Source organism: Scyliorhinus canicula, chromosome 21 (assembly GCF_902713615.1).
Source record: "Scyliorhinus canicula chromosome 21, sScyCan1.1, whole genome shotgun sequence".
Lineage (NCBI taxonomy): Eukaryota > Metazoa > Chordata > Chondrichthyes > Carcharhiniformes > Scyliorhinidae > Scyliorhinus > Scyliorhinus canicula.
The window spans coordinates 28,645,928-28,718,016 of NC_052166.1; the positions used below are offsets into that span (position 1 = coordinate 28,645,928).

At 44.7% G+C, this 72,089-nt stretch overlaps 1 long non-coding RNA gene across 1 annotated transcript; it reads left to right on the top strand.

The window, feature by feature from the left end:
- Positions 1-12,707: 12,707 nt before the first annotated feature.
- LOC119955867 lies at positions 12,708-51,039 on the top strand. Its single transcript, XR_005458548.1, has 3 exons — positions 12,708-12,783; positions 43,854-43,997; positions 50,819-51,039. It is a non-coding gene; the product is annotated as an uncharacterized LOC119955867 (long non-coding RNA).
- The last annotated feature ends 21,050 nt before the right edge of the window (positions 51,040-72,089 follow it).

A 72,089-nucleotide genomic window follows, 5' to 3' on the forward strand; every position in this document is an offset into this window, starting at 1 on the left:
CAGCTCAACAGATCATCCAGTACATGGGAAGAAAAGGGAATTAAACAAATTCAAGAAAATACATAATAGGGCAACACAAGATATACAATGTAACTACATAAGCATTGGCATCGGATGAAGTTTACAGGGTGTAGTGTTAATGAGGTCAGTCAATAAGAGGGTCATTTAGGAGTCTGGTGACAGTGGGGAAGAAGCTGTTTTTGAGTCTGTTCGTGCGTGTTCTCAGGCTTCTGTATCTCCTGCCCGATGGAAGAAGTGTAGGTGTAGGAGGTGTACCATGGTGTAGGAGGGGAATCGGATACACCACAGTGCTCGGCCCCTGAGGGGGTCGTAATACAAGGAAACCTTGTGACGGATTTTGATAATTATTTGGGAGTACGGAGACAGATAAAGGAAATATACTCTGGATGATGGAATGTTGAAATGATTAATCTTGAGAAGCAGCTGCCTCCTCAGATTTAAGAACTCTCGTGTCCAATGGACATTTGGGCTAATAATAAGTCAATCAGGAAGTCAAGGACAGAAAAAATAATAAAGTTAATTGACTTCTGTTTGAAGCTTCGGGAGATTGGGGGAAGAGGATGGAATAGCGCCATCTGTACCATGCTGAGGAAAGGACAGAATCTGTCCTCAAGTCAGTGGTGAAACCATTTGAAGCTTCATAAAATGCACAGTGGTCTGACTTACAACCTTATTCCCCTGGTTCACTGAGGCTATTACATTGTGAAGCTGCTTGCTCAGTATGAATTCTTGTACCCTACAAAATCCAAGTAAACGTTTACTCAAAATCATTATATCGATTAGTAGATGTATGTTCTCTGTCTCTGAAGGTGTATAGTGTGCTCTTGCATGAAGACAGCAGAGGGGATTCTCAAGAGTTATAAAGATTGGGACACTGAAGAGAGAATGGAGCAGCCAGGCTCCTGCTGCGTCAGAATGCACTGCAGAAGCTGAACACAGGAGGTTAACTTGAGATTCAGTCCATCAATAAGGTGGATTTTACCATGCAGCAGTATGTGACTTGGTGTGTTGATGAGTGTTTTCATTTTTTTGAAAATGTATGTTTGTCCAGAGTGTGGCTCCAACCCATCTACTTCTGTTTTTAATGCTGACATGTTCAAACGCCTGTGTGTAAACCCCTCACGAGAAACAGCCAGAAAGTTGAATATGCAACTTACAGAATTGTGCCCACATTCCCACCTACATTCAAGTTGAATGACACATCCGCGGAATCCCGGAGTTTCCTTAAGTTCACTGTTGAAAGTGTGGTGGCTTGTCAAACACACTGGTGGTTTCCGGGTGTAACAAAGGAGTTTATTGGTGAAGGGCAAACTTTGATAATAATACAGGCGAAGAACACAATTTGATGTGTCTTGTCTCTTCGGCTCTGGGGTCCGCACTGACTGGGGTCTTGCGGAGACTCGCTATAGGCTGGGGTTCACGTGCTCCCGCATGATAAGCCCCGAGCCGGTCACATAGTCCGCCAGGCCTCCCACCTTAAGTCCCCTGTGACATTTTACACAATAACTTTGTACAGATTCTACATACATGACAAAAGACATCAGGAAAAGAGAGATAATCAAAGAGTCAACCGGTCCCAGGGCCTTCGAGTCCTTCTGGGCCTCCGTAGTCCACTCATGGGCTCGGCATCCTTCGAGGTAGTCAAATTGTCAGTAGCTGGTGACAATTCAGGAGGCACGGCCTGAATGGTAGGAGAACCGGCCTCCAGAGGTACAGCTGGCTGGGTGGATTTAGGGGGTCGCAGCTCTGGAACATTCTCAGGTGTGTCGACAACACCAGTGGAACTTGTTTGTTCCAAACGGGGGATGGTCAGGCCCCAGCTCCTCAAATAGTTAATTTGCTTTTTGACAATCTTTCCATTTACATTCACCATCTATGACATAGGCCCTGGCTGGGACACAATCCATCCAGTTGTCCATAGCGGCACCCAGGGTGAAATACGAATGGGCTCTGAGGCAACGGCCCATCAGCAACTCAGCAGTTTGGACCCCCATTATGGTGTGGGGGAAAGTTCATGCCTGTTGATCCTCCACGTGCACCTCCTCCATTGCATTGTTTCACCCATCAACATATTCTTTTGATTCCATTCTTTCTCACGTGATTGTCTTAAATCCGTCTGTTAGTTGTCTCACCTACTTCTTGTTGTAAGTGGTTGTACATTCTAACCACAGTCTGTATTTTATATGCGAGTTGCCTGGATATCCTATCCCTCTGGAAATAACCTATCCAACTGGACAGAAACTAAATCTGCTCAATTTTTAAACCTTAACTGTATATGTTCTAAACTTGGTTACCCTGTCATAGAAGTTTACTGCACAAAAAGAGGTCCTTCGGCTCATCGTATCCGCGCCAGGAATCAAGCACCTACCTATTTGTTATATCGCGCATGGGTTTTACGGGGTAGGGAGTTGGACCTTGCAGAATATGAGCTCCTCCGATACACGGTCAGGGGGGCCCTTAACAAGCTTCATGTGTCTTTGTTTAAATAGAGTCAGCCAGTCAGGCACCGACTAGAGAAGATCCAGTAGGGAACTACTGGAGCTGTATAATAGTTAACATATTAAATAAAGTAAGTTTTCTTTTTCTCTGTAACTTGATATGGACTCTTCGTTGCCCCTTACAAAACAATTCTAATCCTATTTTCCAGCACTTGGCCCGAAATGTTGTATACCACGGCGTCTACTGCTGATCTAAATGTTTCTTCAATGTTGTGAGAGTTCCGCCTCCACCACCATTTCAGGCAGTGAGTTCCAGATTCCCACCACCCTCTGGGTGAAATAAGTTTTCCTCAAAACCCCTCTCAATCTTCTGTCCCTTATATTAAATCTATGCCCCATGGTTATTGACCCTCTACCAAGGGGAGAAGTTCCTTCCTATTTGCCCTATCTATGTCCTTCATTATTTTCGATCAGATCCCGCTCAGCCTTCTTTGATCTAAAGAGAACAATCCCAGCCTCACCAGCCTCTGTCCAGAGCTGAAACACTCCAGCATTTTCTAGTGCAAGCACATTCTTCCTACAGTGCGGTGACCAGAACTGCACATAGTACTCTAGCTGTGGCCTAATGAGCATTTTCTGCAGCTCCATCAGTTCTCCACTGTAACTAGCTCATCCTAATAAATATAAGCTCAATAACGGGGTGAAACATTCCTCCATGCATTCTCCAGGTGTTTGATATCTCGTATCAAAAGTGAGGTCTCCAACTGGACACAATAATGGAGTTTCCTGTTTCAGAGAGCACACTTGGTAGCACCTGAGCACCCTCTATTTCATCTGTTAAATTCTCTGGCAAGCTAATTTTTGTTCCTTCAGTGTGCCTGATCTTAAGCGACACATCGGAAGAGACTTGAGCCTTCTTTTTTGAGGAACCGTACCTGCGTTCTGCTATTGCACCTTAATTGGAGCATAAATGAGAGAAAACTGCTGACAGGAACATTTTTTAAAATGGTGAATCCATCCTTCCCAACTTCCAGAGCTTTCCTTCAGTGGAGGAAAAGGATGACAAGCCTCCACTGTTTCCAGTCTTCACCCCTGGGATAAGCAACAAAGATTGTGAAATCAGAACACACACATGAATGCTACTTTTATCATCTCAATCCTTCCCTTAGTGTGTGTATATCTACCTGAATATGAGCATGAGTGCAGTTGCATACAATCGGATCTTGAACAATAAACCTTTATCCTCATTCAAAACTTGCAAAAGCCCTGTCACTTGCCTATTCCTGACAATTACAGCTACAGAAGTTTTAAAACACTTTTTAAAAAACATGCTGTCTTCTGTCAGTGGATGTTTGAAGGAGAAAGAGGAGCCTGCTTATTATCTCTTTTCTGTATATTACCATCGCAGTGGGTAAAGGCACTGCAGTGTGTTAGTATTTTGTTGCAGACATGGAAGTTCAAGGTTCAAGTTCTGACTGTCAGCGCCCGTGGCATCAAACCTCGGTGAGAATCAGCCCTTCAGCAAGAGAATATGAAAAATGGGGAATCAAAACTGTAGAAGAGCTGATTTGACTTTTCATGAGGAAAATTAAAACTTAAATGAAAAATCTGTTGAAGCTTTGAAATTAGTGTGCATGCTTGCAAAACGAATATGTAAAGCAAAACTGCAGCAATTTGAAGAAGTAATCTTGAATGTGCGCTGCTCTGACTGCGCTACCAGGGAGGCAGCACACACTGCCCAATAGAAGCCCATCTCCAGCCTCTGATCATTGAAGAACTCCAACTCATCTTACGTTGATCTTGTGACTCTCCATGTGCAGCAGTAGGATTACAAGCTCCCATGGGCTGGATGTGGTCTGCAGGCTGTAGATTTCTCAGGCCTGCACCAGACCAATGGTCGAGGAGGGGTTGGTTGTGAAAGCACTGGAGTAGAGTATCCAAATGAGAAACAACTGTGGCATGCTCCTATTTCCTTTTATTGGTATTGTGACAAATGTAGGAAATTGTCATATATTGTATTTTAGATTTTGTTGTAGTACTGTTATTAAAAACCCAGAGTTCAAATACATACAGGCAGTATGTCTGCTAAAGCTGTGATTAAGGGATCATAAAGGTGAGGTGATTTTCACCATTTACTTGTTTATAGAGAGATGGCCAATGGATTATTGTTTTGATTTTGGACTATCCCTGGGGTGTAGATAATTTATGAGGGATTGTATTTAGTCCTAGCTAAGCAGGATATGGGACATCTTAGTGGGAGAAGATTGGAGAATGCTTTATCATTGGGATGCAAATGATGTAATTGGTATGATCAGCCAGGTCTGTCTGTAGTTTTGCAGTTTGCCATACTATTTTAGTCTGACAAGACAGAAGGATTTTCAGGTTGTTCCTGAAAGGGTCTCTCTCAAAAGGGTCTGTACAGAGACACATGCAACTCTGATTGTTAACTTTATTTATAAGTGGTATTTGAACTATACTTGGTTGCTTAATTGAAATATATAGTGGCAGGTGTAGATAGGGAGTTATATAAGAAATATTTTATCTATTAATTGGAAAGCTCTTACTGTGTTGCTAATGTGATTGATTCTGTGTTTAAATTAAAGATTGTTTTAAAATAAATGATACCTATAGGTCAGGTTATCACTCCTGGAGTTTAGTAGTCTTCCCTCGCAGTCTGACGAATTGCAAATTATTGGGATTCTCATACAGGAGCCCTAACAGTGTGCTGTTCCATGATGTTTTTGGTTCTTTCCAATTTTTACATTTTCCTGTTCAGATTCTCCAAGGTCAGTAATATCAGTATCAGCCAATGGAACTTGGCAGCTACCACCATTTTGTCTTTTCAACATGTCTTTCTGCTCCTTTCTCCTTTATGGACCTATCCAGTTTCCCAACAAATGCACCCAACTCTATTCATATCAACTATGATATGAGGTAGCAAGTTCCACATTCTAATTACACTCTTGGTAAAGAGGTTTCCCCCAAATTCCTTATTGGATTTAGTAATGATGATGTTGTGTTTATGGCCTGTCACTTTGGATTCCCCCACAATTTGCATGCACCATAAAGTTCTTTCAGATCTGCCTCCAGACTGCGCCTTAACCTCAGAAGAATGCCATCTGGTGTGTCTGGCATTTCCACTTGGTACAAAGGTCATATTTGCCAGCCTCATGAGTTACATTATCCATTTCAAAGTTGTTGAGAACCAACTGCCCAGGTTCATTCCGCTTGAGACACTTAAATCCTTCAAAGCAAAGAGACTTTCACTACATCAGTCTGGATTGGATTCAGATCCAGGTCCCAGAGATTTTTTTAAAAGAGGTAATTCCGGATGTTAAATTGACTCTGTCAGTGTAAGAGGCCACGAGATCAGCTGGCATGGGGAATGGTAATAAATTGGCACGCGCTGGTTTCTTGCTGAATGTCTCCTGATGCCCAGTTGAGTTTGTAGAAAAAAAGGGCCAAAGTGTTGCTGAGTTCTAACGAGTGCAGGGAAGTGACCTTTTGCTTTGACTTTGTGTTTTGGCTTTTTTCCACAGGCTTTGATATTCAAAAATAACAGTGAGGCTTTAGTGGGGGGGGGGTAACCTTTACCCTTAAATATGGTACAGGTATTTTAAGATTTTTTATATCAGGTTGATGCTAAGGGCACTAAGTTCTTTATGCCTCTCCTCCTACTGAAGGTGCTGACTCTCGCTGTAGGACAATTCTGTGAGTGCATGCAGATGTTTGATACTTTGATGCTGCTTTTGGGCAGCACGGTAGCATTGTGGATAGCACAATTGCTTCACAGCTCCAGGGTCCCAGGTTCGATTCCGGCTTGGGTCACTGTCTGTGCGGAGTCTGCACATCCTCCCCGTGTGTGCGTGGGTTCCCACCGGGTGCTCCGGTTTCCTCCCACAGTCCAAAGATGTGCAGGTTAGGTGGATTGGCCATGCTAAATTGCCCTTAGTGTCCAAAATTGCCCATAGTGTTGGGTGGGGTTACTGTGTTATGAGGATAAGGTGGCGGTGTTAACCTCGGGTAGGGTGCTCTTTCCAAGAGCTGATGCAGACTCGATGGGCCGAGTGGCCTCCTTCTGCACTGTAAATACTATGATATGCGAGTTTGAGGCAGTGATGGCAGTATTCCCATGAAGAGCGAACATGCAGCTGGGTTTTCTCCCTGTCCTCCTCTGACATCCATCGGGAGGAACCTGCTGGCAGGAGATTAGTGGATCGAGACCATCCTAGCCTAACATACCTGTCGGTCTCCTACAGATTAACATTTACAACACAGAACTTGGTTGTAGGGCACCAGTTTACATAGATACATAGAACATACAGTGCAGTAGGAGTCCATTCGGCCCATCGAGCCTGCACTGACCCACTTAAGCCCTCACTTTCACCCTTTCCCCATAACCCAACAAGCCCTCCTAACATTTTTTGTACACTAAGGGCAATTTAGCATGGCCAATCAACCTAACCTTGAATGTCTTTGGACCGTGGGAGGAAACCGGAGCACCCGGAGGAAACCCACGCAGACACGGGGAGAATGTGCAGATTCCGGACAGACAGTGACCCAGCAGGGAATCGAACCTGGGACCCTGGGGCTGTGAAGCCACAGTGCTAGCCATGTGTGTTACCGTGCTGTCCATTTTGTTTGCATGTAATTAATTAAAAACCTTGGGCTTACAATAAGGCTTTAAGTTGATTGAGGAATTCAAGCAACAGCCAGTACAACTAAAAGAGCAAAATGGGAGAGATGTTCTATTTTTAAAAGAATCTGTTATTATTAAAATTTTATAAAAATATATGGTTTTGAATTGCAGGGCTGGTATTGTCTTGGGTATTTTTAAAAATATCAATGTCATGATAAACCCCTGGCAAAGTATGTCACTGTGTTGATGTGGCATATCAGTAAGAATACTTAATAATCATAATGTTATGACAGCATTATTGAATAATAATTCATATTTTCTCACTGGAACATATTGAGATTGACAGTGACTAAATTGGTAGAGTTTCCGATAAGTCTCTCCCTTTGAGCGGATCAGTCTGCATTACATGCCATAGCAACATGTTCTTTCTGGAATCTCAACTCCATCAAAATGTTTTATTTTTCATTTTAATGTTTCCTTCACATATTGTGTAAGGAGCAGCTGGTATGACCATGCTGAGTAAGAGGGTGTGGAACTACAGTAACCTGACCAAGAATGCCAAACAACGAACCATGAGAAGACATGCACGGTAGCACGGTAGCATGGTGGTTAGCATAAATGCTTCACAGCTCCAGGGTCCCAGGTTCGATTCCCGGCTGGGTCACTGTCTGTGTGGAGTCTGCACGTCCTCCCCCTGTGTGCGTGGGTTTCCTCCGGGTGCTCCGGTTTCCTCCCACAGTCCAAAGATGTGCGGGTTAGGTGGATTGGCCATGCTAAATTGCCCGTAGTGTCCGAAAAAAAGTAAGGTTAAGGGGGGGGTTGTTGGGTTACGGGTATCGGGTGGATACGTGGGTTTCAGTAGGGTGATCATTGCTCGGCACAACATCGAGGGCCGAAGGGCCTGTTCTGTGCTGTACTGTTCTGTGTTCTGTGTAAGAAATAGCACCAAGGACAGGCCATTTGACCCGTCAAACCTGCTCTTCCATTCTGTAAGATGGTGGCATCTACCAATCCTCACTGTCCATTCCCCCCTCTACAGTGGTGGCGTATGGCCACCATAAACTGGACAGGACAAAGGCTATATTCACTGTCTCAGATGTATACCCAGCATCTATTCGCAGGATAAACTCACCACCTAGGAGATTCTGGACAGTGATTAATCTACTAACAAGCACTCATTGCAAAAATACAAATGTCTATGCTGTCTTGACCACATTCATCAGATGGATGTTGGCCATATAACCAAAGACCTGTGGCTGAATTCTACGTTTGAGAAACTATGTACTCCCCCAGGAGCAGAATTGCACCATGTTTATGATCGTAAAGTGGGATGCAATTCAATGTTCCTGGCCATGCAAATTTATGCATGCCGTGGAATACGAGGGATTTCCAGGGAATACCACCAGCAGACTGCCATCTTGAATGAATTTTTGGAGCAGGAGACCAATGCCATCCCGCACTGCAAATCAGCCCAGACTCCCTCCACTGCCATTACATAGAAGCTCCCCACATCCGGATTGCCTGGGTACACCTCTCCTATCCCCAAGTACTGGAGGACCAGACCTACCTCCCCAGGAACTCCTGAAATAGGGGGACCCTGCATAGGGATCCCTGTAACAGGGGGACCCCCAGGAACCCATAATAGGGTAACTCCCCCAGTGGCCCCTGCAATTGGACAACCCCCCAGGGACTCCTGTAATAAGGAAAGCCCCTATGGATCTACGTAATAGGGGGACCCTCCCAGGAATCCATGTAATAGGGGACACCCCCAGAGACCTCTGTAATAGGGGAACCCCTCAGGAACCCCAGCAATAGAGGGACCCACCAGCGTTTCCTGAAACTGGGCAGGGGGTGCTCACAGAGACCCCTATAATAGTGGGACTCCCACAAGGACCCCTGGCTAAATAGACCCCCTCCAAGGCCCCCCCCCCCCCCCCACACAGACAGCCACAGCCACCAGACAAGCTACACGTCTGGAAACTAGAGTGCAATCTAAACAGGCATAGTGGGAAGCATTTAGCTGTAATACCACTTTGCAGCTCGCTGCAAGCCATTCATAGGTTTTGAGTAGTGGTTTGTGATTGACAGCTTCTAAAAACATCTGCAGCTTTGATACATTCATCTCCCTTCACCGTTCAGTGGCCCAAATGGTGAAACTCTAATGTAAACAATAAGGGGCAGCAGGGTAGCATGGTGGTTAGCATAAATGCTTCACAGCTCCAGGGTCCCAGGTTCGATTCCCGGCTGGGTCACTGTCTGTGTGGAGTCTGCACGTCCTCCCCCTGTGTGCGTGGGTTTCCTCCGGGTGCTCCGGTTTCCTCCCACAGTCCAAAGATGTGCGGGTTAGGTGGATTGGCCATGCTAAATTGCCCGTAGTGTCCTAATAAAATGCAAGGTTAAGGGGGGGGTTGTTGGGTTACGGGTATAGGGTGGATATGTGGGTTTGGGTAGGGTGATCATGGCTCGGCACAACATTGAGGGCCGAAGGGCCTGTTCTGTGCTGTACTGTTCTATGTTCTATGTTTGTAAACATTGACCACTTCAAAGAGAGGTAAGTGCAGTGCAATGAATTTACTTGCTTAAATGATTGGCATGCACTTAGCTCATCTGGTAGAGCAGGTATGGATAGGCAGTGCAATGTTGGGGGGCACGGTGACCCTCGAATAGGCTTGGATGATCTCCACCAGCATGGCCCTGGCATGGTGGACCTCATGGTGGGTCAAGGGGTCAACATAACAGGGCCACGCTGGTCGAGACCATAAGACCATAAGTGATTCCCATCCGTGTGGACCGGAGAATCATGGAAGGCTGGAGCATTGGGCTGGAGTGTAGAGCTGGCATGTATCACATTCATGCCTCCGCCATGGGATCAGAGCATCGCATTCGCGGCACCGATCCCGATTTTCCCCCGACACCCTATTCTCCGCCCCCTCAGGGAACACATTCTGGGTGTTCCGGGATGGGGAATCCCACCCCTTCTGTCCTGCCATTGGGACACAACCCGCTGGAATTCATGCCTGCACTACAAAGACACTTGCATGTAAAGTAGAAAATGGCAGAAAGCCAAACAGATAATTGGGGGCAATGGCTGATACCTCTGACCTCTAGAAGGGGACTGTCTGAAAGAGGTAAGAAGAAATGGAAATTTCAGCTGGCTGAAACCAAGAAGTAAAGAAAACAGGCCAGCGATTCCCGTGCTTACCAGCCCGCTGTCTTCATTTGCAACAATGCAACAGAGATCTTCATGGCAGAATGGGGCTCCCGAGACACATTGGGTGAAGTTTACCAATGAGTTGAGCACAAGATGCAAACAATCATTTCACGAGTCTGGAGGCTACCAAACTAAACTGAACTGATGTCGGTACGCATGCATTGATCAATGCTCAACATGAAAGCTCAACCAATCAGATTTCTATAATGCTCGCTATCTTAATTCCTTCACAGTATTTAGCAAGTTTGCATATTCTGCAAATTGTGCCATTTCCAATTGCCTTCAGTCATTCACCCAAGTGGCTGACTGTTAAATGAGTGCTGGCAGACAATTCAACAGCGGAGAAGCAACTCAAAATCTGAGCACCTTTCTGTTTACAGCCCTGATTGAGAGGAGAAGTCGTGCTGTGTAAATTAACCCCACACCCCTGTCCGTACCCCACTGCCTGTAACATACTATTTGAAGTGTTTGGTGCCCATGTCAGTTTGGGTGTCTGCCCCCAGTGCATGTCTTAGATCCATAGAGGCCCGACATTGCAGAAGGAGGCCATTCGGTCCATTGTTCTGCACCGACCCTCTGAAAGACCATCCTATTTGGACCCACTCCCCCCGCCCTATCTCCCTATGTAGGGAGGAAAGGTAAGCACTGTCGAGGTTGTGCAGGGCAGGAGAACACAACTGGCGGGGGTGAGGGAATGAGGAGAACATTGTTGGGGAGTTAGGGAGGTAGGTGAACTTTGTCCAGAGGTGCAAGAGAAGGGTGGACACTGCCGGGGGCTGAAGAGCAGAGATTAACAATGTCAGTGTGAAGAGTTTTGGAGATTGACAGCTCCAGGGAATCTGAAAGGCATGAGCTTTTCCTAACTAGGAAGGCAGTGGCGTGGCGGTATTGTCACTGGATAAGCAATTTACAGACTCAAGGAATGCTCTGGGGACCTGGGTTCAAATCTCACCATAGCAGATTAAAATCTGAAATTAAAAATTGAATGATGACCATGAAACCATTGTTGATTGTGATTAAAAACATTATTGCCCTTTCGGGAAGGAAAATGGCCGTACTTACCTGGTGTGGCCTACATGTGACTCTAGATCTGAAGTAATGTTGTTGACTCTTAATTGCCCTCAGTAATGGTCAATAAATGCCGGCCCAACCAGTGATGGCCAGATCCCATGAACAAATAAAAAAAGCTGAAATATTTTGTAAAGTTATTTTTTTTTCTGTGCTGTTAAAAATGGAGAATTGCTAAACTAACATGTCACTCAGCCAAATAAAAGCAAATTACTACGGATGATGGAATCTGAAACAAAAACAGATAGTAGGGACAATCTCAGTCGGTCTGACAGCATCTGTGGAGAGAGAAGGTTTAATAATAATAATCTTTATTAGTGTCACAAGTAGGTCACATTAACATTGCAGTGAAGTTACTATGAAATTCCCTGAGTCACCACACTCCACACTGCCTGTTTGGGTACATTGAGGGAAAATTCAGAATGTCCAATTCACCTGACAAGCGAGACTTTCGGGACTTGTGGGAGTGAACCGGTGCAAATCCACGCAGACACAGAGAGAACTTGCAGACTGCACGGACAGTGACCCAAGCGGGAATCGAACCCGGGTCCCTGGCATTGTGAAGCAACAGTACTAGCCAATGTGCTACCGTGCCACCCTCACGTATCGAGTCTGGATAACCCTTTGTCAAGGCCATTCACCTGATACCTCGCCGCAGTTTCAAGATAACAATGGCCACAGCAATGGGAAGTCTGGACCAGCTAACTCTGCACAAAAAAAAGCTTCACAAGACATAAGATCCCATTACGGCACAAACGGTCAAAATGGCATCAGACCGAAGACCACAACCTCAGCAAAGGGAGAGGCAGTTAGTGAGTCGACTTGACACTCAGGTCTCCCAAAACAAAAGGAGTCCCAATTGTAATTAATCACCTGGACTCCAGCGGTGGGAATAGGCATCCTGGGTCCAACATCAAGGAGGTGTCACATGATCACCCCCACTACTCCCCTACCCACCACCCCACCCACCCCTCCCCCAAGCTGCATTGTTATAACGCCTGTTGGAACCTAACTCCAGCACTTCCAGTTCGACCAGTAAATTAACGTAAGTCCAGGCAAGTCCAATCTGTTTACCAACGGGTAGAGAGTGGGGAAATCAGGGCAATTAAAATTTACCCTCGCCACCCATTCCTGTCCATGACTGTAATTTGATTTAGAAATGCCGGCCGTGGGATCTTTAATAATTGTAGATACCAAAAATCGCATTTTCTATAGCAAAACAGAGCTGGAAGTAGCAAAATTAGTGCACACTTTGGGACATTGAAATTTTTTATTTCCCACAATACAGCGCTCGGAGCGGCGGCCTTGGTCTCTCCTGTGCTGTGCCAAGGCTTTCGTAGATTTCCCTGACGGAGGCTTCAGGGAGCCGCCAGCATCAGAAGTCTAGCCTTAAAGAATGCTGGCAGGTAAGTTTTCCCTTGGTAAGCCTCGATCGGAACTGACCCAACGTTAATCAGAAGATTTGGGCCATTACATAATTTACAGTACATCCGATGGTGGGCTGTGCCCCCTGGAGTAATAATGCCATTGATTTGGTAAACAGCTGGAATAAAGGTAGAGGATCAACAAACTAGTTTAAATACTATTGAAATAATTTTCCAAAGCAGAATCAAAAACAGATGGTGATCTGTAAACCTTCCTGTTCCGATTCAATTTTATCCACGCACAGTTGCTTACATGGCAGCTGCAACCTTGAACTGTCAGAAAAGGCAAAAAGCATGACATCTAATGTGTCCAATTAGGTCTGACATGTTTATCTATAATTGCAAAGGCAAGTATTTCACATTTTATGAAAGGAATGGAGGGGCCTGGATTTCCGCTGAATCGGGACGACTCGGGAACCATTTGAAGATGGTGCGTGGGTCTTGGGTCCAAGATTCTCGACCCTATGCCCAGGCTGTCTGATTTTCAGTGTGCCTTTCACAGGTGTGGGCTGGTTCCTGTCAAAAATAGGGCACTCCCAACCTGGCTGTCTTCATTATGGAGATGGGCATGTCCTATTCCTTTGTAGTTTTGATAGAGTCAGTTTAGGTTTTTAAAGAGTGGTGTTTGTGGTCTCTCAGAGCAGCCTTGAACCCTATTCTGCATGAGGGAACCATGCAAGTCCAGACGGTCCTACTCGTGCCTCCACCATGCCAGCTATGCCCACTCTTCCATGACACTTCGTGATCCCTATGCCAAGCTATGGCACTTCCATGGTCATTGACCCACGATACACTGGATAAAACCAATGACATGTAGTGACAGAATGCGTAAAACATTTTTTTTTAAAGAGCAATTCATGCATCACTGTCTGTTAGGTTTAAAGAAATTTCACTTAGATGACAATAAAATTGTCAATCATTCAGACCCTTTAAATTATCAGTAACAAAATTAAAGTGCTTAACCGTGTGTAAATAAACATTGTGAAACTGACAGCAAAGATCAGAAAGCCTGAACTGTCAATCAAGCAATGTTTTCCCTGGGGTGCAGGTGTTTCAGCAAGAGTAATGGATGTCTGGGCTATCAGCCAAGCTTCATTATGTATGCTTCCCAGATAACACCCGACTGGTCTGGCTGCAGCCTGCATCTGCTCCCGACAATGAAGATCCATCCCTGTGGGCACTCTCTCCTTAGGTGGGCTAGCCAAGCCAGGAATGTTCCTGCCTCCTGTTCTGCATCTCGAGGATGAAAATTCAGGCCACGTTTTGAGCGGTTACAGATATTCTAAAAGTTACATTATGGAATTTGTTGTTTTCAAATGGGAAAGCTTGGCATCCATCTTTATATGAATTTACTCGCACCATGGGCTGTGGGACACTTTTCCACCTTAAAGGCTCTCTATAGATACAAGTTGTTGTTGATCATTGTGCTATGATAATAATAATCTTTATTATATGTTCATGATCAGGGCCGGAAAGTGGAGCTGAGTCCACAAAAGATCAGCCATTATCTAATTGAATGGCGGAGCAGGCTCGAGGGGCCAGATGGCCTACTCCTGCTCCTAGTTCTTATGTTCTTATCATAGTCACAAGTAGGCTTACATTAACACTGCAATGAAGTAACTGTGAAAAGCCCCTTGTCCCCATAGTCCGGTGCCTGTTCGGGTACACAGAGGGAAAATTTAGAATGTCCAAATTACCAAACAGCACGTCGTTCGGGACTTGTGGGAGGAAACCGGAGCACCCAGAGAAAACCCATGCAGACACGGGGAGAACGTGCAGGCTCCACACAGACAGTGACCCAAGCCGAGAATCAAACCTGGGACCCTGAAGCTGTGAGGCAACAGTGCCAGCCACTGTGCTGCCCATGCAGCTGGCGGTTATCATGTTTGAAAAGTCGCATTCAAGATACACTGTGTTCTCTCATTTCACATTCCAAGTTAACTATTAAAAACCCGGTTAAGGTGTTTGTGGGATGCCAAAGATGATCTGTGTGTTAAATATCTGATACTGTTCCTGAAGTAAATCGTTTTTATTGGAGGACAGTGGCTGGGTGAAGGAGATATTGCTGCTTAACTGTTCAGCACTTGAAACTTGATTAGCATGATAATTGCTTTTGGGATGTCCTCAAATCATCCCTGGGGATGGTAAGCATACCCACCAACTGCCCCACTGGGCAGCACAGTAGCATAGTGGTTAGCACAGTTGCTGCAGTGCTCCAGGGTCCCAAGTTCTATTCCCGGCTTGGGTCACCGTCTGTGCAGAGTCTGCACGCTCTCCCCGAGTCTGTGTGGGTTTCCTCCGGGTGCTCCGGTTTCCTCCCACAGTCCAAAGATGTGAAGGTTAGGTGGATTGGCCATACTAAATTGCCCTTGGTGTCCAAATAGGTTGGATGAGGTTACTGGGTTACGGGGATAGGTTGAAAATGTGGGCTTAAGTGGGATGCTCTTTCCAAGGGCCGGTGCAGACTTGATGGTCCGAAGCTAGCACTTTTCCAGGAGACACATCCGGAGTGAGACTCATTCAGAGTGGGGATTGAAACTTGGTAATTTGGTGCAGTGAGGTAAATCAGCAAAGGGAAGTGGAAAATCTAATTCTGCTGTTTTTCAGTTAAAAGTGCAGTGTGGAGCTTAGTGTCTGATTGGTTGAAGCTGCCCCCACCCTAATTGCTGAGAGGCAGTTATCTGTCAATCACCTGAGGCCTGTTTAGGGGCACATTATATTCTTCTCTTTGAAGTTAAGGTATTTTTTGAGTCATCGGTTAGCTGAGGTCTGTATAAAAGACAGACAGACAGCGCACACAGTAAGCTAGCACTTTTCCAGGAGACACATCCGGAGTGAGATTCATCCAGAATGGGGATTGAAACTTGGTAATTTGGTGCAGTGAGGTAAATCAGCAAAGGTAAGTGGAAAATCTAATTCTGCTGCTTTTCAGTTAAAAGTGCAGTGTGGAGCTTAGTGTCTGATTGGTTAAAGCTGCCCCCACCCTAATTGCTGAGAGGCAGTTATCTGTCAATCACCTGAGGCCTGTTTAGGGGCACATTGTATTCTTCTCTTTGAAGTTAAGTTATTTTTTGAGTCATCGGTTAGCTGAGGTCTGCATAAAAGACAGACAGACAGATAGCGCACACAGTAAGCTAGCACTTTTCCAGGAGACACATCCGGAGTGAGACTCATCCAGAGTGGGGATTGAAACTTGGTAATTTGGTGCAGTGAGGTAAATCAGCAAAGGTAAGTGGAAAATCTAATTCTGCTGTTTTTCAGTTAAAAGTGCAGTGTGGAGCTTAGTGTCTGATTGGTTGAAGCTGCCCCCACCCTAATTGCTGAGAGGCAGTTATCTGTCAATCACCTGAGGCCTGTTTAGGGGCACATTATATTCTTCTCTTTGAAGTTAAGGTATTTTTTGAGTCATCGGTTAGCTGAGGTCTGTATAAAAGACAGACAGACAGCGCACACAGTAAGCTAGCACTTTTCCAGGAGACACATCCGGAGTGAGACTCATCCAGAGTGGGGATTGAAACTTGGTAATTTGGTGCAGTGAGGTAATTCGGTGCAGAGTGTGAGGAGGTGCTTTTTAACCCTGGTAAGTGACTGGTAAGTAGTCTCTCTTTTTCTTTTCATTGTCTAATTTATTTATTTTTATTTTGAAATTCTAGTTGTTTAAGTTTACCAAGGGTTTAAGACATGGCAAGAGATCCCAGACCCGTGCCATGCTCCTCGTGTGCGATGTGGGAGCTCAGGGACACGTCCACTGTCCCTGGCTCCTTCATGTGCAAGAAGTGTGTTCAGTTGCAGCTCTTGTTAGACCGCTTGACGGCTCTGGAGCTGCGGATGGACTCACTTTGGAGCATCCTCGATGCTGAGGAGGTCGTGGATAGCACGTTTAGCGAGTTGGTCACACCGCAGGTGAAGGTTACTGAGGGAGATAGAAAATGGGTGACCAAAAGAAAGAGCAAGAATAGGAAGGCAGTGCAGGTGTCCCCTGCGGTCATCTCCCTGCAAAACAGATATACCGCTTTGGATACTGTTGAGGGAGATGGCTCACCAGGGGAAGGCAGCAGCAGCCAGGTTCATGGCACCGTGGCTGGCTCTGCTGCACAGCAGGGCAGGAAGAAAAATGGCAGGGCTATAGTGATAGGGGACTCGATCGTAAGGGGAATAGACAGGCGGTTCTGTGGACGCAATCGAGACTCCAGGATGGTATGTTGCCTCCCTGGTGCAAGGGTCAAGGATGTCTCGGAGCGGCTGCAGGACATTCTGGGGGGGGAGGGTGAACAGCCAGCTGTCGTGGTGCACATAGGCACCAACGATATAGGTACAAAACGGGATGAGGTCCTACAAGCGGAATTCAGGGAGTTAGGAGTTAAACTAAAAAGTAGGACCTCAAAGGTAGTAATCTCAGGATTGCTACCAGTGCCACGAGCTAGTCAGAGTAGGAATGTCAGGATAGATAGGATGAATGCGTGGCTCGAGAGATGGTGCAAGAGGGAGGGATTCAAATTCCTGGGGCATTGGGACAGGTTCTGGGGGAAGTGGGACCAGTACAAACCGGACGGTCTGCACCTGGGCAGGACTGGAACGGATGTCCTGGGGGGGGTGTTTTCTAGAGCTGTTGGGGAGGGTTTAAACTAATGTGGCAGGGGGATGGGAACCGATGCAGGAAGTTGGAAGGTAGTAAAACAGGGACAGAAACAAAAGGAAGTAAGGGGAAAAGTGCAAGGCAGAGAAGACATAGTCAAAAATCTAAAAGGGCGACAATGCGAGGTACAGTAACTGAGGGGAGCTCAGTGAATAGGCCCAGTAATAACAAAAGGAATAAAACTGGAGATGTTAAGATTCAAAACAGAGGTAAAAAAACCAACATACGTGTACTTTACCTGAATGCTCGTAGTATGCGGAATAAAGGGAGCCGTGGTTTACTAAGGAAGTTGAAGCACTTGTCAAGAGGAAGAAGAAGGCTTATGTTAGGATGAGACATGAAGGCTCAGTTAGGGCACTTGAGAGTTACAAGTTAGCCAGGAAGGACCTAAAGGGAGAGTTAAGAAGAGCGAGGAGAGGACACGAAAAGTCGTTGGCGGATAGGATCAAGGAAAACCCTAAGGCTTTCTATAGGTATATCAGGAACAAAAGAATGACTCGAGTAAGATTAGGGCCAATCAAGGATAGTAGTGGAAAGTTGTGTGTGGAATCAGAGGAGATAGGGGAAGCATTAAATGGATATTTTTCGTCAGTGTTTACACTGGAGAAAGACAATGTTGTCGAGGAGAACACTCAGGTTCAGTCGACCAGGCTAGATGGAATTGAGGTTCAAAATGAGGAGGTGTTAGCAATTTTAGAAAATCTCAAAATAGATAAGTCCCCTGGGCCAGATGGGATTTATCCTAGGATTCTCTGGGAAGCCAGGGAGGAGATTGCAGAGCCTTTTTCCTTGATATTTATGTCGTCTTTGTCAACAGGAATAGTGCCGGAAGACTGGAGGATAGCAAATGTTGTCCCCTTGTTCAAGAAGGGGAGTAGAGACAACCCTGGTAATTATAGACCTGTGAGCCTTACTTCGGTTGTGGGTAAAATGTTGGAAAAGGTTATAAGAGATAGGGTTTATAATCATCTTGAAAAGAACAAGTTGATTAGCGATACTCAACACGGTTTTGTGAAGGGTAGGTCATGTCTCACAAACCTTATTGAGTTTTTTGAGAAGGTGACCAAACAGGTGGATCAGGGTAAAGCTGTTGATGTGGTGTATATGGATTTCAGTAAGGCGTTTGATAAGGTTCCCCACGGTAGGCTATTGCAGAAAATAAGGAAGTATGGAATTGAAGGTGATTTAGCGGTTTGGATCAGTAATTGGCTAGCTGAAAGAAGACAGAGGGTGGTGGTTGATGGAAAATGTTCATCCTGGAGTTCAGTTACTAGTGGTGTACCGCAAGGATCTGTTTTGGGGCCACTGCTGTTTGTCATTTTTATAAATGACCTGGAAGAGGGTGTAGAAGGATGGGTTAGTAAATTTGCAGATGACACGAAGGTCGGTGGAGTTGTGGATAGTGCTGAAGGATGTTATAGGATACAGAGGGACATAGATAAGCTGCAGAGCTGGGCTGAGAGGTGGCAGATGGAGTTTAATGCGGAAAAGTGTGAGGTGGTTCACTTTGGAAGGAGTAACAGGAATGCAGAGTACTGGGCTAATGGCAAGATTCTTGGTAGTGTAGATGAACAGAGAGATCTCGGCATCCAGGTACATAAATCCTTGAAAGTTGCCACCCAGATTAATAGGGCTGTTAAGAAGGCATATGGTGTGCTAGCCTTTATAAGCAGGGGGATTGAGTTTCGGAACCACAGGATCATGCTGCAGCTGTACATAACTCTGGTGCGGCCACACCTGGAGTACTGCGTGCAGTTCTGGTCACCACATTATAGGAAGGATGTGGAAGCTTTGGAAAGGGTTCAGAGGAGATTTACTAGGATGTTGCCTGGTATGGAGGGAAGGTCTTACGAGGAAAGGCTCAGGGAATTGAGGTTGTTTTCGTTAGAGAGGAGAAGGCTGAGAGGTGACTTAATAGAGACATATAAGATAGTCAGAGGGTTAGATAGGGTGGACAGTGAGAGTCTTATTCCTCGGATGGTGATGACCAACACGAGGGGACATAGCTTTAAATTGAGGGGTGAGAGATATAGGACAGATGTCAGAGGCAGTTTCTTTACTCAGAGAGTAGTAGGGGTGTGGAACGCCCTGCCTGCAACAGTAGTAGACTCGCCAACTTTAAGGGCATTTAAGTGGTCACTGGATAGACATATGGATGAAAATGGAATAGTGTAGGTCAGATAGGCTTCAGATGGTTTCACAGGTCGGCGCAACATCGAGGGCCGAAGGGCCCGTACTGCGCTGTAGTGTTCTATGTTCTATGTTCTAAAGTAAATGAGTTGATGGCACAAATCATCGTAAATGACTATGATTTAGTGGCCATTACTGAAACATGGTTAAAGGATGGTCACGACTGGGAGTTAAATATCCGAGGGTATCAAACTATTCGGAAGGACAGAGTGGATGGTAAGGGAGGTGGTGTTGCTCTGTTATTTAAGGATGACATCCGGGCAATAGTAAGGGATGACATCAGTGCTATGGAGGATAAGGTTGAATCCATTTGGGTGGAAATCAGGAATAGTAAGGCGAAAAACTCACTGATAGTAGTCTATCGGCCACCAAATAGTAACGATATGGTGGGGCAGGCAATAAACAAAGAAATAACTGATGCATGTAGAAATGGTACAGCAGTTATCATGGGGGATTTTAATCTACATGTCGATTGGTTTAACCAGGTCGGTCAAGGCAACCTTGAGGAGGAGTTTATAGAATATATCCGCGATAGATTCCTAGAACAGTATCTAATGGAACCTACGATGGAACAAGCGGTCCTAGATCTTGTCCTGTGTAATGAGACAGGATTGATTCATGATCTCATAGTTAGGGATCCTCTCGGAAGGAGCGATCACAATATGGTGGAATTTAAAATACAGATGGAGGGTGAGAAAGTAAAATCAAATACTAATGTTTTGTGTTTAAACAAAGGAGATTACAAGGGGATGAGAGAAGAACTAGCTAAGGTAGAATGGGAGCTAAGACTTTATGGTGGAAAAGTTGAGGAACAGTGGAGAACCTTCCAAGCGATTTTTCACAGTGCTCAGCAAAGGTTTATACCAACAAAAAGGAAGGACGGAAGAAAGAGGGAAAATCGACCGTGGATATCTAAGGAAATAAGGGAGAGTATCAAATTGAAGGAAAAAGCATATAAAGTGGCAACGATTGCTGGGAGATTAGAGGACTGGGAAATCTTTAGGGGGCAACAGAAAGCTACTAAAAAAGCTATAAAGAAGAGTAAGATAGAGTATGAGAGTAAACTTGCTCAGAATATAAAAACAGACAGTAAAAGTTTTTACAAATATATAAGACAAAAAAGAGTGGCTAAGGTAAATATTGGTCCTTTAGAGGATGAGAAGGGAGTTTTAATAATGGGAAATGAGGAAATGGCTGAGGAACTGAACAGGTTTTTGGGACGGTCTTCACAGTGGAAGACACAAATAACATGCCAGCGACTGATAGAAATGAGGCTATGACAGGTGAGGACCTTGAGAGGATTGTTATCACTAAGGAGGGAGTGATGGGCAAGCTAATGGGGCTAAAGGTAGACAAGTCTCCTGGCCCTGATGGAATGCATCCCAGAGTGCTAAAAGAGATGGCTAGGGAAATTGCAGATGCACTAGTGATAATTTACCGAAATTCACTAGACTCTGGGGTGGTCCCGGTGGATTGGAAATTAGCAAACGTGACGCCACTGTTTAAAAAAGGAGGTAGGCCGAAAGCAGGAAATTATAGGCCAGTGAGCTTAACTTCGGTAATAGGGAAGATGCTGGAATCTATCATCAAGGAAGAAATTGCGAGCCATCTGGATAGAAATTGTTCCATTGGGCAGACGCAGCATGGGTTCGTAAAAGGCAGGTCATGCCTAACTAATTTAGTGGAATTTTTTGAGGACATTACCAGTGCAGTAGATAACGGGGAGCCGATGGATGTGGTATGTCTGGATTTCCAGAAAGCCTTTGACAAGGTGCCACACAAAAGGTTGCTGCATAAGATAAAGATGCATGGCATTAAGGGTAAAGTAGTAGCATGGATAGAGGATTGGTTAATTAATAGAAAGCAAAGAGTTGGGATTAATGGGTGTTTCTCTGGTTGGCAATCAGTAGCTAGTGGTGTCCCTCAGGGATCCGTGTTGGGCCCACAATTGTTCACAATTTACATAGATGATTTGGAGTTGGGGACCAAGGGCAATGTGTCCAAGTTTGCAGATGACACTAAGATGAGTGGTAAAGCGAAAAGTGCAGAGGATACTGGAAGTCTGCAGAGTGATTTTGATAGGTTAAGTGAATGGGCTAGGGTCTGGCAGATGGAATAAAATGTTGACAAATGTGAGGTTATCCATTTTGGTAGTAATAACAGCAAACGGAATTATTATTTAAACGATAAAATATTAAAGCATGCCGCTGTTCAGAGAGACTTGGGTGTGCTAGTGCATGAGTCACAGAAGGTTGGTTTACAAGTGCAACAGGTGATTAAGAAGGCAAATGGAATTTTGTCCTTCATTGCTAGAGGGATGGAGTTTAAGACTAGGGAGGTTATGTTGCAATTGTATAAGGTGTTAGTGCGGCCACACCTGGAGTATTGTGTTCAGTTTTGGTCTCCTTACTTGAGAAAGGACGTACTGGCGCTGGAGGGTGTGCAGAGGAGATTCACTAGGTTAATCCCAGAGCTGAAGGGGTTGGATTATGAGGAGAGGTTGAGTAGACTGGGACTGTACTCATTGGAATTTAGAAGGATGAGGGGGGATCTTATAGAAACATTTAAAATTATGAAGGGAATAGATAGGATAGATGCGGGCAGGTTGTTTCTACTGGCGGGTGACAGCAGAACTAGGGGACATAGCCTCAAAATAAGGGGAAGTAGATTTAGGACTGAGTTTAGGAGGAACTTCTTCACCCAAAGGGTTGTGAATCTATGGAATTCCTTGCCCAGTGAAGCAGTTGAGGCTCCTTCATTACATGCTTTTAAGGTAAATATAGATAGTTTTTTGAAGAATAAAGGGATTAAGGGTTATGGTGTTCGGGCCGGAAAGTGGAGCTGAGTCCACAAAAGATCAGCCATGATCTAATTGAATGGCGGAGCAGGCTCGAGGGGCCAGATGGCCTACTCCTGCTCCTAGTTCTTATGTTCTTTTGGTCTCCTTCTGCACTCTCAGTTCTATGATCTGTGACCTATGAACTCATTTGATCCCTGACCTATGATCAACCAAAATGGAGAAGGCTCATCCGGGAAGTCACCCAATACATCGATAGACTTTGTTGGGAAAGCACAGAGGTGAAGTTCAAGTCATTGGAAGGAGTACACAAATCTCCAAACAGCCAATCTCCCCAACCAACACCCACATTTGGTACAATCTGTGGATCACGCAGCCGATCAGCCTCCTCTGATCCCATTGAACTGGAGTGAAAGCAACTCACCCTCGATCCCGAGGGACTGCCTATGAGGGAGAAGAGTAAGATAAAGATCTGGCTCATCTCGACAATCAATGAAGTACACCTGAAGGGTAGTCAGTAATGTAATGTGGGAAATATGGCAGTCAATTTGCACATAGCAATGCCCCACAAACGGCATTAAGATAGTGATAATCTGTTTTAGTCAACATTGAAAGATAAATAAAGGATATTGGGGATAATTCTCTTGTTTGTCTTCAAAGTAGCGCAATGGGATCTTTTATGTTCACCTGACGGGCTGATGGATTAACATTATTCCAAATGGTTCCACCTCAGTAACACTCCTTCAGTGTCTCACGGAAGCATCAGCCGAGATCACCCTCTGGAGAGCCTGTACTAACAACCTTATGACACAGATGTGGGAGAGCTACCTAGGAACAATTGGGAAACATGGAATAAAGAAGTCGTAAGGCTAAGAAAAGTGTGTATGAAACCTGGATAAAACCTCAGACAGTTTGCAGCGAAGAGTTTGCAGTTGATTAGATTTTACAGGTCAAGGGATCAGGAGAGTTAACAATGCTTAAAGCTATATGTTCACAGGGAGGCTAAAGACCAAATGGACTTGTTCAGCCAAATGGTTAAAATCTCATTGTATTTCTGTGTGGCTAAAGCTCACAGAGACATTATTAAAAGGTTTTTTTTTTGAAGGTCAAAATATATTTTGAAGCTCTGTAATTTTGTTGCAGAGATGGAAATAAATCTACGTTATGTTTATCCTGGTTACATTTCACACATAGACGACATGAGTGCACTGCGCTGTTGCACTGTTTTTTGTGAAACACTTTTCCATAAGTGTGTGAATGCTCCGTTCAGATTGCCTTTTTGAAAGCCAATTCCTCACAACCTGTTGATTTATAATTGAGTGCAACAAATTCTGAAGATCCAGGTAATTCACAGAATCAAACACTGAAGAGTTCCAACGCTTCCATGGCAGGGTTGGAACAGCAGACTTGAAATGCTTGTGAGACGGGAAGACAGCCAAATTGTTTCAACAAATCGAAATCCGCGTAGAATTTATTGCAACTCGATATGCAGCTTTGACAGTGACCTAAGTTCTGTTCCAGGGCAGCTGCCAATTTCAGTCTTCAAATAAAATGATAGCAGAATTGTCAATTCTATGCTCTGATCCTGTTTGTAATATCCCGCACGGATTATTTGGAATAGGAGCACATAGAGTTCATTGAATCTCTTCAGTATAAAAGGAGGCCATTTGGCCAAATTGAGTCTGCATCGACCCTGAGAAAGCGGGCCACTTCCCCACCCTATCCCCGGAGCCTCACCTAATCTGCACATCTTTGGACACTATGGGGCAATTTTAGTATGGTCCATGCACCTAACCTACACATTTTTGGACATGCAGTCAGAGGAAACCCACGCAGACAAGGGGAGAATGTACAAACTTCATACAGTCACCCAAGGTCAGATTTGAACCCAAATTCCTAGCGCTATGAGGCAGCAGTGCTAACCACTTTGCCATCCCTCATTTGGGGCAATCTTTTCACCAGCCAGATGAACATATAAGTGGAGGCTTGGATGAAGTAAGAGCTGAGAACGTATGAGAGCTGGAGAGTGAAATGATGGGTTGTGCATTCTTGTTTTGTGGTTTTTGCATTAATGTTGCTATAAATTTAGAATCATTGAGGATTCCTCTTCCCCTTTCTACTACAGTGCACATGAAGGCATTGGTAACCATGGACTTCTATTGGATTGGCCCATGATTATGCTTGCAGTAATCTGCCATTGCCATCTACAATATGGCTGACCAGGAAACTCTTACTGCCAGCCACCAGGCATATTGGAAGAACTTATACACAGATAACAACCTGTTTGGCCACTTTATCAACATACCTTCCAAATTCTGTAGTGGGTCTTGAACCAGAGCTTCTGGCCCAGAGGTGGCCATACTACCGCAGCACCACAAGTCTAATTGAGAACTATTGTTTGTAACAGAAAGAAGTCTCCATGATTATCGGACTTCATAATGGGAGAAAAAATCTGAATAATGATTAAAAGGGTGACATGGTACCAGGCTGCGGACTCGCACTTTTTGGGGTTGCAGTGGAGCCGGGAGTGCAGGAGGCGAAAGAGGCCGGTGTTCTGGCCTTTGCGTCCCTAGTAGCCCGGCGGAGGATCTTGCTTCAATGGAAGGATGCGAGGCCCCCGAGCGTGGAGGCGGTGGGAGGGAGAATTGTGTACATGGGTTTGTTGGTTGTGGCGGGTGTTATCTCTTTCCTTTATGTTGTTTGCTTTTATTTGTGTTTTAGTAGTTGCTTTTGTAGTTGGGTGGTTGTTGTTCTTGGGTTTTTACCATGGTTGTTTTGTTAATATTGTTTTGTTGTTTATATTTTGTGAAAACCTTAATAAAAAATTATTTTTAAAAAAAGGTGACAGGGTCGCAGAGTGGGCACACGGTGTCCTAAAAAGGGACTGCCATTTCAAAAAAACAGTGCCTTCCAGTTCAGGACTGACGCATAAGAAGGAAATATCCTTGTCACATCCAACTTGTCAAAGTCCATCTTGCAGAGGCAAAGGCATTCAGCACACTGTAGCTCACCCCTTCAGAGTATTACACCTATCTTGATTGAATATCCAAAATGTGTAGGCGTCTGCTGTTATTTGGCAGATTACTGACACATTTACTGCCCTTTCCTTGAAGAAATTTCATCTGATCTCTCTGCTAAATGTATTATTTATATTTGTACAACACAGGTAGTTACTTTTGCACTAAAGGAAGAGGATTAACACTAACAGGAGCAAATATCTGACCCTTGGGACTATGAGAATCAATGCCAGGAGCTCAGAACTTTATATCCTCCATCAACCGTGGAGAAGCTGCATTTCCATTACAGCCTGGTCGCACTATTTTCCTTTTCAGAGCCAATTTATCAGACATCAAGCCAAATGAGAATAGAAGATTGAGGATTTTAAAATGCAAAAAAAAAACCTTTGCCGCAAATTGTGATTGTGAACTTTTTTATACTTTCTTCTTTCACAGTTGAACATTGGCCATGACAGGATCAAATTAATCATTATGATAAGTGCCTGCTAATTGTGACAATTTTGGATTTATGAGCCGATTAAAGTTGAGCTTATCCGTTTTAGCTGTATGGCACATATGCAATAAGTACTTAATTAACTAAACCAGGTCAGCCAACGGCAATGAAACTCGTAAACAATATAAATAAAAGTGCACCAGGTTTTTAAAATATATCAAGGAATGCCCAAATGCAATGCTATTTCCAAACTATTTTTGAATGTGACACCCATTTTAAAACCTGATAATCAATGTGACCCCACACACCAGCAAAACTAAAGCAGTGCAGTACCATTCCGTATATAATACTTAATGTTTGCATGTTATAGATCAACATATATTAATGCAGGATATAAACATGAAAATCAGAGTTTAAAGCGCTTTGTAAAAAATGTATTGTTTTTTGAACTAATATGGGTTTCAAACAAGCTCTCCATAGTCCCTGGTGACAGAAGACTCAATGCAGAAGACTCAGTGAAGCCCCTCTCCCCAACACATCATAGAAACATTGGAGTCGCCCTCTCTCCCACAACCCCACAGACATATTATGATCAGCCCCTCTCCCCCACCATGCATGCTCGAATGCACACGCTGCTTTTTCCTACCCCCTTCCCCCCCACCCCCTCAACAGCTGCTCAGCGCCCCTTTTGCCACAACTCCTGCATCTTCACTCACTGGCACCTCCACCTCCCCTCTCCTGCTTCTGGTCTAGTTCCCGGTGTCTGAAAAGCAGAGTCACCAGCCTGAGATAAAGATCCTGTACAATAGGCAGCCAGGAGCAGGAACACAGTAACGATTGCAGTCACCACTCACCTTCCTGGCTCAGCAGCTCAAACTCCTGGTTTTCCACACACTCAGTCAGTGACAGTTACACTTGCCAGCCCATGTAGCTGCATCAAATTGGTCGACAAACATCCCAGGCCTCTGCAAACGCACTGCTAGATGTATGTTCTGAAGGTAAAGAATGATTTGGGCTCACTGCCCAACCCTTGATGTTTGCCAGCATCGATCCATTGACTCCAGTACTGCCTTGCGAGAGCCTCCTGATTTGGTAGTCTCCTCTACACAGTCGCCATCGCCTGAGAGGAGAGGGAACTAGGAGTAAAACACTGCTTTAATAGAAGAGGAATAAATAAAATGATTGAATTATAAAACACTGCTTGCACTGGTTCATGAAAGGTTCTGTCAAGTGACAGGCAAATGAACTTGAGCAGAACTTCACACCATTCAGTTCAGAAAACCAGTAGAACATGCATTTGGGGCTGTTTAGCATTATAGAATGTATCCGCGATAGATTCCTAGAACAGCATCTAATGGAACCTACAAGGGAACAAGCGGTCCTAGATCTTGTCCTGTGTAATGAGACAGGATTGATTCATGATCTCATAGTTAGGGATCCTCTCGGAAGGAGCGATCACAATATGGTGGAATTTAAAATACAGATGGAGGGTGAGAAAGTAAAATCAAATACTAGTGTTTGTGTTTAAACAAAGGAGATTACAAGGGGATGAGAGAAGAACTAGCTAAGGTAGACTGGGAGTTAAGACTTTATGGTGTGTTCTTGAAAATACAGAAAAATGTGTCATTTGAAACATAGAAGTCTGGCAATATCTGGTTTGAGAGGGTACAGGGAAAGATCCCACAAAGGTTTCATAGCAGCTTCAAAGAGCAGGGTTGTAAAATGCAGATTCTTGCTCACAAGCAGGCTAATCAAACACCCCAGTCTCATGTGGTAAGCTAAAACAATGGCTCACACCTTCATGGAATGTAACTATCTCAGGAAGCATCTGAAAAAGCATGGATGAGAGTTTCAATTGCATTAAGTGATGAATGTTTAAAACAGGCAAGTCTTTCAAGTCATAACCAAGTTAAATTTTAGCATACCGCTAAAAGCAAAATTTCACACCTTAATTGAAATAAACTCTCTTAGTAAACAGCTGGAAAGGATGGAAGATGCCCAGTCAAATTTGGTGTCAAATTTAAAGTGTAAAATTCTATGAACATCAAACAATTAAAAGAAAATTGGAGACGACCTGTCTACGAGAAACATCATGTAAGTCAAAATCAAAGGCAAAGTTATGAGCTGGGGACAATTGGAAAATTAAACGATTTGAAATCACAGAATTAAAAGTAACACCTATTGAAACCAAAGCATTGTTTAATCAGATCTGAGAGGAGACGATATGCCCAAAATGAATAATTAGTTGTAGTAAGATGTTTACATCAAAGATACTCTTAAACTATCAAAGTGAAACAAGCCCATTTACAATAAAGTCGTTAAAACTTAATAACTCTCAGAAACAGAATATAAACCCAGGGAGCAGCAACAAAGGACAGAGGACAGAGGAAACCAGCAACAGGAGAGAAGGGGAGGAGAACTCAAGAGAGAGAGAGAGAGAGAGAGCTCGGTCATGGGAAAGACAAGGCAAGCAGCCGAGTTTAAACAGTTATACATCTAAGGAAGACTAGAATTTAAACAGGAGTCAGAGTCAGCTTAGAGATAGCTAGCAGAGCCAGCTCTCACAGCTCGGTGCATGGGAAGAACAGGACACAGCAACCGAGTTCACCAGCGAATACAACTCAAGAAGACCAGATTTTAAGAAGATCGATTGCCAAGGTGGGCCTGAAGCAGCCAGAAGCAAGATCTTTTTTCCTTTCTGTAAAGAAAGTGTTTGCAGCTTTTAAAAAGAAAAAATTATAATAAAATAACTTAACTTAACCTGGAAAAGTGGTTATTAGCTTACTTCACTTCCTTAATAACGCAGGACCCAGGACATCGATGCTATTAAGGGGTAAGTAGGTAAAATTCTTCGGTGAAGGTATGGGTTATACCGGGGGATAACTTGAAAAGATAGTTTGACCTGAATGGCACCCACAGAAGCCTGCACTGGAGTCAGGGAGTGAGGATCCCTGTTCACCATTTAGAATATCAACCTTTTTTTGGTATAGGGGGAATTCTAAGAATAGTGGTGAGTTTTAACTTCATGGCGCCCAGCGTGGAGGCCTAGAATATTAGAAGTTTCTAGGTAAAGTGAGCCTAGAATATTAGAAGTTTCTAGGTAAAGCGAGGCTAGAATATTAGAAGTTTCTAGTTAAGCAGAGTAGGGGCTAGAATATTAGAAGTTTCTAGTTCCCAAGAAACGGTTGGAATATTAGAAGTTTCTAACCGGCACAAAGGCTAGAATATTAGAAGTTTCTAGTCTATGTGTGAGTCAGACTTTACCTGCCGAGTTTAGTCTGGAAAGTCATGTGTGATTGGCTTTAGTAAGGATATTCTGTGGATCGAGGGGACTGAAGCTCCGGTTGGGTGTGAAAATCAGTAGACTAGAAGATACTGACCCTGAGAAAAAGTCTGCAAGACATTTTGGTGATAGCACTAAAATCTTGCATCCGTTACTGGTAAAAGAGGCCAAAGAATAAATCATCCTCAGAGTAAGGCAGATTGTGCGGACATTTTCTGGCAAATAGGGACGCTTAGAATCTTCAGAAACCAATAACCAATCGACCCTTAACTAAAACAGGAAGATAGTGCCTTAGTCAGCCTTGGATAGGGCCCAGAAAGGGTACTTATCCTTAATTTCAGAGTGCACCTGAAAGGGACAACCAGGAACAGAAAAAAAATCCAAAAAATGGCAATTAGGGTAATTCTCTTGCCCTGGAATACAGTCAAGAGAGTTTAAACAATGAAACAAGAGTAGAAAAGCTTAACAGAGGCAAAAAAACTCCTGCAGAAGTGAAACTTAACCGCACGGAGGGGTCTCAATTTTTGTTAAGAGTAACTGAAACCCTACAGAATAGAGGTCCAAGATCTCAGTGGATAAATGTGTGTTTAATAAGGATTTGTGAAGTCCTGCAGAGTAAAGATCCAAGATCTGAGTGGATGAATGAGTGTGTGTATGTCTAATAAGGAATTGTGAATTTCTTTTAATGTTTGTACTTTTAAAAAAATGTTGTGTTTTACAAAGCCGATTTTCACATAAATTGGAAGTTATAAATAGCAGGAGGAAATGTGATCAGTATTATAAGTAAATCAGTATGTTCAGAACTAAATTGGTCTCAGAATAAACAGATAAAGAGTTTGTGCTGGGCAGCAGGCAGCAGTCAGCTGCTGTAGACTTTGAAATTGCTGCGTTGAAATTGACACTGCATGGCTCCGCAGGGTCCTAGTGCCCGCTGAACACAAACAGTCACTAGCAGAGATAATGATGTTTAGAATGTTAAATACATTGAAGAAGGAGCTTTCGCGAATAAAGATATTGGACCAGGAGTTAGTTTGGAGAATTAATTGCAGTACCAGGAAATTAGTATCTGATTGCCGGAAAAGATTTAATACAAATTGATGCAGAAAAATTAAAATATTAAAACCAATTGACAATGACAGAAGGAGGCTTAACAGGCTTTAATGGTATGATGTACATCAAGGATAAGGAAAATAAACCAGTTCAAAAAGAAATGGTGGCAAAAGAAATCCGGAAGTCCTGGAGAGGGCACTTCTGGGATAATCCAAATGAAAATAGAAAGTACAAATTAAAGAATAGGGCCCTCTCCACCCTTGATCTGTTCATTTGATTTTTCAGGTGGAAAAAATAAATAACAAACCAGTTCACATGAAGGAAGAGAACTACACTCCAGAGAAGAATCTGTTCGACAGGATTGGGGGGAAACTAATGATAGAATTGGCTACATATTTGAGGGAATTAAATGACAGAACCCGGAGGAAAACGTTACGGGCTAGAAACAAATCAAAATATCAAATTATTACTGGACAGTGAAACCTCCGGTCAGACATCTCTAACTGGACATTAGCTGATGGATGATCTGTGGTTTCCACGGGGTATGTACTACACGGTGGAGTTCTTAAGGGTCTCGGCAGACAGCAGCGACTGACGAGGAACCCCAACATGATAAATGACAATCATTTAAGAATTTTTGTAGCTTGATACCACGGCGGGAAAATTGTTACCAATGCAGCAAAACAATATTGCATTGAAGAGCTGTAATCGTTATTAAAAAAAAAAATTCATGTAAATTGATAGGGACTGCTATATATATATATATATATATATGATAAGGGGGGTAGGTGTGCCATTAAAGAACTTGATCCGCATTTCTAAACTGTGTGAATGTTTTAAATGGAGGGGTAGTTTAGTGTGTTTTCTTGATTTAACTACATAGAACATTACAAATAATATTGATGTTGTTTATATGCCATATTTAGTATGTAATGACTATTGGTCCCAAAGCCAAGAAGGGATGTTTCGATATTGTACCTTATTTCTAGTATTAAAATTGTGATAACAGTTGCAAATATGTAAAGTTGTAACACACAGTCTATTTGTGTGGTTAGGTAATGAGTTATATGTTAAGATAAGACTTAAGTTTTTTTACTATGTATTTAACAATAGGGAGAATTTATTTGGAAAAGTGACAGTTCAATGTGGTTTTACAAATGCTGTAATGGAGAATATACACTTTCATGGTGTAAGGGAAATGATGACAGATGAAAGGGATTTGAAGGAAATTTGTCAGAAAGATATTCTCTCATGTAAACCAGGGGTTGGCAGACATACATGATTCACGACAATGTTAGACATTAATGGGGAAGTTAGGAATACAAGCAGGATCAATTGAACCTTTTAAATTAATGAAACAAGGGAATCAGTGGGTGGTACATGATATCATAATTTACCATTCCAATCAGCAATGGAAAAGCAATTTGGATGACGGAAAAATGAGACACGTAACAGCCAGTGATGGACAAAAGACCTTTGTGGTTACTGATGGACTGAGTTGTGTGCTGTTTCTAAGGGACATGAGGAAGCTTCTACGGTGCTGCTATCCCAAGGAAGTAAAATGCTTTGGAGGTAGTGGAACACACGGAAAGCGATTGTTACCTTCCTGAGCAACAACGGCTATGGTTCACGGTAATTGGACTTGAGGAAAAGAAAAGACTCTTATCGACACTGGTCTGAGATATGGATGCATTTACGTGTTGATTTTGGTGCACAATTTGAAATTCCAACACATGCATACAAATGACAAAGATCGGGGATATATGTTAGTACAATTGGATGGGGGGACAATTAACCAAATTATATAGTTATGTTTCAAATGTCAAGACGGGGTGTTCTTGAAAATACAGAAAAATGTGTCATTTGAAACATGGAAGTCTGGCAATATCTGGTTTGAGAGGGTACAGGGAAAGATCCCACAAAGGTTTCATAGCAGCTTCAAAGAGCAGGGTTGTAAAATGCAGATTCTTGCTCACAAGCAGGCTAATCAAACACCCCAGTCTCATGTGGTAAGCTAAAACAATGGCTCACACCTTCATGGAATGTAACTATCTCAGGAAGCATCTGAAAAAGCATGGATGAGAGTTTCAATTGCATTAAGTGATGAATGTTTAAAACAGGCAAGTCTTTCAAGTCATAACCAAGTTAAATTTTAGCATACCGCTAAAAGCAAAATTTCACACCTTAATTGAAATAAACTCTCTTAGTAAACAGCTGGAAAGGATGGAAGATGCCCAGTCAAATTTGGTGTCAAATTTAAAGTGTAAAATTCTATGAACATCAAACAATTAAAAGAAAATTGGAGACGACCTGTCTACGAGAAACATCATGTAAGTCAAAATCAAAGGCAAAGTTATGAGCTGGGGACAATTGGAAAATTAAACGATTTGAAATCACAGAATTAAAAGTAACACCTATTGAAACCAAAGCATTGTTTAATCAGATCTGAGAGGAGACGATATGCCCAAAATGAATAATTAGTTGTAGTAAGATGTTTACATCAAAGATACTCTTAAACTATCAAAGTGAAACAAGCCCATTTACAATAAAGTCGTTAAAACTTAATAACTCTCAGAAACAGAATATAAACCCAGGGAGCAGCAACAAAGGACAGAGGACAGAGGAAACCAGCAACAGGAGAGAAGGGGAGGAGAACTCAAGAGAGAGAGAGAGAGAGAGAGCTCGGTCATGGGAAAGACAAGGCAAGCAGCCGAGTTTAAACAGTTATACATCTAAGGAAGACTAGAATTTAAACAGGAGTCAGAGTCAGCTTAGAGATAGCTAGCAGAGCCAGCTCTCACAGCTCGGTGCATGGGAAGAACAGGACACAGCAACCGAGTTCACCAGCGAATACAACTCAAGAAGACCAGATTTTAAGAAGATCGATTGCCAAGGTGGGCCTGAAGCAGCCAGAAGCAAGATCTTTTTTCCTTTCTGTAAAGAAAGTGTTTGCAGCTTTTAAAAAGAAAAAATTATAATAAAATAACTTAACTTAACCTGGAAAAGTGGTTATTAGCTTACTTCACTTCCTTAATAACTCAGGACCCAGGACATCGATGCTATTAAGGGGTAAGTAGGTAAAATTCTTCGGTGAAGGTATGGGTTATACCGGGGGATAACTTGAAAAGATAGTTTGACCTGAATGGCACCCACAGAAGCCTGCACTGGAGTCAGGGAGTGAGGATCCCTGTTCACCATTTAGAATATCAACCTTTTTTTGGTATAGGGGGAATTCTAAGAATAGTGGTGAGTTTTAACTTCAGGTGGAACAGTTGAGGAACAGTGGAGAACCTTCCAAGCGATTTTTCACAGTGCTCAGCAAAGGTTTATACCAACAAAAAGGAAGGACGGAAGAAAGAGGGAAAATCGACCGTGGATATCTAAGGAAATAAGGGAGAGTATCAAATTGAAGGAAAAAGCATATAAAGTGGCAAAGATTGCTGGGAGATTAGAGGACTGGGAAATCTTTAGGGGGCAACAGAAAGCTACTAAAAAAGCTATAAAGAAGAGTAAGATAGAGTATGAGAGTAAACTTGCTCAGAATATAAAAACAGACAGTAAAAGTTTTTACAAATATATAAGACAAAAAAGAGTGGCTAAGGTAAATATTGGTCCTTTAGAGGATGAGAAGGGAGTTTTAATAATGGGAAATGAGGAAATGGCTGAGGAACTGAACAGGTTTTTTGGGTCGGTCTTCGCAGTGGAAGACACAAATAACATGCCAGCGACTGATAGAAATGAGGCTATGACAGGTGAGGACCGTGAGAGGATTGTTATCACTAAGGAGGGAGTGATGGGCAAGCTAATGGGGCTAAAGGTAGACAAGTCGCCTGGCCCTGATGGAATGCATCCCAGAGTGCTAAAAGAGATGGCTAGGGAAATTGCAGATGCACCAGTGATAATTTACTGAAATTCACTAGACTCTGGGGTGGTCCCGGTGGATTGGAAATTAGCAAACATGACGCCACTGTTTAAAAAAGGAGGTAGGCAGAAAGCAGGAAATTATAGGCCAGTGAGCTTAACTTCGGTAGTAGGGAAGATGCTGGAATCTATCATCAAGGAAGAAATAGCGAGGCATCTGGATAGAAATTGTCCCATTGGGCAGACGCAGCATGGGTTCGTAAAGGGCAGGTCATGCCTAACTAATTTAGTGGAATTTTTTGAGGACATTACCAGTGCAGTAGATAACGGGGAGCCGATGGATGTGGTATGTCTGGATTTCCAGAAAGCCTTTGACAAGGTGCCACACAAAAGGTTGCTGCATAAGATAACGATGCATGGCATTAAGGGTAAAGTAGTAGCATGGATAGAGGATTGGTTAATTAATAGAAAGCAAAGAGTTGGGATTAATGGGTGTTTCTCTGGTTGGCAATCAGTAGGTAGTGGTGTCCCTCAGGGATCCGTGTTGGGCCCACAATTGTTCACACTTTACATAGATGATTTGGAGTTGGGGACCAAGGGCAATGTGTCCAAGTTTGCAGATGACACTAAGATGAGTGGTAAAGCAAAAAGTGCAGAGGATACTGGAAGTTTGCAGAGGGATTTGGATAGGTTAAGTGAATGGGCTAGGGTCTGGCAGATGGAATACAATGTTGACAAATGTGAGGTTATCCATTTTGGTAGGAATAACAGCAAACGGGATTATTATTTAAACGATAAAATATTAAAGCATGCCGCTGTTCAGAGAGACTTGGGTGTGCTAGTGCATGAGTCACAGAATTTTGGTTTACAAGTGCAACAGGTGATTAAGAAGGCAAATGGAATTTTGTCCTTCATTGCTAGAGGGATGGAGGTTAAGACTAGGGAGGTTAGGTTGCAATTGTATAAGGTGTTAGTGCAGCCACACCTAGAGTATTGTGTTCAGTTTTGGTCTCCTTACTTGAGAAAGGACGTACTGGCGCTGGAGGGTGTGCAGAGGAGATTCACTAGGTTAATCCCAGAGTTGAAGGGGTTGGATTATGAGGAGAGGTTGAGTAGACTGGGACTGTACTCGTTGGAATTTAGAAGGATGAGGGGGGATCTTATAGAAACATTTAAAATTATGAAGGGAATAGATAGGATAGATGCGGGCAGGTTGTTTCCACTGGCGGGTGACAGCAGAACTAGGGGACATAGCCTCAAAATAAGGGGAAGTAGATTTAGGACTGAGTTTAGGAGGAACTTCTTCACCCAAAGGGTTGTGAATCTATGGAATTCCTTGCCCAGTGAAGCAGTTGAGGCTCCTTCATTACATGTTTTTAAGGTAAAGATAGATAGTTTTTTGAAGAATAAAGGGATTAAAGGTTATGGTGTTCGGGCCGGAAAGTGGAGCTGAGTCCACAAAAGATCAGCCATGATCTAATTGAATGGCGGAGCAGGCTCGAGGGGCCAGATGGCCTGCTCCTGCTCCTAGTTCTTATGTTCTTATTATCGGTGAGTCCCATTTCAACAAAATGTACTTTTTTGGTACCGATACCACATGTATCATTTCGATCATTTTCACTGGTCTGCCACTGACTTCTGTGGCAGTTAAACATGAATGCTTGCACGCGGTTGGGTTTTGACGCATAGGCTGAGATTTTGAGAGGGCTGCGATTGGATTTGTTCACTTTTAGATGCGATACAGTACGATCTTGAGATTCAAGCGTGCACGCCCTGCTCAGTGTGCCTTTCAACGGTTCACCAGGTTCAGATGTGCTGACCTACAGGGTGAGAATGGGCTATCAGACTCTCCAGCGCTCTATGGGGACATCTCGTTATAAATGGCCATTAGCTTCCTGCCGCTGATAGTTTTCTCAGTGTGTTGCCTTTTCCTTTTGTTCAATGCTGTTATTTAACAGTGGCATTGTTGATCTTGCTCACAGATGGAGAAGGCAGCATATTTTACTCATCACTGGGAGTCTCAGTCAACTCAATTCAGCTATTTTCTTTACGGCCTTCCTCAGACTTGGATGGGATGTTTAACCAGGACCTCATTCACCCACTCAAGTGGACATTAAAGAGCCCACTGTACTTTTCAGGCTCGACTTTTCGGCCTCGCACAATCATGCGGATGTCGCGCTGAAGCCTTACAGGGACAGAGCATTCTGTGGGAGGGGCCATAGTGCGTTTAGTTGTGGGGAGAACCACCTGTCTCCCCGCCCCGAAGTATTCTGGTTTACGCACAGTGAGGGATGATCAGATCAGCATATTTGAATTCTCATCAATATGCCGGGATGGATTCTCCATTGCTTGCCGCTGGTGGTGGGCTTCCCGATCTGGTGGAGAAGTGATTGTTGATTGAAAATCGGGATCGGCGCCCGTTCTGGTCCTCCGGTCCTTTGTTGTCAGCGGCAGTGAGTTACAAGCCGTGCGAGGGTGGCGCGATGCAAAACTGCGATTGCATGGATTTTAATCTCATTAGCGGACTAGAAGCCTGATTCTCCACCCCTCCACAATGCTCCTGCTCTTTCAGCTGGGAGTCGCATGGGTGTGAATTGCTGCAAGTATTTACGAGTGGGACCCAGATGTTTTGGTCGTTGCAGGAGAGCAAGGAGCGAAGAAAATTTTTCAAACTTTTCAGGTTTGCTGGGGGGTGTATGCCAGGACCTCGGAGTAGCGGGATGTATAATCTCCCCTTGTTTGTGTGGGTCTCACCCCACTACCCAAAACGATGTGCAAGCTAAGTGGATGACAATGCTAAATTGCCCCTTAATTGGAAAAAAATAATTGGGTACTCTAAATTTATTTTTTAAAAAGGGAGTAATAATATAATAATCTTTATTCCCACAAGTAGGCTTACATTAGCACTGCAATGAAGTAACTGTGAAAATCCCCTCGTCACCACACAGAGGTTCACGGAGGGAGAATTCAGAATGTCCAAATTACCTAACAGCACGTCTTTCGAGACTTGTGGGAGGAAACTGGAGCACCCGGAGGAAACCCACAGAGACACAGGGAAAACATGCGACCCAAGCCGGGAATCGAACCTGCAACCCTGGTGCTGTGAAGCAAATGTGCTAACCATTATGCAACGTGCCACTCACGATAAGCAAGCAACAACTTGGTGGCAAGTGCCTTGGCCTGGGTGTCTTCCTTGGGAACAGGGTGCTCTGGCTGAGACCCCCCCCCCCCCCCCCCTTGCTGCTGTACAATCATTTAAATCCGCCCTCTTAGCTCCAGCTTACAGGCTCTTCCTGGGTTTTGAGATTGCTGACAGTATCCTCCTTATGCTCTGAGGGCTTCTGGTCATGTGGATCCTGACCCAGCCCGCCCCTCTGGAAACCCTTATATTCAAGCAGTATCATCAAGCGGATGGGCGTGGCCATGCTCAGTTGCCGGCCCACCAGGGGATGGCACTCCTCAGAGCACTCATCTGAAGCGCAGCCCCAGATAGAGGAATGAAGGAATTAGCAGAGATCACCCCAAACAAAGGATACATGCATCGTTGCCACTGGAACCCTCCCTAGTACATAATCCATCTCAGAGTAAAAGCCTCACCAATCACACTAGACGCTAGCTCATTGGGGATGCTGATGAGAGTCTGATGTGGACCTCTGATGGAAATCCCTAATGGGGTGTCTGATGGGGGTGACTAATATGGGTCTCTGATGGAGGTGGCTGATAGGGTCCCTGAGGGGGGGGGGGGGGGGCTTGGTGGAGGGGGTAGGGTCACCTTCATTAATTTGTGCTATGGGGGGTTGACCAGTTATTTCCATGGTGGTTGAGAGGATGCCTCTGTGTCAGCAGGGTGGGGGTCATGATTAACATTGTTGGGGAGGGTGGGGGCCGCCATAGGATCTCAGGTTCGAGCTGCCTGTTCAAAATGGCGGCCCAAAACTAGGATTCAGGTGGAATCCGGTGATCTCTCCCCCATGCATAAATTTGCATGGTTAAGGAGAGGGACTCGCACTGGCCGCTGCTCCCACCGTCAGCGGAGACCAGTCCCGATTCTTCTCCGGTGGGAGTGCGTAATCTCCAGAACGGAGAATCCTGGCTCTGGGTGTTTCTGGTTTTTGTGAGGGCCACAAAGAATCCAGCACAAGTTGAAGGATAGAAAGAAATAACATTTATTTACAATAACATATATATACAACAGCAGCAGCAACTTCCCTTACTGCTCACTCTTCTCTAGCCGGTTCCAAACTGGCCAGCTTTATTTATGCAGGGAATCTGCTAATGATTTCTCCGCCCCCTCATTGGGGAAGCTCATGCTCACTAAGTATTGTGGGATTGTTATTAGTCCCCAGCCAGTGGTAAGCAGGCAGGTTATAACACTGGTGTTTGGGGAGTCATTGTGAAAAGATTTACCGCCTAGTGGCGGCAGAGGCGGGGCAGGAAAACATGGTGAGCCATCCAAAACTCCATTGATTTCAGCGGGACTGGTCGGGAAGGACCGTAAAACTTCATCTGTTGTCTTTGTAGACTCACAGCCTCCGTAGCAAGCGTGGTTTGTCAAATGTGAATGATCTTTCAGTGGTTCCCTTTGAAGTTGGGCTGTGCAGTCACTAAGTGGTCTGCTGGAAGCCACATGACAAGGTGCGACATTCCCAAAACTGAGATGTAAATTATTTTGGTCTGGAGACTTACAGACAGAGCAGAAAAGTCCAGTTTAAAAATGAGAAATAGCACCAAGGATATATTTTGTGAAAACATGCATGGTTAGCTTCTGTCCTGTCACACTCATCAATATTTTGTTTTTGCTCTGCAATGTCGTGCTGGAGGCCTCCATTCATGGGGTGCTTTCTTCCTGACCTTTGATGACATCCGGGCAAATAGAATTTCTTTCATTTAGTTTTTAAAGAGACTCCTTGCAGGCAGTGCAGTTTTATTCTTGCTTCAAACAGTCTTCTTCCACTTGTTGATTTTGTGATCCGTTTGTAATGAAGTAAAACCACTGCTGTTTCAGCTAAAATTCAGGAATGCCCCAGGGCCTCGCCAATTTGTTTTGAAAAGGTTTGAGCGATACAAACTCCAGCAGGTTTGGGAGTTGCCTGAAAATGCAGTGCAATTGGAAAAGTTGACGTTAAGTCGATCTCCCAGCCCCTGCACCCGCACGTTACCTAATCAAAAATTGATACCTCTTCTCCATCGCGACCTGTTTTGCTTTCATGGTGTGGGAGGGATGAATCATCAAAGATTTCAACAATTTTATTGTCAAGTAAAGCAAAAATCAGATGAGCTACTGTGGGGTGTGTCTGAGTATGGATACATATCAGGGGACCACATAAGGAGGAAAGCTTCAAATGAAATAGGGCGGGAGGAAGCTTGTGTGGAGGATAGGTTCCAGCCTAGTCCTGTGCTCTACGTTCTATATAATCAATGATGATTCCACCCCGACTCTTTCCTATACTTCTTGGCATTAGCTGAAAAGCCTTAGCTGAGTGTAAAGATTTACATGGCCAGCATTTGTACATTTAAAATTCTCAGGATCGTATGCCTGACCAGGAGAGCAGGGTTAATTTAGAATGAGTAATGTACGTGGGGTAAGAGTGCCATTGTACAAGCTATTCTAACAGTGCATCATTTCCAAGTTAATGCAAGACCATGAACTACTGCGCTCCGCAACAAGACATCAAATCCAGTGAAGGGAATCATTTGAACACCAAATGATCCTGGAACACGGCACAGATTTTCAGGCTCCCCAATTCTGACAGTCTATGATTTAAATTTCAACTACAAAATGAGCTTCAAACAAAATGCACTTAAGCGACACTCTTCTGCTTATATTTTCCAATGTATCTTATTCTATAGGGTTGTTGCAGGTGATTGTAATGCGACAAACATTTTCAAGGCTCTATTGTTGAAGTCCAATGGCTGGATTCTCCGATTCTGCGGCTATGTCCGCACAAAACGTCTGGTCTTACGACGAAAAAGTCGGCGATGCCTGCACATTGATGTTCTGCCCATGGGAGGGCGAGCAGCCGCATCACGTAAAGCCCCCTGCCAATATGGACGAAGAATGGCTTGGTCCGTGGCCGCGCAGACCACCCCCCCACCAAATCCCTCAGCCCCCGCTGAAGCCCCTTGCCAGCGCAACGGCTCCCCCCCTGCCTTGGTGGCACTGGACACAGTCCGCAGTCGCCATGTGAGGTCCCCAAAAGGTGAGAGGACACGCGGCTAATGCCATCGGGGACTTGGCCCATTGGGAGGGCCTCAGGTGACGTCCTGAGACCATCCCGATGGCGCGCATATACCGTTTTTGAGGGGGCAGAGCATCGGAAAACGGCGCCGCCCTCAATTCCGGCATAAAAATGGATTCTCTGGCCGATCGCTGAACGTGATTTTGGCATTGGCAATAGGAAAATCCTGCCCCCTGTTCCAATGGTGGCCGGAATTCTCTGGTCATTAAGATTCAGTTTTCCTCCTGGCAGCACACCCCCCCTCCCCCCGCCAGCAGCTTTTGCGGCAGCACAGGGTGGTTGCAATGGGAAATCCCATTGACAATTGATGGAAAGATAGAAGGACACTGCCAGCAAAGGGCGCACGGCCAAGGTACACACAGCTGGCAGACTGGAGAATCCTGCCCATTACCACTGCAGATGATTGTGCAGCTCAATCTCTTGACATCCAACCAGCTCAAACAATCCAGTCTTTTCAATCAGAAATGGGTTCTCTAGAACATTAGATCTAAAGCCGGTACTCTCAATTTATAAGAATTATTTCCAAAACTGATGTATTTCTTTTTGGTATAGTACACTGACGTACATTTAATAGGTCAATGAAACCCTGTACAAGTACATTCAATGACATGAAGAAAGCTTTAATGTTCCTCTGTGAGTCAATGTCTATCATCATAAAGTTGGGCATTGACATGTTTTTTAATAGAACTCTGTAATGTTTTCTACTCATCCTACAATGATCGATAATTAACTGTGTACATGAATATTCACAGAAAGTCCTTTGCCAGGGCCTCCAGGTTTGTTGGCCATTGGCGTTTTTTCCACTGAGGGATATCAAGGTGCTTCTGTTGAAGTAGTTCCAGCAGCCAAGTCAAATCGCATCCAGTTTTGGCCACGATTCTGTGTGGCCAGAATCCACCACGACTAAGTGTAGTTATGCTTTTACATGAATTTGGAGAACATTCTGTTTCCAGGGAAACTCTCTACAGCTTTCTCACAGCAGTAATGATGGCATCTGATGTTTCTCACAGTAATTTTTTTTTCACTGGCAAAAAGGCACCTTTTATGTACTTATTTACTTCATGCCAAAATAAGAGCAAACACTACTGTTGTCTCCTTCAACATCATAAGCCTCGGATTTACCTATAATCCTCTAATGCTGACCTCTTGTGCCTTCTCAATTCTAGTTGCTCCACCATTGGTGGCCATTTCTTCATTTGCATTGGCCCCGGATTGTGTCCGCAGCCGCCACGCCGAGTGCCCACTGGGTGGAACCATCAGAAACCCACGTCGGCGGGAACTTGGCCAGTTGTCGGCGGAGAATCGCCGTGGGGACCTCTTTCACTCTGGCCCCCGACTGGCGCCTTGTCGACCGCGCACGCCAGATAGGAAGTGCTTCTCCAGCAACCTGAGAATCGCGGGAGGGGTGTCGGATCCAATCGCGGGTCTGATGCCCATTCTCCACTTCCCACGCCGAGCGTAATTTTCGGCGCGGAGGCTCTAAGAATCCCGCCCTTTGTTTCAGATGGTTGTTGCCAGCACACTTTCCTTCTAACTGGGCTTTCAGGTCGAGATTTCTGCTGTTTAGTTTGTAATGGGTTTCACTGTACATTCATTCAAGTATCTGCAGTTTCAGAAATACAGCAGCTTTTCCGGAAAGAACATGATAAAGAGAGAGAGAGAGCAGGTCCTTTCCCCGAGTGTCAAGGGACCTGACTCTGCTTTCCGTAGGTCTCTGGAAATCAACTCACTCAGGTAGGATCCAATCACCACCTGCTACTGGGCAGAACTTGGGCCCTTGGCCAATTCTTTGGCCACCAACCAACCAATCAAACCAAGTCCCACCCCACCTCTTGGGTGCCACAAAGTCTGAGTTCTCGAAAGCTAGCAGCATCATATACTATGTTGCAACTTCTTGAATTCCTCATTCAGGGGCTGGTTTAGCACAGGGCTAAAGAGATGGCTTTCAAAGCAGACCAAGGCAGGCCAGCAGCACTGTTCAATTCCCGTACCAGCCTCCCCGAACAGACACCGGAATGTGGTGACTAGGGGCTTTTCACAGTAAATTCATTTGAAGCCTACTTGTGACACAAGCGATTTTCATTTTATTCATTTCTCTCTACTCCTTGACTTAAAGAAACATGTCCATTCAGCATCCTTGGATTAAAAATGATAAGAGCAAAAATAAAGAATGTGGAAATAAGGGAATCAACACTGTTCATATACTAAGGAAGCGCAATTTGAATAAAAACAAATGAGTTTTTGGAGAATAACAGAAATCTGGCAATGAGTACCATGAATGTTACTTGATATTACTTGATATATGTCCCACGGAGAATAATAAATGCTGGTAGAGGCTAAAGAGGAAATTGATGGATAACCTTTAAGCCGATGTGGTTATATTTTCAGTATACCTCATCAAGAGGAAACAATACAAAAATCAAGTGTTACAAACTTTGTTTGTTCTGAGAAAGCTAGCAACTCAGACGCCGATGCGTGTTATTGAGAATAGCAGAAATTTGGCATTAATATTATGTCTGTTACTGGATACTTAGCAGTGGTTAATGTGCAAGTTATTAATGCTTGGTGGTAGGTAACGTGCTGATAATGGATATCTGGCAGCATGTAGACCATGTTTGTTAATGGGTATTTGGCAATAGCTAATGTGTGGGTTAATGATACTTGGCAGTCGGTAAAGTGAAGTCTAATGGGAAAATTGCAGTGAACGCCATGAATGTTAATGGTTGCCTGAAGGTAAGTGGATACCTGGCAGTGAATTGCAATTGGTAAAGTGAGGTCCCTCTGCTCCCATGCTGTAAATCTGCTCCTGCTTCATTGCTACAGTTCTATAATAGAAGTTTCCGTATTATGAAGGATTTCAATAGAGTTATTAGGAAAACACTTCACTCTGGTTGGTGAATAATCGAGAAGGGGTCATGAATGTGAAATACTCAGAGGAAATTGCTTTTAAACAAGAGAGTGGCTGAAACTTGGAATGCATTGGCAGGATAAATGGTTAAGGCAGGGGAAATTACACAAACATTTAGAGCAGAAGACATTGCAGGGCTAAGATCAGTTTTGGTTTGATTGAGCAAAGAGCTGCTGTGGGTTGAGCAGCCACAGCAGTACAGTAAACGGTCATTGTCCGATCTTAAATTCTGCCAACAGTTCTATAGAAGTGTCAGAAGATGCCAATATTGGTTTACTGATTTTTATACTGTTGTATTAATGACGCATTTTCTAAACCTTACCCTTTTTGTGAATGTACATAACATGCCTAATACATATAAAATAGCATGATGGACAATAGGAAAACATGCATTCCTGAGCATATAACTGGTCAATCAAAAGCACATTGCACAATTAATATAGGCATTTGCCAGTGGGAAATATTTGTTAACAACCTCAAGGTAGACAAATGAAATGCAACTGCTGAGATTTACAAAATAATATGATACTGCCTTTGTAATGAATGAAGAGGCTGTAACCATACAATGAGCAGACATAAAGGAAAATATGATGTGTTACAAGAAAAGATTGGAACTGAAGATTTTCTCTCCACAACAGTTGGAACAGGAAAGTGGAGCCAGCAGGATAAGTGAGCACAAGAAAGAGTGAGACTGACAGTGGAGTGCTCGCTTGGAGTTTGGAGTGATGGAGGTAGCGCCAGGATTCAAAAGTGACGCGAGGCAACTGGAAACAACTGATTGGGTGAGTACGATAGGATAAGTATTCACTTCTTTATCGCTTATAGTTTGTACGGTCTATATTTTATAGTCTGCAGTTTGTAAGGGTGATATCTATAGTAACAGGGAAGAAGGACCCTCGAATAATTGATATTATTGGATGTTTAGTATCTTCCAAAAGGTTTAAATAAAGAGGTAAGTCATGGCAGGAGAGCTCAAAGTCATGATGGCGCATCCTGCAATCCGTGGGATGCTGGGAAAATTGCCCATGTCTGGGGCCAGCATGTGTGCAGGAGCTGGAGTGGTGGTTGGGGACACTGTGAGAATCTGTGAGGTGCAGTGTATCATGGATAACACGTATTGAGAGTTAGTCATGTCGCAAGCTAAGACTCTACAGGCAGAAAGAGAATGGGTGACCACCAGGTAGAGCAAAAGGACTAGGCAGGTATTGCATAAATCTCCAGTGGGCCACTCCCCTGCAAATCAGATATATCACTTTGGATACCGTCGGAGGGAATGGTCTTTCAGGGGTGTAGCCATCTGGGATGGCCACTTCCAGAATACAAAATGGATGATCGCAATGACTGTCGGGAAATATGGACAATGTTAAGAAAGCAAGCAGGCACAGAGCCTGTATGCATATTGGAGAAGGCAACTCCCAGACGAGACTGAAACTATAGGTAAATTAACATATTGATGGCCCATCTCCGGGAACAAAGAAAAGACATTCAAGCAACCGATCTAGCTCCGGACACCCCGGCACCAGATCCCCAAACTGAAAGCGTAAACAAAGCAAGGCCAACGGCCACCTAGGACACGCCCAGCCATCAGGGCACCCTTCCCTTTATTGGTCAAGATCAATGCGAGTGATCAAGATATGGCCCAATTAATTGGGGCTAAGTTCAAGGCCCACCCAAAAGCGCGCAAAGCCCCTTGAGGTATAAGAAGAAGCCCCCGAGAGAGAATCGCTCTCTTGGACTCAGCTCTCAAAGCGAAGAGACCGTCCACCAGCTGCACCAGAAGCAAGTAAGTCCAAGGTCAAAGCTTGCTATCAGACGGACGACCTTAGCTGTTCTCCTGTACCTCTTCAAACCCAACAACCTCAGATCCGAACAACGGCCATTGTTCCTCTAACTGAGTGGCCACCGAAGTTAAGTATAGGCTTTAGCGTTAGAGATAGTTTGGTTTGTAGTGTTTTGTGCATGAGTAGATATTACTGTGTGTGTAAATAAATAGTATTGACTTTGAACTAACTAACTTATGTATTGGCTCTTTGATCAGTATTCGGGTTTGAAGCTTGTGGCGGTATCGAAAGATACCTGGCGACTCTAGAGCAAAAGTAATTGGGATTAAGGAAGGTGACCATCTTGACTGCCATATATATAACCAGATAAATATAGCAACAGGGGAAAGCAACAACAGCCAAATTCATTGCACCATGATTGGTTCTGCTGCACAGGGAAGAGTAAAAAGTGTGGGAATGTGATAGTTGTAGGGAATTTAATTGTAAGGGAAATAGATAGGTGTTTCTCTGGCTGCAAATGAGATTCCAGGATGGTATGTTTCCTCGGTGGTGCTATGCTCAAGGTTGGCTCAGAGTGATTACAGGACATTCTGGAGGGGGAGGGTGAACAGCCAGTGCTTGTGGTACACGTTGGTACAAATGACATAGGTTAGAAAATGGATGAGGTCCTAAAAGCAGAATATAGCAAGTTAGGAAGTAAGTTGAAAGCCACGTTCTCCAATCTGAGTTTGCCCGGCCACTGCTGCTAGCAAGAACAAAAAATTTGGTGCTTATCCAAAACTCCATTCACTGCAGCAGGACTGGAGAATCTCGCTGGGATGAACGGATGGAGAATTTCAGCCAAAATGTAGGACCCGAAAGGTAGGGATCTCAGAATTACTACCAGTGCCACGTGTTAGTCCGAGCAGAAACACCAGAATTTATCAGGTGAATATGTAGCTGAAGCAAAGGGGAAAGGAGAGGTTTTCAGATTTCTGGGACATTGGGGTCAGTTGTGGGGAAAGTGGGACAAGTCCAGCCTGGACAAGTTGTACCTGGGCAGGACCGTAACTGATTTTCAGGGAAGAATATTTACGAGAGTGATTGGGAAGGGTTTAAACTGAAATGGCAGGGGGAAGGGAATCTATGCAAGGAGTCAGAGGAAGGGGAAACACAGACTAGACCAAAAAGCAGAAAGGAAATAAGAAAAGTGATAGGCAGAGAAATCAAACAGGGCCACAGTGAAAAATAATGGCATTGGGACAATGAATGTTAAAAAGACAAGTCTTAAGGTTATGTACCTTAATGCACAGGGCATTCACAATATAGTGCAAGAATTAATTGCACAAATAGATGTAAATGGAAACAATATCGTCAGGATTATGGAGACATGGTTGAAGGGTGACCAGGGATGGAATTTGAACACCCAAGGGTATTCACTATTTAGAAAGGACAGACAAAACGGAAAATGCAGTGGAGTGGCATTGCTGGTTAAAGAGGAAACTAATGCAATAGGATATTGACTCTGATGATATGGAACCTGTATAGGTGGAGCTGAGAAACACCAAGGGGCAAAAATCATTAGTGGGCATTGTATATAAACCTCCAAACTGCAATGGTGAGGTTGGGAATGGCATTAAATAGGAAATTAGCGACGCATACATAAAAGATCATCTGTAATTATGGGTGAGGTTAATCTGCATACTGATTGGGGAAATCAAATTAGTAGCCATAGAGGAGGAATTCTTCAACTGTGCACAGGATGGTTTTCTGGACCAATACATTGAAGAACCATTAAGAAAACAGGCCGTCTTAGACTTGGTATTGTGGAATGAGAAAGGAATAATTGGCAATCTAGTTGGGCGCGGCACTTTGTGGAAGAATGATCACAATATGATTGAGTTTTGTATCAAGATGGAAATTAACGTAGTTATTTCTGAGACTAGGGTCCTGAATATAAATGAAGGACACTACAATAGTATGAGGCGTGAGTTGGCTGTGATGAATTGAGGAATGTTGCTTGAAGGAATGACGGTGGATAGGCATTGTCAAACATTCAAAGAGCATATTGGTGAGCTACAGCAATTGTTCATTTGTACCTGGCACAAAAATAAAATGGAAGAGATAGCCAAACCATGGCTGCCAACAGAAATTAGAGATAGTATTAGATCCATGGTAGGGGTATACAAATTGGTCAGAAATAAACAGCGGACCTGAGGATTAGGAACATATTAAAATTCATTGAGGATAAAAAGATTAATTAAGAAGGGTAAAAGAGAGTATGCGAATAAGGTTATGTGTACATAAAACACTATAAAAGCTCCAATAGGTATGTGAAGAGAAAAAGACTGGTGAAGACGAATGTAGGTCCCTTACAATCAGAAAAGGGGGAGTTTAAAATGGAGAACAAAGAAATGGCTGACCAAATAAATAGGTACTTTGGGTCTGTCTGCACAAAGGCAGACACAATTAATGCATCAGAAATGTTGGGGAACATAAGGTTGAATGAGAGGAAAGAACTGAAGAAGATCAGTATGAGTAGTGATATGGTGTTGGAAAAAATGATGGGATTGAAGGCCAATAGGGGCTGGTTTATTGAGGGGCAGGTTTAGCACAGGGCTAAATAGCTGGCTTTTAAAGCAGACCGTGGCAGGCCAGCAGCGTGGGTTCAATTCCTGTACCAGCGTCCCCGAACAGGCGCTGGAATGTGGCGACTAGGGGCTTTTCACAGGAACTTAATTTGAAGCCTACTTGTGACAATAAACAATTTTCATTTCATTTTCATTTCAATAAATCCACAGGGACTGAGAATTCACATCCCACAGTACTGAGGGTAGTGACCCTAGAAATAATGATGCATTGGTGTCCATCATCCAAGATTCTTTTGACTCTGGAACAGTTACTAAAGATTGCAAGCTAGCTAATGTAACTCCACTATTTAAAAAGGGACATAGAGAGAAAACAGGGAGTTGTAGATCAGTCGGCCTGACCTCATTAGTGGGAAAAATGTGCATTAGAATTATTTAATAGCAGAGCACTTGGAAAACAGTGACAGGATCGGACAGAGTCAGCATGGATTTATGAAAGGGTAATCATGCTTGACAAACCTACTGGACTTTTTTGAGGCTGTAACTGGGAGAGCTGATGAGGAAAGCCAGTGGTTGTAGTTTATTTGGACTTTCAGAAGGCTTTGGATAAAGTCGCACATAAGGGGTGGGATTCTGTGATCCTGAAGCTAAGTGTTGACGCCGTTGGAAACGCCGTCGCGTTTCTCAACGGCATCAACAAGGCTTCAGGATCAGCAATTCTGTGGCATACACTCCATCTACTGATCCCAGCATCAAATGGGTACCGCGGGATCGGAGCATGCGCAGTGGCACTGGCGCCAATGCGCGCAGGCGCAGTTGCTTCCTTTAATGCGCCGGCCCTGACGCAACATGGTGCAGGGCTACAGGGGCTGGCGCATAAGAAAGGAGGCCCCCAGCCAGAGAGGCCGGCCCACCGATTGGTAGGCCCCGATCAAGGGCCAGGCCACATCGGAGGCCCCCCACGGGTCGGACCCCCTCTTCCCCCCATAAGCCGCCGCCCCGACCCTTCCACACCGAGTTCCTGCCGGCTGAGAGCAGGTGTGGACCGCGCCGGCGGGACTTGCCGTTTTTACGACGGCTGCTTGGCGGACAATCTGCGGGCCGGCCGTGTAGAGCAGCCCCCAACTGGTGCCGGACCAACCACGCGGCGTCAATGGCGCCGATTCTCTGCTCTCCGGCAAATCGTGTGCCAGCGTCGGGGTGGCGTAGCGCGATTCGCGCCAGTCGCGGGGAATTTCCGACCTGGCCCCGGGCTAAGAGAATCTCGCCCAAGAGGTCAGCATGTAAAATTATTGCGGGGATCTTGGATTGAGATAGATAGAAAACTGGCTGGCAGACAGGAAACAAGGAGGAGGAATAAATGGGTCTTTTTCCAAATGGCATGCAGTGGGGTAATGCAAAGATCAATGCAAGGACCCCAGCTATTCACAATCTATAGTAATTATTTAGATAAGGGTACCAAATATAACTGATGCGACCATCAATTCACTCAAAGAGACGAGTAAAAGCAAACCGAGGTTTTAATCAGCTTAGAACAGAGCCTGCCTGTGACTAGCACAATACTGTGGGTCGCCTACAGGTCAACGGCTCTTTATACTTCCTTTCAAGGGGAGGAGCCATGGGCGGAGCCCGTACATGCCCCAACATATCCCCCTGTGGGTGAAGCCACACAATGGCAGAACATGATACTAATACACTGGTGAATTACTAGTACCATACATTCACCACAGTAACATCTACAAATTTGTAGTTGACAAAGCTGGGTGGGAGCATGAGGAGAATGCAGAGATGCTTCAGTGTGATTTGGACAAGTTGAGTGAAATGAAATGAAATGAAAATCGCTTATTGTCACGAGTAGGCTTCAATGAAGTTACTGTGAAAAGCCCCTAGTCGCCACATTCCGGCACCTGTCCGGGGAGGCTGGTACGGGAATCGAACCGTGCTGCTGGCCTGCTTGGTCTGCTTTAAAAGCCAGCGATTTAGCCCAGTGAGCTAAACCAGAGTGAGTGTGCAAATGCATGCCAAATGCAGTAAGTATAATGTTGATAAATGTGAGGTTATCCACTTTGGTAGCAAAAGCAGAAAGACAGAATGGCTACAGATTGAGAGGGGAATGTGCAATGAAACCTGGGTGTCCTTGTGAATGAGTTGCTGAAATAAGCATGCAGGTACAGCAGGCGTTAAAGTGCAAATGGTATGTTGTCTTTCACAGCGAGAGGCTCAAGTACTGGAGCAGGGATGACTTGCTGCAAACGTACATAGCCTTGATGAGACTGCACCTGGAATATTGCGTGCAGTTTTAATCTTCTTATCTGAGGAAGGTTGCTGTTGCTATAGACGGAGTGTAGTGATAATTGAACAGACTGATTCCTGGGATGGTGGGACTGACGCATGAGAAGAGGTTGAGTCGGTTATGATTATACTCGCTGAGGGGACCTCTCAGAAGGCTATAACATTCTGGCAGGAGTAGACAGGGCAAATGTGGGAAGGATGTTCTCAATGGCAGGGGAGTTCAGAAACTGGGATCACAGTCTGAGGATACGAGGTAAACCATTTAGTACTGAGATGAGGAGAAATTTCTTCACCCAGAAAGTCGTGAGCCTGTAGAATGTGTCACCACAGAAAGCAGTTAAGTCGAAAACATTTATGTTTTCAAGGAGTTAAGATACAGCTCTTGGGCGAAAGAGATCAAATGTTATGGGGGGAAAGCTGGAACAAGTTATTGAGTCGAATGATAAGCCAGGATCATAATGAATGACGTAGCAGGCTCGAAGGGCCAAAGGCCCTACTCCTGCTCCTATATTCTATGTTTCTATGACTCCGGACAACAGCAGTAAATGCTGTTATATAGGGCTGAATAAATATCTGATTAGGAATCAGATTTAGGGGACAATGGTAAAGACGGGCATAGCTGTTTCTACAGAATAGGTTCTCCTTGCCTAAATTGTGCTCAGGTTTGCTGTGAATACAGCTAGTTACAATTTGATATGTGAATCCCTAAACTGGGCTTGTTCTGTTCTGTGTTTGACCTGGCGGATAAATTTCACAAGAGTTTTTCACCAAGAATTTCAAAGCACTGAAGATAGCTATCTGGTCTATTGTGCTTCGCGCCAACTGTGTAAAGCAGCTGTCAATTTTCCTGCCCTCTCTCCACCCCCACTTCACACTGTTTTCAAATATTTATCCAATTCTAAAAGGACATTTCTGTAGAAGGGTCATTCAGAATCGAAACATGAACTGCATTTCTCTCCACAGATGCTGCCTGACCTGCTGAGTTCATCCAGCATTTTCTGTTTGCGCTAATCCTTACAAGGAACACGGGGGTATGAATGATTGATCTCCCCGTGGGCTACGTAGAATACGTGTTCGCATGGTGAGTGGGCGAATTCCAAACCCAGCTGGGACTGGATAGTGGGACATTTAAATGTAGCTCTCAGAGCCAGACCAGCAGCTCCCGATTGTCCTGGGACATTTGCTTTACGTGCTGCTGTAGCGGCTTTATTTTCAGTTTTAAATAAACCATTTTGGCCCCTGCACTCCACGCCTCCTGGAGTTTTTATTTCAAGTTTCCACCAACCGCAGTATATTTCTTTCACTCTTATTTCCCTCACCAAGGAGAGACTACAATTCTAGCCATGGAATGTCCACCTTCAGGTACTGAAGTGTTTTTTTTCTTCAGCTTTACTGCTGTTCCATTTGCAAATTGGTTCTTCTCAACCTAACAGCACAACCACATGGCCGCATTCTCTTTGAAGTTCTGAGCTATGGACTTGGCGGTGAAAGCAAAATAATGCCACTTTGCGAGGGCCAGGCTCGTGTATAAAGTGTTCATTTGTCTACTCCTGGAGTACGTAAAGCTTGTGAACAAGTTGGAAAGACGGTATGCAGAACATCCTGCATGGTATGGCGAGCTCAGTGAGTAAAGGATGGTACATTTCATCCCAAGATTGTGCTGGATAGATTTTTTTTCTGAAAAATTATTTTATTCAAATACGTTTTTATTGATTTTTTTTTTTACCAACTCATTAAAAGATTATGAATTGAAAGTCTGAGGAGGAGCTGTGACCCCTCTTTGCCAGTACCAGCTCCAAGATCGATCTGGATTTGCTCCAAGATTCGTTTGTTATTGATTTTTAAATAGCTTTCTTGCTTCATTATTTACTTTTAAATGTAATTCCACTGCACTCTTATTTCTCCCAATGGTGCCGTATTTAGTTCTTATTTTATCTTTAAAGAATTAGGGAACCAATGTTGTAATTTCATCGATCAGGTCAGGCAGGATGTCAGTGGCTGTTACCATTGACTCAGAGGCAGAATTACAGATCACAGGGCCCTGTTCTCTGTAACCACACCCCCCCCCCTATCCATCCAGCGCCCCCCCCCCCCCCCCCCACTCCTCCCCACCTCTTGTCCCTCCAGCCTCAGTGCTAGGCTGAGAGATTTATCTGCAGAATGTGCTACTCTCTCCTGGTGAGCTGGCAGTGTTCTCCTCTGCTCCTACATCCTCCTGCAATAGCAGCTGCCCCTTACAGCATCTTACAGCATCTGAGTGGGTCACAATGCCTCCCTGGGTGGAGGCGACAGTCAGGATCAGCTTACTCCCAAAGGATCCTGGATATAAACTGGTCTCTCACACACGTTGCCTCTCACTCCCACAGATTCAGCTTTTTCCTACTGGGAGATGGGAGTGTGGAGGAGGGGGTTGGGGGTGAGAGGTAATGGCAGGGGACGGGTTGGTCTGAAGGAGGGGGGATGGGGGTGTGCAGGAGGGAGGAATGGATGTAAGAAGGGGTAATGGCGGTGTGCAGGAAGGGACGGAGGTCTGCAGGAGGGGGGAATGGGAGTGTGCCGGAGGGAGGAATGGGAGTGTGTCAAAAGGGGGATGAGGTGTGCCGAAGGGGGGAAAGGCGTGTGTGGGAGGGGGAATGGGAGTGTGCAGGAGGGGGGGATAGCAGTGTGCAGGGGGGGGGGGGGGAATGGCAGTGTGCAGGAGGGGGGAATGGGAGTGTGCAGGAGGGGGGAATGGGAGTGTGCAGGAGGGGAGGATGGGAGTGTGCAGGAGGGGGGAATGGGAGTGTGGAGGAGGGGGGAGTGGGAGTGTGCAGGAGGGGGGGGGGGATGGGAGTGTGCAGGAGGGGGGAATGGGAGTGTGCAGGAGGGGAGAATGGGAGTGTTTAGGAGGGGAGAATGGGAGTGTGCAGGAGGGGGGGATGGGAGTGTGCAGGAGGGGGGAATGGGAGTGTGCAGGGGGGGGAATGGCAGTGTGCAGGAGGGGGGAATGGGAGTGTGCAGGAGGGGAGGATGGGAGTGTGCAGGAGGGGGGAATGCGAGTGTGCAGGGGGGGAATGGCAGTGTGCAGGAGGGGGGAATGGGAGTGTGCAGGAGGGGGGAAAGGCGTGTGTGCAGGAGGGGGAATGGGAGTGTGCAGGAGGGGGGAATGGGAGTGTGCAGGAGGGGAGGATGGGAGTGTGCAGGAGGGGGGAATGCGAGTGTGCAGGAGGGGGGATGGCAGTGTGCAGGATGGGGGAATGGCAGTGTGCAGGAGGGGGGAATGGGAGTGTGTAGGAGGGGGAATGGGAGTGTGCAGGAGGGGGGAATGGGAGTGTGTAGGAGGGGGGAATGGGAGCGTGCAGGAGGGGGGAATGGGAGTGTGCAGGAGGGGGGAATCGGAGTGTGCAGGAGGGGGGAATGGGAGTGTGCAGGAGGGGGGAAAGGCATGTGTGCAGGAGGGGGAATGGGAGCATGCAGGAGGGGGAATGGGAGTGTGTAGGAGGGGGGAATGGGAGTGTGCAGGAAGGGGGAATGGGAGTGTGCAGGAGGGGGGGATGGGAGTGTGCAGGAGGGGGTAATGGGAGCATGCAGGAGGGGGGAATGGGAGTGTGTAGGAGGGGGGAATGGGAGTGTGCAGGAAGGGGGAATGGGAGTGTGCAGGAGGGGGGAATGGGAGTGTGCAGGAGGGGGGATGGGAGTGTGCAGGAGGGGGGAATGGGAGTGTGCAGGAGGGGGGAATGGGAGCATGCAGGAGGGGGGAATGGGAGTGTGCAGGAGGGGGGAATGGCAGTGTGCAGGAGGGGGGAATGGGAGTGTGCAGGAGGGGGGAATGGGAGCGTGCAGGAGGGGAGAATGGGAGTGTGCAGGAGGGGGGAATGGGAGTGTGCAGGAGGGGGGAATGGGTGTGTGCAGGAGGGGAGAATGGGAGTGTGCAGGAGTGGGGATGGGAGTGTGCAGGAGGGGGGAATGGGAGTGTGCAGGAGGGGGGAATGGGAGTATGCAGGAGGGGGGAATGGGAGCGTGCAGGAGGGGGGAATGGGAGTGTGCAGGAGGGGTGAATGGAAGTATGCAGGAGGTGGATGGGAGTGTGCAGGAAGGGGGAATGGCAGTGTTTAGGAGGGGAGAATGGGAGTGTGCAGGAGGGGGGGGATGGGAGTGTGCAGGAGGGGGGAATGGGAGTGTTTAGGAGGGGGGAATGGGAGTGTGCAGGAGGGGGGATGGGAGTGTGCAGGAGGGGGGAATGGGAGTGTGCAGGAGGGGGAAATGAGAGTGTGCAGGAGGAGGAAATGGTTGTGTGATAGATGGGGGTGTGAAACAGGGGGATCAGGGTTAGGGTTAGTGTGGTGGGGTGAGGGGAAGGGATTAAGTAGACAGGGTTAAACGGCTGTGATCCTGATTCCCACTGCGTGGTGAAGGGACTTACACACGAGTACCTACAATTCCAGCTCCACCCATGTGATAGCTGCTCAGGCATGCTCCTTCCCAGATTCAAACTCCTGAACACTGGGCGCCAACCACTGCTGTGCTCAGTGGAGCTGCAAACCCCATCAAGGACTGCTGGCTGGTCTGTCCCTGATTCCATGCTGTCACTCCTCACTGTGCAGGTTCACTGCGCCACATGCGTCTGGGTAAGGTAGTTCGTATTGGTGACTGTGTGAGGAAAGCGCTGCCCCTCCTTTGTGATTGTCTCAACAGAGTGATTGACATGTAAATTCTGGAAGGGATTTCAAAGTAGTTCTGTCTCTGATTGGATGTGAGAGACTCACTCATCATTTTGGGACCCCCCCTTTCATTTGGAGGCTCTGTGGCTGGGCATGGTGCGTTTCATTGTAAATCTGCCCCTGCACAGACTGTATGTCCTCATGTACAAGAGATGGTGCAGTGTTAATAAATGTAGCCTTGTAAAGTAGTCTGGGAACTGTGTATGACAGTCGAGATTCATTGTTTCAGTCCAGTAACTTTTGGGTTTCTAAAGACTTCTTTAATAATGCCTATTTCTAAATCCTGCAATGTATCCAGCACAATGATAATATAGGAATTACTTGTGAATGGAGATTGAGCAATTGATGAAGGGGCATGAGAATGAAAAATTATTTGTTTGAAATTTCTAACCACAACTCTTTGAAATAATTAATTGGTTTTGATTGATATGGTTAACTGAATGTAGAATGAAATAGGTATTCATCAGTATTGAATGCTTTTGTTATTTCCCTCTTGAATGTGGTGAATTTGGATATTTAAAAATGTGATCATCGACTGAATGGGATGGATTTTATCCACTCAGTCAGGTAGCTTAGGTGGGGAAATTTACTGGCTTGGCAGACCCACCTTGGTTTAAAGACACAAATTGTTACCCCAAGATGGTGGAGGAAGGATGGAGTTTGGTCTACCACCTCCAGAAACAGACCTTAGGTGGTCATTTGAATGGGCCAGATGAGCTGGTTAGAAGGCCCACCTCGGTTTTCTGGGGCTTCATCTTGTTGTGTTAGCAAATGTTAAACCCTCTAGTCCTTATCCTCACCAGACTGTGGCCCCTCCATGCCAACGCATGCCATCACCCACCCTGACCCTGCATGCTCTCCCCATCACTCCTAATACACCTCCATGCCCTGCCCATGTCAACTCATGCTCCCCACCTACTCTCATGCCTCTTCATACCCCCATGGACATTCTTATTCCCATGCCGTCTCACATCCTTATGCTACCTCCATAGCCAATCATCCTCCAGAATTCATCATGAGAAAAAGTCTGGAGTCATGTGGAATTTTTAAAAAATCCTACATACTTGATTGTGAAAAGAGACTCCCAATCGCTCGTATAAAGCAAACTCCTCTTCAGACCACGCACCAAAAACAGCTAATCCTTTAATAGGCTTACTAACCTCTCACTTAAACTGTGAACTCAGATCCTTGGCTGAAATAATGATAGATTTTGAAACTCAGCCAACCATTCACAATTACTTCTGATTCTGGATCCCACCTAGTATTTTTAAAAGTCTGAGTCTGCCCAACCCTGTGTAAACTCAGCCGAATATCATTTCACCTTTGAAATTATTTTCCTAACATTGCTTATGAATAGAACTGCACAGCATGAAGACACATTTACTTTAGGTAGGTGGCAATATGGATATACTCTTAAATTGGTCTGCTATATAAACGATAAAGTGTAACTACCTCCAAATTCGACACCATTCACTGATTGGATACTTTACCATATTTTACTTTGTTCTGTTTGCAAGTTTGATTGTAGAATCATGACATCACAGAGCAAAGAAGAGGCAATTTGGCCCATCTTGATTTGCAAGGGTCAGCACGGTAGCACAGTGGGTAGCACTGTTGTTTTGCAGCTCCAGGGTCCAGGATCGATTCCCGGCTAGAGGCATTGTCTGTGCGGAGTCTGCATGTTCTCCCGTGTCTGCGTAGGTTTCCTCCCACAAGTCCCAAAAAGCGTGCTGTTGGTAATTTGGACATTCTGAATTCTCCCTCTGTGCACCCGAGTGGGTGCTGGATTGCGGAGACTAGGGGCTTTTCACAGTAACTTCTTTGCAGTGTTAATGTAAGCCTACTTGTGACAATAAAGATAATTATTAAGTTAATACCCAGTGAAATCACCAGCATTTTCACAATAACTCTGCAAATCAGTCTCCAACGCATTTATCTAAATGTTCCTGTGTAAGAACATCTGAATCCATCACCCTGCAGGCTATGCGTCCCAGATCTTCTTATTTTCTCTCTGGTTCCTTCACTAATTATTTTATGCCTCTGACCTTTTGTTATCAGCCCACGAGTCAAAGAGAGCAAATGGGAAAAAATGCCTTGCAACTCATTAAAATCATTCCATTTAGATTACACTAGCCTCCATATTGTTTTTCAATCACTTCGCAATGACCCTCATTAAATTGGAGCTTCCATTTCACTCGTCTATCACTGCCTGAGGTCTGCTGCTATCCTATTGATTGGTAACATAAAAATAGGTGCAACAGTAGACTATTGGATGCCTAGAGCCTGTTCCACCATTCAGTATGATTCTGGCTGATCCTCTATCTTAATGCAATACTTCCACTCCTTCCCCAGACCCCTTGACGCTTTTGGTGTCTAGAAATAGTTCTCTTTCATTAAATATATTCAGTGACTTCCCCTTCAGAACCTTCTGTGGTAGAGAATTCCATAGGTTCTCCACCTTCTAAATGAAAGAGCTTTTCCCGCTCACGCGCCAAAAGCAGCCGGAGAATGGCCGGGTCCCAGGCCACGTATACGCACGGCTGACGACTTGCAGTGGTCGCGCCGTACAACATGGTGGTGGCCGTGCGCGAACTAGACCCACCGTCCGCGACCTTGTAGCCTATCCTCTGGCCACCCCCTGGCTGCACCCCACCAGTCCCCCCGGTCCTTGCGGAAGGCCCTCCGGCCAGCGGCACAGTCCGCAGCCGCCATGCCGGGTTCCTACATGTCTGAGACCACACGTGTCCTGCTCCATCGGGAACTCGGGCCATCGTGCGCGGAGCATCGTAGGAGGGTTGGCTGTTGCAATGGCGCATGATGCAATGATACCATTTAAGAGGGGGCGGAGCATGGGTGACCAGCGTCAAAAGTGCGCCGGCCCCAATTTCGCCGTTGGAGCCCGTTCTCTGCCCGATCCGTGAATACAAATTTGGAGTCAAGCAAAGGAGATTTGCACCCATTGTCTCCAAAACAGAGAATTCAGCCCAATATCTTTGCTCCTGTACTCAAATCTTCTTGCAATGAAGACCAACATACTATTTGCCTTCCCAAACGCAAGCTTGCTTTCAGTGACTGATATACAAGGCCATCAGGTTCCTCTGTCCATCAACATTTCCCAATTAAAAAAATTAGAGTTCCCAAATTCTTGTTTCCAATTTAAGGGGCAACTTAGCATGGCCAATTCACGACCCTGTGCGTCTTTTTGGGTTTTGGGGGTGAGACCCACACAGACATGGGGAGAATGTGCAAAGTCCACATGGACAGTGACCTGGAGCTGGGATCGAACCCAGGACTTTGGTGCCATGAGGCAACAGTGCTCACCACTGTGGAATCGTGCTGCCCCCCCCCCCCCCCTACGTTTTCCAATTTACCACCATTCAAATAAAACTCTGTCATTCTGTTTTGCTGTCTGAGTGGATAACTTCACATCTATTCACATTGTACTGAATTGGCCAAGTATTTTCCCACTCACTGAACTTGTCTAAAACACCTTGTAATGTAACTTCTTAACATTCTCCTCACCACTCACATTCCCACCTAATTTTGTGTCGTCAGCAAACTGGGAAAAATTACATTTGGTTCCCTCATAAAAATCATTGATGTAGACTGTGAATCGCTGGGTCGATCCTGGGAGCGTGGTCTCCCGGTGCAGCATGGCCGTTTGATCACGCCTTGTGCTTTCTGTACCCAAGCCCAGTAAATTTACATATATAGTATCATTCCTAATATCAACCTGTAGGGGGACCCCACAGTGTACATCTTTCCAATCAGAACAGCAGTTATACACCATTACACTCTGCTTCCTGTTCCTTAGCCACTTTCATACTAAGGTTACCACCGTCCTTCATAATCCATGTGCTTCCATTTTAATAACAAGTCTGCCATGCAGTACTTTATCAAATTCCATATCCATAGAACCCATAGAATCCCTACAGCACAGAAAGAGGACATTCGGCCCATCTGCACTGACCCTCTGAAAGAGCACCCTACCTAGACCCACTCACCCTATCCCTGTAATCCCACCTAACCTGCGCATCTTTGGACACTGAGGGGCAACACAGTATGGCCAATCCACCTGTTGAGAGAAAGATTATACAGCTATTGACTGTCGTGTTCTTCAACTGCAGTCTCATGAGAGACCAGACGAAGAATTTTGCAGTTTAAGTCCAGTCTTTATTTACAAACTATAGCGAGGGCTGTTGCCATTCTAATTAGGACATTAAAAAACCCAGATTGAAGAATGGTACAGAGAAATTATACTTTGAGATTCGATTACAAGAAATTGGCAGATAACAATTGTTTGTCATTAGTTATCTATGACCAATCATGGCTATTGATTAAGGTTATATCATGCATAGTATATGAGGATATGTAACCAATCATATTAAAGGTCCGCATGCTTAATTATACTATCCAGTCATTACAAAAGCATGTATGTTCTTTTTGCAAATAATGGTATCTGTTGTCCAATGTCTGGGTGTAGCCATTAAATTATCTCCCTTTTGCTATCAGCAGACTTACTGGGACCATCACAATGGTACCTTGTTACACAGTGTAGAATAGGCCTTGAATTGTGACATATGCTGTTTCTTTGCCTAAAAATTGGCTTTTCAGAGACACACTGGGCGGGATTCTCCGTTGGCTGATGCCAAAATCACGAAATGTGATTGGGTGGAGAATAGGTTCCGATGCCAAAATCGCAATGGGTGCCGATTTGACACCAGATAGCAATTTTCCATCACCTCGACAGCAGCGTCAATGCATTAACTGTTGGGGAGTGGTCTGTGGGTGGTGAGGGTGGTTACAGGGGTACACTATCTGGCAGGCCGGGTCTGTGTGCGGCTGGCACATTGTTGTACGGCGTGGCCACCTCATATCGCTGTCTTGTGCATGCGCGGCCACGGACCCGGCAATTCTCTATCCATTTCGCCTATCCTTCCTAACTATTTTTATCTTGTTCAATATCTCCTGTCCCGCCTGATTGTGAATCTTTAACCTAATCCCGGATACAGGTGCAAAGTACTCTTTTGGTACTTTCATCATGCTTCCACTAAGCAATTTGATTTTTGTCGTTGATCATCCATACCATTTTGTTATATATCATTTTACTTGTCCCTGACCTATCTCCGGCTCACCATGTTAGTTCTTGTTCATTGCCATTTCACCACTCCACCTTTCACCACCCATACCCTTCCAATGAGACTCAATGTCATTGTCAGGAACAATGGCCCAGATGTTGCTGGAGTGGGGCATCTTGCTACATGTCGCGACAGTGGTGTTATTTGTGTTGCTAAATACAGGATGGTTGGCGTAGTGTTCACAAAGACCACAAACATCTTTCAAATTGAACAAAGCTATAAATTCATTAACACTATTTAATTGGATTTGACACTTACTCCTACATAATATACAGTTGATATGTAACATATAATCTACAGTCATCTACTACTAATCTCTACGCTATTACATTAAGTATGATCTGCTCTCACTCACACTATCTTTCCTTCAGTCTGTACTCTAGTTATCTCCTTTAATTCTCTCCCCCACAAGGCTTAGCATCAATGTCTCATATACTTGTACATCTAGCTCCCCCAGGTGGTTGATTTAGACATTTCATTAACCCTTGCAGTTCTTACATTTATGATAATGTCACAGCGAGCATTAGGTTTCTTTCCCTCAAGTGTCAGGTTGCAAATTTTTTCTCCCTCCCTTTGAGTTGTTGAAGTGTGAGCAAGCAGCAACACAGTAAGATCAACAGGACACCTGTGGCCATGAGTGTGTTTCCTTAACCAAACATACATCTGAATTGGGAAAGAAAACAGGAATGACAGAAGAAATTAGGGTCAAAGTAATCAAATTAGGTACAGATTGAGAAACAGAACAAAAGATTGAACTGAGGGAAGAGAAAGGAAATGAGAAAAAGTACATTCTTAATTTTTTTAAATTTCTAACAATTTACCTGCAGGAATGAGATTCTGCAATATAAATTATTCCCTTTTTGGGCCGAAATAGCATTACAGGAACAATTTCCTCAATAAAGTGGTTGATCATTGCCAGGTCTTTTGAAAAAAGTGCAACTTATAGAAAATTAACTCGTGACAACCAAAGGAAATAAATTAATTTTAAGATGTTTATACTGCCAGCAGTATGCTCCAGTCACTGCTATGGTCACCTGGGATAGAAATCTATTGGCATTTTCTTGCTTGTTGGTCTTTCAGATCCGGGATTCTGGATTATTTAAATCTACAAATTGTAATCTCTAATAGAGACGAAAATCTTAAATTTTACATTTCAACTGCTCTGCTTCCCTTCACCCTCTGAAAAGATGCAAGAGGTCATTCTTCCATTTTTAAGCCCTGATGGAGGTGAGATGTGAACTTATATTTTCTCAGACGCATTGTGACTGTTCTCAGTTGATGTTTCATTATTTCTTCCCTGTGCTAATTAAACTCGGTGAGTGTGTAAATTAGGCAAGACTGAAGAAGGTGAGCAAGCACTGTAGTGGCTTTTCACTAGAGGCCTTAAACTTGCATACTGTATGTTGTGATGGGAACACCACCAGCACTCCCGATCTCGCTGTTGAGAAGCTTGTGGAGGTCAAGATTCCAGATTTTGACTGGTTCCAAAATCTCCCGAGGCCATTGCTGACCCAGCTGGGTGAGATGATGTGACCATGAATTGTGAATCATTTTGAGACTTCTGAATGTCCTTTTTATGTCTTCATTATTCACTTTGGGCTGGATTTTCAGTTGGGCGGGGAGAGTTGGGAGATGTCCAGCTCAGCGCGACGTCTTTGGGAGAAAGTGCCTGCAAAGGTACGATATTTGTTCCGCGGTTGTGGTGGTGATAACAGGTGTTGGGCTTCCTCCCCCGGAAAGTATTTGAAGGCAGCTTCAGGGACTGCTGATGCTGAGGCAGGTTGTTTAATTGGTCTGTCTTGGTGCTCTGAGACTTCATCCAAATTATGATAAAATCAATCAAACAGTCCATTAACCCTCAGCCCTGATCACCCCAAACCCCCACACACTTTCTATGCCACATCCATCTGAACACATGCCACTTCATGTCCAATCCAATGGCCCCTAATGCCCTCCATGCCAAGCTATTACACTTTCATTTCCATTCACACAATATTCACTTTGTGGCAAACCAATGAACCGTACAGTAACAATAGGATGTGGAAGAAAGCCTTAAAAATGGCCATTCATTCACAGTTTCATTTTCTTTAACAATTTTTTTTCCCGACAGCCCCGTAAAAGTGGCAATCATCCAGAACCTTTATATTATTCAACAGAGAAATGGCAAGCACAGGCCACCTCTGTATATTTAAGCATTTACAGAATTGATCACAGAACAAGAGCTATCAACCAAGCAAGGTTTCTCCTGGGGCACAGCTGTTTCTACAACATAATGGATGTCTTTTTTTTTAACCCAATCAGGGCACAAAATCCTGCGTGATTCTCGCCAGCAAGGTAATATTTTACTGATTTTCCACCACACCCCCCCCCCCCTCACCAATCTTGTAATGAGGTTCTTGCCTGAAAGGTTGAGGCTCTCACTTAAATAAATTATGATATCATTTGCGGGCGCTCCTGTTGGGACTTCCCCTCATTCACTAACTATTCATTTTGTGTTGGTGTGATGCCAGGCCTGCACAATTTACAATAGCTGGATCAAAGCGAGAACCTTACAACCTCCCCTGGGCAGGGGATATCGGAGTTGAGCGCTCAGATCACCTTTACCCTTTAGGGTGTAAAATCGAGAGTGGCACAGGATAGGGGTCCGATGTTGCTTGTGGTAGGATCCAGTCATTGGTATTATAGAGGTGAGATGACTTTGAATTTTAAATTTCAATTTATCTACTTGAAATATGTTTCACTGACTTAAAATTGCAGCCACACGTCATTCGGCACAACCTCAATTATAAATCAGTTAAGTTTCTGGAGGTTACTGACATATATCAAAATTGTGACATGCCCAGGAAAACTTCCTGTGGCGTTTTACACTCACTGATGTCATGGGTTACTTTAAACTTAAACTAGTTGTCACAATATGCATTCCTATAAAAGCTATACTACATTTGGCAGAGACAGCCTACAGAGACAAAATGGTTGAAGGTGTTGATATATTCTTCCTTGTGCATCACAGGGAAGGATAGGCCATTCAGAAATTTATGGTTGGACTTGAAAAAATGAATCACCTCGGTCATAGCACAATAGACAAGGGGATGAATTCACCGCCTACCCAGCCGCATGATTCTCGGCGGCACAACCGTCGCTGGCAGCGGGATACCATTCTCACCACTGGCCAAGCAGATTCCCATTGGAGCCACTCTACGCCTTCTGGGAAACCCATGGGTGGAGGTGTGCTGCCGGCGGTAAAGAGAATCCCGCTGGCGGAAAATTCACCAAGGTCTTCCCAGACGTGAGCTCCTCAATTATCCTCCGTGACGCAGTTAAATCATTATGGATGGTCATGTGATTGAAATCACCATTTTGAAATGTATTTTTATTGCAACCATTTGCAGTCTCAATTACAAGGGGACACAGGTTCTTGGAGTGGAGGCAAGGTTTAGGGGAGATGTGTGGGGCAAGGTTTTCATGCAGAGGATGGTGGGGGCCTGGAACGCATTGCCAGTGGAGGTCGTGGAGTCAGGCACAATAGCAACATTTAAGATTAGTGGACATATGAACGGGCGGGGAATGGAGGGGTACAGATCATTTGGGCAATAAGTAGTAGGTCTAAATAAAGAATCTGGATCAGTGCAGGCTTGGTGGGCTGAAGGGCCTATTCCTGTGCTGTATCACCCAAAGCCAATCCAACCTGTTTCACAAGGGCCAGGGGCAGCAACATACCAGCAAACTGACATACTGGCTGGTAGAAACTTGGTCTCCTCGTCTTCGCAGCCAAATTAAGATTTGGCCCCTGGAGTCAGACTATGGCAAGTAGGATAAACATGTGCAGCTTAGGTCCCTCCATTTCTCTCCTCAGCATGGTTAAGGCAAAATGACATTTAATTTTGGCTGATCAGCAGTTCTATTTTGGCATTAAGGACTGACCGTTGTCATGGGAGTGTCCCTTTAAGAAATATTTTTGTCTTATCACATGGCTTCAGTGATGCCATTGTGTGGGTGGAGCTGGGCTGTTGTGCTGGGAGTTGATTTTACTTTCACTTTGGTTTGTGGCTAGTTGTGGCTCTGAGTTTTTAATTTCATTTTCACATTTGGCTGCTGTACTCAGGCAAAGAAGTATCTTGGCCTGAATCTCTATTTTCAATTTTAAGGAGTTATTCCAAGGAAGAAACCTAATGATTATACTTACCTGCTGTTTCTGGTAAAAAGGGGTTTTAGGTTTATGGGACCTTGTTATTAAATTGGAACAGTTAAATGGGGAATTTATCAAGAGTTATACATAGAGTACTGTCGCTGTGTGGGGTAATTATGTTTGTAGTTGTAAAAATGTGTGTGTTCATAAAAATATTAACTAAATTCGTAGAATAAAACTTGTTTTGTTGTTAAAAGCGCCTGAGCACTCTGTTGAATAACACCTGAAAGGCAGGCTCTTGTCCTCATCGTAACCAACATCAATAAACAGTTGTAGGTCAGGTGAACTCCATGATATGCTTTGGAGTTTTCCAAACCCCGGCCCATAACGACATCTCGACTTAACAGGCACCTCTCACTCCCTGATCAATGAAAATGATGTCGCAAATTTGATGCGTCAGAATGCTGAGGTTCAAAAATGATCCACTGCGTTTAAAAAACATTCAAATGTTTCATTTGAAAAGCAACCAAAGGAGCAAATTTAATCCATCGGATTATGTTCCAGCAAGTGTTTGAAATTTACTGAAGCACTAACATAAAATGTGTAGTCACCCATCAGGGGCAGGTATACATTTCCACATTTCTTTTTCATTTTATGGAAATTAACTTCAGAAGGGATGTAAAACAGGTTACCAACTCACTCTCTCATTCATTTTACAATCTCGCACAGAGTACAAATGTATCCCAATGTGTTTCCATGCTGTGGAGTAATGGTGTTGCAGTGAAGAATTTGTTCAATGATCATTATCAATGTACTTTGACTGAAGTGCAGGCTCTTCGCAGTAGCTTGTGTCACCTATAGGCAGTGCTCTTTCAGAAGTAGGATGTCAATATAAGCAGCACGTAACAGTTAGCTGTGTAAATAAACTTGGAAAAAGATCGTTGGGATCCATGTAAAATTGGCTCTTGCTTCAGACAATTCTTTCACCCAGTTACCTGGATGTTTTTACAGTTGCGTTATAAAAATTAACAGGCCAATCGTGAACACTGTTGCAAAACAAGAGAGAATAACATGATGAGGCTGCTTAAAGATTATATTTCTCAGCTTATTAGGGGGAACCTCAATAGGTGTGACTACCAGCTTCAATAGGTACGATAACCACCTAAATTCTAAATTCTCATTCAGACTTTTGCAAATATTCAAGGGTGGGAGTCTCCGTCCCACCAGATCAGTTTTCTGGTGTGGCGCGCACTCCCCCCCCCTCCCCCGACAATGGGATGCTCCATCCCGCCAGCTGGCCAATGGGGATTCCCGTTGTGGCCACCCCATAAAATCGGGAAATCTGCAGGCATGAGTGCGCTGCCGGCGAAGCGGAGGGTCCTGCCGACGGAGAATCCTGCCCAAAGTGTCCAGAGATTTTTTTTAAAACAGTTCAGGGCTCGTGAATCATCATAAATATTTCTACTTGTGAAGGGATTATAAGTGTTGCCATTTCTACTGGTTTTGTTTTGCCAGTTTTGTTTTGAAAGTCATGCGCTGGGTATGGTCAGAATAGGAGACATGGAAAAAATCAACAGTTTTAAGCCTTGCTCCCAAAGCCTGATGGCCACGAGAAGGTGGGGGAATGGCACGAGGCGCCTTGCTCGTTCGGAAACCGGCATCGAAACAATGGGCTGATTGGTCACCTTCTGTTCTGTACGCATTCTGTGGCATCTCTTGAAATAAACTTTATTTCCAGCAGGTGTGATTGGTTAATTAAAGTTCATTTGTTTTCTACTCTGTTCTGTGAATGGTCGTCTCCCATAGCGGTTTTAAATATAAAGGGAGCATGTGTACACCTGTGTGTTATACATAACTAAAGCTCTGCTCTCTTAACTATGCAATGTATGGGTGTTCATTTGACATTTTTCACTCTGTGCGCAGTGTATATTTTTCCAACTGCCAAGCGATGCCCATTCATACCTTTACAAATGCTGATCTGCTAATTGTTCATCTAATTATTTGTTTGCAGCTAAAGTCTAATCAGTGTAAATTATTTTTAATTCTTCCATCGTTTACATTGCAGCAAACATGAAACTGTATTTTCTTCCCTCAAAAACTGCCTCTTTTACTGATAATAAGCAATAAAATGTTTCCAAGGGCATCCGTGTGTGAAACACTGGTATAAATATCAGAGTGCTGAAGCCTACTGTCGACTTATTAGAGCCATTATTTGACTTCCATTGTCCAATTCTTTTGGCAGTGTTCCAGTTTGCTAAAGATGGGTGGAATTCTCCCATTTTGAAACAAAGTTCCGTGACCGGCATTGGGGGGGGGGGGGGGGGGGGGGGGGGGGGCGTGAACGTGGAGTATTTCCCGCTGCAGAGGCTGGTGGAAAAAGACGATAAATCTTCTAGCTCCGATCTCATTCATTATGCACCTGGGTATTTTACGCCATATTTGGTTGCGGGTCAGGCCTGGAGTGTGCATAGTCTGCCATCGTGTCTGAGTTTTTTGTTGAAGAGGCGTGCAACGTCATTGACCTGCTATTGATGTAAGAGGGTAGACCTCCTGAAAATGAAGTTGAATCTCTGGGACCACTCTGTGGCCTTAAGATGGACATCCTGAGAACGAGGATCGATCATCAGGGCCATTCTGAGGTTGGAAGATGGACTACCGCCAGGACACTCAATCTGGAAGATCCACCTGCAGATGCCACCCTCCCCCCATCCCCCTCCCCGTAACCCACTGCTGTGATGTCCCAGGGTTTCAGGCAATCTCCATCCCAGAATCTGTAAGTCCTGACACCTGCATGCCACGTTGTTTCCAACATGTTTCATACTGGCATGTTTTCCCAGCACCAGGATGGAGACTCTGCTGTCAGGGGTTGGGACTTCTCCTGCATCCCATTCACGGGATGTTGGTTTGGGGGGAAGCAGCAGAAGACCCCAGTGTAACTTCAAGCCGACCTGAAACCTATTTATGGATCGCTGGGCATATTCTCCCCCCACACCTGCCATCAAGTCCACCGGCAAGGGCCTTCGGGAGAATTCAACCTGATAAAAGATTATGTAAACGATGTCCAAAGATGTGCAGGTTTGGTGGGGTTACAGGAATAGGGTGGGGAAGTGGGCCGAGATAGGTAGGGTCAGTGCAGACCTGATAGTCTGAAAGTCACCCTTCTGTACTGTAGGGATTCTAAGTCAAGTCAACTCAGCGTCCAGAGATATAGCCGAGTTGATAAACTGCTGACAAGCTAGAAAGCTTCCTTGTTAGATCTGTGCCAATTGTATTGAGAATACTGCCATGCAAATTTAGGAAGGGGAGGCAAATCCGTAAGGAAACCATATTCCTAATTGAGGTATTTTAAGATGATTCAAGGATTTCACAGGGAAAAAGGCAAAGAGAGATGACATCACAGTTGAACTAGGCCAGATAGTGCCTGTTCCTTCGGTGCTACACAGCCATGTCAGGATCAACCTGGAGTCCAAAGTGGAAAGTGAGCGTAACGTCCATCTTGTTAAAGGAGTTTGTGCATGCACACCTAATGCTGGCAGCATTTAGAGCAGTGGGGTGATGATTAGTGTGCAACATTGATTTTGTCATTTAAAATCTCTCCCCTCTAGCCAATATCTTGTTTCAAACTCATACAGCTGAACATGATGATGTTAAACAGAACGTGGGACACATGCCCACAAGCACTATGTAGCAGGGTAATGAGCCACTTCCAGATGAGTCACTTGATTTTTTTAAATCTTGCTAATTCTACATGATTTTGGAGATTGCTTGGCCAAAGATTCCATAGACCATCAAGGCTGCCCTGGTTGATACTGAAGCACTTTGACCATTTAATTGCTGAATAGAATCTCCGGCACCCCTCTCCAATTAACTCAATGAGTTTTATGCTCATTTCGAGCAGGAAATCAACTGCCCCAGTAGCCTCGCACACATCCATACCTGCCATCACAACTTCCGAAGTCAGATCGGCCTTCTTGAAAGTGAACCCTCAGAGAGCAACGGGTCCTGAAGGAGTCACTGGTCGTGCGTTCAGATCCTGTGCAGACCAACTGGCATATGTGAATGTGGACATCTTCAACTTCTCCCTATTCTGTACCAAGGTTCCCACCTGCTTCAAGAAGATCATCATCCTACCGGTGCCAAAGAAGAATCAGGCAATGTACCTCAGCGACTACCGTAGGGTAGCCTTGATATCTATCTATCATTAGGAAGTCCTTCGAGAGGTTGGTCATGAGACACATCAACTTTACTCTTCCAGAATACTTTGAATCACTGCAATGTGCATACCGTCACAACCGGTCCACAGCAGACGCCATCTCCCTGGCCCTACACTCATTCCTGGAGCATCACAACAGCAAGGACTCCTATGACAGACTTGTATTCATTGACTACAGCTCTACATTCAACACCATAATCCCACTCAAGCTCATATCAAAACTCCAAAACTTCAGACTTGGCTCCTCCTTCTGCAACTAGAAACTCGACTTCCTGACCCAAAGACCACAATCAGTAAGGATAAACAATGACACCTCTTTCATGATAGTCCTCAATACTGGCGCCCCACAAGGCTGCGTACTTAGCCCCCAACTATACTCCCGATACTGTGTTGCAAAATTTACAAGTTTGCTGATGACACAATCATAGTGGGTTGAATCTTGAACAATGATGAGTCAGAGGGGGGAGGGAGGGGAGGGAGGTTAGGATAGCGTAGAGTAGGGTGTTCCTTAGGCAGGTTTGTGCAAGAGGGAATCTGATGCTTGCATTATGTCTTGTTTGCTTTTTGTACACTATGGTATAATGTTGCTGTTTTATATGCCAAAAATACCTCAATAAAATTATTTATTAAAAAAATGAAATGGGGGTTTATAAATGGGTGTGTATACAAATATCTGTAGTGAGAGTACCTTTAAGAAATTGGTGTTTAGTACTGCAGCGATGTCAGAGAGTGGGTAGAGCTGGGCTGTCTGTCAGCTTTTTACTTTCACTTTAGGCTGTTTGCTGCACGGTGGATTTGGTTTAATTTTAGTTTTGGAGAAGCTAAAATCACAGCAGGATATGTGTGAATCTCTGCAAGCTTCCGAATGTCCATTTGCTGATTTCAACATGGTAACTGTTCTCAGTAGTGAAGTTAAACCTGAGGTGCTTCTGTTAAAGGTCTTGTTTTAAGTCTTATGGATGTTAAAAGGAAAGCTCAAGGATTACTTAGTGTTGTATCATTTGGGGGTTGTATTTGAATTGATGGTTGCTAAGATGTTCACTGTATGTTTTAAAAAGGTTAACTTCAGTTCATAGAATAAACATTGTTTTGCTTTAAAAAATAGTTTTCCATTTCTGCTGCACCACTGCTGTAGAGTAGGCCGTGTGCTCCCCATACCACAATGTTAAAAGTTGTGGGTCAGGTGAACTCAATGATACACTTTGGGGTTCTCTAAACCCTGGCCCATAACAGCATGTCCACATTGACTCTTACCAATTTTTACCGATGCACCATAGAAAGCATCCTATCTGGCTGCATCACAGCTTGGAATGGCAATTGCTCGACCCAAGACCATAAGGAACTACAGAAAGTCACGAACGCAGCCCATTCCATCATGAGCAAAACTGCCTCCCAACTATTGACTCTGTCTACACCTCCCGCTGCCTTGGGAAAGCGGGCAGCATAATCAAAGACCCCTCCTACCCGGCTTATTCTCTCTTCCAATTTCTTCCATCAGGCAGGTGATACCAAAGTCTGAGAACATGCACTCACTGGTTCATAAACAATTTCTTCCCCGCTGTTAACAGATTCCTGAATGATCCTCTTATGGACTGAACTGATCTCTCCACACCTTCTCTACTGTACTACACTCCGCATGCTTCAGCCGATATCTGTGTCATATGTATTTACATGGTGTATTTATCGTATGTCCCACCTTTTTTTTCATGTTTTGAATGATCTGTCTGGACTGTCCGCAGAATAAAACATAGAACAGTACAGCACAGAACAGGCCCTTCGGCCCTCGATGTTGTGCCGAGCAATGATCACCCTACTCAACCCCATGTATCCACCCTATACCCGTGACCCAACAACCTTACTTTTAAGGAACTACGGGCAATTTAGCATGGCCAATCCACCTAACCCGCACATCTTTGGACTGTGGGTGGAAACCGGAGCACCCGGAGGAAACCCACGCACACACGGGGAGGACGTGTAGACTCCGCACAGACAGTGACCCAGCCGGGAACCGAACCTGGGACCCTGGAGCTGTGAAGCATTTATGCTAACCACCATGCTACCGTGCTGCCCCACGTTGCTACAGTGCAAGAATAATACTTGACAATAAGTCAAATCCAATCCAATTTCTTGTGCTGAAACAAGCAGATCCCAGATTTGAGTGGCCTTGGAGGGCTTCCTAGCGGAATTTGCCTGAAATAGGAGTGAAGAAAGATAAGGTGGAGAAGGGCAAGCTGCCAGCAAGGAACGAAGTGCCTGAACTGTAGGAGGCCATTTTGCTGAAAGTCTTCACAGAGCAAATTCTCTTGCTTAAGGGAAGATCATGAGGCATCTTGGCCTTTCGAAAGAGACCATGACTGAAATCTGCCACGTGTGACAGCCATACAGCAGCACAGTAGCATTGTGGATAGCACAATCGCTTCACAGCTCCAGGGTCCCAGGTTCAATTCCGGCTTGGGTCACTGTCTGTACGGAGTCTGCACAGCCTCCCCGTGTGTGCGTGGGTTTCCTCCGGGTGCTCCGGTTTCCTCCCACAGTCCAAAGATGTGCATGTTAGGTGGATTGGACATGATAAATTGCCTTTAGTGTCCAAAATTGCCCTTAGTGTTGGGTGGGGTTACTGGGTTATGGGGATAGGGTGGAGGTGTTAACCTTGGGTAGCATGCTCTTTCCAGGAGCTGGTGCAGACTCGATGGCCCAAACGGCCTCCTTCTGCACTGTAAATTCTATGATCTGTAAATACTATGATCCCAAGTCTGGAAGGAGACTTGCGACTGTCAAGGTGACTGTGAATCTTTATTTTCATATGCGCTGCTGGTAGATATGTAATCATGCTTGCAGTGCACTGATATAAAAGGGAGATCACACTTCCATCTTGCACCTCCCTGCCAGAGCAGAGCAGGCCACACAAGCAGAAGGAGTTTTTGCAGACTTCCTCCATGGCTGAGTGTCTTTTGTCAACCCAACCAAAAGAGGTTTCACTACGTCAATACACAGCACTTCATACATGTGAGTTTGTCCGTTACCTTGGCAGTTCCTTCATTCTGCAGCCGTTTTCTGCTCCATCTGAGGTAAATCCAACAAACTGAAGGATGGCTGTTGGATGATGTGACTGGAAGTGCAATTGGTAGATGTGCCATTTTGAAGATGGAACTCATTCACCTTGACAATACTTCAGCTCATTCAACTTTCTTCATGCAGTGCATCCATGATGGTGCAACAATGTGCCTGGCATTGACCTCTGCTGCTGCTTCCCTTTAGGTCTGCACACATGATGTCTTTCTTCCTCTCCACACCTTCCCTCCCAAGACTTGTCAGTGTGTGACAGTTCACCTTTCATAGGAATCTTCCCAATTCTTGCCGCTCCCACCTTTAAGAATTGCACGCAGCTTTTAAGTAGAGCTACAGCCACTCATGACACCAAGCTCGTTTTTGGCCAATGCTGGATTCTACGCCCAATCTGGATTCTTGATTTTGTGTGTGTGTGTGGGGGGAGGGGGGGGGGGAGTGGAGTGGAGAGACGTGGAAGCAGAGAATCCCAGCCAAAACCTCTGATAATGGGATTAATTCTCTATTGCCTGAAGCATGCATCGGCATTCCAGACCGATCTGAGAAAGGAGCATTGTGATCCCCTGCCGGCATCCTCAGCGCGCTACCAACTTTTCCGAAGCAGAAAGCACTTAGCTCTGTGGGGAGCTGTCAATCATTGCAAGAGCCTTTATAAACATTGTGATTAGCATCAAGCAGAATAATAGAGATGCATTCAAGTATGGAAGGAAAGATAAATAAACAAACCTCCTTATCAACTATGTCTGGACCAATGAAACTGCCAATCATTAGTTAGTGAAGTGTATTGCTTTGCAAAATTGTATGGAAGATTTGCATTTCAAAGGCTATCAAGGGATTTGAAGCAATTTGAAGAAAACCTCTGACTCTTGTAACAATTGCTGCTTTCAACACTTTTACTGACTCAGACAAGTGAAAACGCAATGACGTTTCACTCTGCTGGACTGCTCCTCCGCTTTCAGGCAGGAGTCTCTGAATGAACTTTAGCTGAAGC